This window comes from Solanum tuberosum, unplaced genomic scaffold, assembly GCF_000226075.1.
Source record: "Solanum tuberosum cultivar DM 1-3 516 R44 unplaced genomic scaffold, SolTub_3.0 scf00096, whole genome shotgun sequence".
Lineage (NCBI taxonomy): Eukaryota > Viridiplantae > Streptophyta > Magnoliopsida > Solanales > Solanaceae > Solanum > Solanum tuberosum.
Genome location: NW_006239025.1, coordinates 1,003,558 through 1,059,574, shown reverse-complemented (window position 1 = coordinate 1,059,574; position 56,017 = coordinate 1,003,558). Strand labels below are relative to the sequence as shown.

The following is a 56,017-nucleotide window of genomic DNA, read 5'->3' as shown; positions in this document are numbered from 1 at the left end:
CAACTATTTGTTAAATTTGAAGGATATGTATGTTGATTTGTGCATACCATTATCCCTTGGGGTTGGATTTTTATTTTATAGGTAGTTTCTTTGTTTTAGTCAAAGAGAGATCCGTCTCATCCAGAAAAAATTCAAAAGTACCAAGAAGTTCGGGAATGAAGATTACATATGGAAGCTTAGTTTAGTTTACCATTGTACCCCTGCGTGGGACTGATCTTTATTTCCTTATCCTCTAATATGTATCCCCATTTGTTTTATTCATAAGGTTTGTATAAATATTTTTGGGGCAATGGAACGTTTCACAAACGATATACATATCCTTCAAACGTTAGGCCTACCTTTGGCGTAAAAAGGTCACATATATGTTAGGAGGCGTTATATATTGCTTGTGTATTAAATGTTACAAATTTCATTTCGTTTGTGCTTGTTTGACTTGTTTGTTTATATACATCTGTTTTGCTTTAAACATAATTGGTCCATTATTCTATTCCAAAGTCTCAAAACCTTGTGTAACATATAAGCTCAATTTTCAAGCCTTCCAAAATACTCTTTCTCCTTATCAAAATACGTTTAAAATCACTCAAGTTCTAGGTTCAATAGAGCTTTTTTAAAAAGAAAAAAAAAATTACTAGGTCATCATTCAAATTCACGTTGACCTCGTCGCTCTTGAAAATTATTTTCCACACCTACCTAACCGGCGTTACTAAATATTTCTTCAGTTTCAAGTCAATTTTTAGACGTCTCTGTTTCTCAAAAGGGATTTTCAATTGAACCTTCCCAAAGATGCATTTGAATCTTTACTCAAATTATATAGTTCGCTTTGTTCAAATTCCTTTCTTTCGTTAAAATTTTATTTCACAGAATCATCAAAGTTTTCCCATTTTTGTCACCTTTTTAGAGTCTCTGTCCTTAGAATTTTGGACTAATTTATTTTTAGCAAAACAAATGTTATTTGTTTTATATGTTACTTTGGTTGATTATTATGATTAATGGACTAACTCTTTATTTTTTGAGTTATTTTTAGAAGGAGAGACTGATTTGTGTTGGTAACCAAACTTGCTCACTTCATCAAAGTACTCGCTGACAGAACATTCTTATTTTACACGGTCTAAGGTCAAGGAAATTTCTACAGACTCTTCATTTCTTACTTGGACTACTAAGAGGGCTCGGTCAAAAATGGATCCCACTATCAACACGGTTGCTTCGTCCGAAATGATCCCTACTCCATCTGTCGCGGCCAATCCTAGTGCCTCAGTAGCGACAGAATCGCCCATGGAAGTCATCGCTCGTCTAGAGCAACGAATTGGTGAACTGAATCTCCTGGTAACTCAATACCAAGCTGCTTCTCAGAACTTACCACCTGATGCTCGCCAAAAAGGGCCCATGCCACCTTCGTTCCCGACTTCAAGTGAGCTCAATCAAGGAGATCATTTCACCACATTTCAACAAACTCAAAGCGCCTCACTCTCTCATTTAACTCAGGATACTCCGCTTGTGTACACATTTGCTCCTCCAAAAGCTCCAACGGTAACACATCATGCTCCGCCAGTGTACACTTATGTCACTGCTCCGCCTGTTACCAAGGCTCAGGAGTTTCACCGCCCAGATGTCAATCACTATGTTGAGATTGAAAATGATGCAAAATCAATTGATGCTGAAATGATGAGTAGGAAGATGAAAAGCTTAGAAGATGCTATGAGAGGTCTTCGTGGGTTCGATAGTAGCCAGAGTGTGAGATATGAAGAGTTGTGCACATTTCCCGAAGTTGAGCTTCCACTCGGTTACAAAATTCCAAAGTTTGAAAAGTTCAGTGGATCAGGAAACCCTTTCTTTCACTTAAAAATTTACTGCGAAAAGTTGATTGGCGTTGGAAACAACGAAGGGATAAGAATGTTGGAAACAACGAAGGAATAAGAATCAAGCTATTTAATCAAAGTCTGACTGGAAAAGCCTTGGAGTGGTTATTCAATCAAAGTCTGACTGGAAAAGCCTTGGAGTGGTACTCAAAGCAAGATGTGACTAAATGGCGTACTTGGGATGATCTAGCGAATGCTTTTTGTGGATCACTATAAGTTTCATGTTGAAATTGCTCCTGATAGGATCTCTATTACCAAGCTAAAACCAAAGTCGACTGAATGCTTTCGAGAATATGCCATTCGTTGGAGGGAAGAAGCTGCTAGGGTGCACCCACCCATGGAGGAATCAGAAATGATCACCTACTTCATTCAAGCTCAAGACTCAGAATATTATGAGCGAATGGTGACAATGGGTGGAAAGACATTTGCTGAAGTTATTAAGGCTGGAGAAATGATTGAAGACGGTCTCAAGACTGGCCGAATAACGAGTTACACGTCATCTCAATTTGCTAACAGGGCCTATCAAACTGGTTCCTTTGGAAAGAAAAAGGATAAAGAGGTTATGATGTTAACAACTCGAGGAGCTACCTCATATAACCGTCAACCACCTCCAGGCTATCTTGGTTCACAATACTATGTTTGCAACAATCAAGCAACATTTCGTCCTCCACGACCAATGTAAAATTATCGAAACAATGCACCTCGTCCTAATTTTGAGAAAAAGCCTCCCCGAGTCTTCACTCCATTGTGTAAGACACAGACTCAACTTTTCGAGAGATTGAAAGAGGCAGGAATACTTCATCCAGTGGAAGCCAAGACTGTGAATACTTCAGCCGAGTGGTATGACCCAAATAAGCGTTGTGCTTATCATTCAGGAGTTGTTGGACATGATACAGAGAAATGTATCACCCTCAAAAACAAGATTCAAGATCTGATTGACAACGAGGTGGTAAAACTTGCTCAAGCTCCACCAAATGTGAACATCAATCCACTACTAAGCATAAAGAGTAGTTGTTGGCATAACCAGTTGCAAAGAAGAAGCAGTTTCCTGAAAGTCGCACTTTTGGCATATTTTAGTATTGCATGTGGAGTTTGTTGTTTCATTTGCCTGTAATTGCATTTTTATCGATTTGTTTCTTTTGTAATCGTTTGTTGGGATTTTATTTGTAAGTATGTCTGTAATGAACTACGTCTGACCTGAATTCTCAAGAATGAGATACGTAGGCGGCCTATGTCGGCTTCGGTCACCCCTTTATCCCTTTTTAATTTCTCTTTTATTGGAACTACGTTTGACCTGATTCCTGCTCAACGGGATACGTAGGCGCCACACCGGCTCGGTCATATTCCCCGCAAGTTTTTCATTTCCCTTTATAATGAAAACTGGGGCAGAATTTTGAGAGGATCTCAAAATTCGTTGGAAGAGGAATTTTTCCAACAAGTCAGAATCAAGGATCACTTTAGAGTTACAACTGGGGCAGAATTTTTGAGATTCACTCAAAAATTCAACTAAACACTATAGAAAGTTCAGAGTTTATATTATGTTTTAAACTGGGGCAGAATTTTTGAGGAGGTCCTCAAAAATTCCATCAAGCGACATTTCAAGACCAAACAAGCTTGTAATCCAGAAGGCAAAGGAGCATCAAGATGGCAAGGCAAAGCCAACATGAATCAGTCTCTCAAAACTAAGAATTTTTCTTTGGATGCAGGAACTACAAAGTTACAAGGCATCATTAGACTCACAGTGGCCTCGTCATAACTCAGATGATTTCTACTCTTACTCATCTTCTAAAATTTTCCTTTCGCTTTATTGTGACTTACACATTCTCAATTTTGCAGATGGAATAGCTTGGCACAATGGCGAAGGCCATAAGATGTTATCCAGACCAATATAAGCTGAACAATTTCATCCTTAACTTATCTTTTATTATATCATTTACTTTGATACTTTTATTTTGCTACTAACTCATGACTGAGTTTTGCAGGTATCATTACCAGAATTGAAGGCAAAGTTTCAAAAGATTTTCTGAAGTTTTGAATGATCAAATCAAATATTCACTAGAAGAGGGACATGAACCAATACTTTTCAAGGATGTTATTATGAAGGATTCCTGACACCAAGGATCCAATCTAACAAGCTGACTCTTATCCTATATTTTATGTTGAAGAACTTTGTCCTTCATTTATTTCAAATCCCTTGCCTTTTTATGGCAGATATTACGTCCTCTTTAAATTCTGTCAAGTTTCAAGTTCGAACTATGGCAGACCTGATTTCTTGTTCCAGCAAAATACGTAGGCAATCCTATATAAGAATTCGGTCTTCTAACTGTTTCAAACTACAGACCTCAGAGGAAACGGGGCATGTTTTTGAATCAGTCATCCTTCATTTTTTGCAAATTATTTCAGTTAAGTACTTTTGGACTGGAAACAGGGGCAACTTTTGAAATAATTCAAATTTCTCAAAATCCCTATTCAACCTCATGTTTTAAAGATATTCTATGTCAACCGAGTTTTCTCTTTGCAAGAGATCTTTTTAAAGTAGGGGCACACCTTATGTGACATCTCTAATTGGCCATTAGCGCCTCCTTTCAACGTTTAAAGTTCTCAAATCGTTCTTCCAGATCCTCTCGTCCTCTATGGCTACCAGATCATCTTGACGCGTTTTAAAAGTCTTGACATATGTTAAATTCTTAACTAACAAATTTTCTATGAGCGCAGGGACGACAAAGTTTTGATGACAACCAGAGATGTTATCGGCTTCACAAACTACAAAAAGCTAATCAAATTGCTATGTTATAACCTTACTCCCTATTTTTTAGATTTGTTCTTCATCATTAGGGTATATTATTGGAGCGTCACTTCCTTCAACGTGACACGTTAAATTGTTATTGGAGAGTCACTTCTTTCAATGTGACACGTTAAATTATTATTGGCTGGTCACTTCCTTCAACGTGACACGTTAAATTATTATTGGAGAGTCACTTCCTTCAACGTGACATGTTAAATTATTATTAGAAAGTCACTTCCTTCAACGTGACACGTTAAATTATTATTGGAGAGTCACTTCCTTCAACGTGACATGTTAAATTATTATTAGAAAGTCACTTCCTTCAACGTGACACGTTAAATTATTATTGGAGAGTCACTTCCTTCAACGTGACATGTTAAATTATTATTAGAAAGTCACTTCCTTCAACGTGACACGTTAAATTATTATTGGAGAGTCACTTCCTTCAACGTGACGCATTGAATTATTATTGGAGCGTCACTTCCTTCAACATGACACGTTAAATTGTTATTGGAGAATCACTTCCTTCAATGTGACACGTTAAATTATTATTGGAGAGTCACTTCCTTCAACGTGACATGTTAAATTATTATTGGAGCGTCACTTCCTTCAACGTGACACGTTAAATTATTATTGGAGAGTCACTTCCTTCAACGTGACATGTTAAATTATTATTGGAGAGTCACTTCCTTCAACGTGACATGACGTGACACATTAAATTTTTTGGAGCGTCACTTCCGTCAAAGTGACGCGTTCTTATTATATTTGGACATTACCTCCCTTAAATACAACGTTATATCATATTGGGAAGTCACCTCTATAAAAAGTGACACATTATGTTTTTGATTTATCACCTCGTCCAAATTGACACATCACTTTGGATCACCACTTCCTTCAAGAGCAATACACTTGAAATTGGATCGTCATCTCCTTCAGTATGGCATGTTAAACCAGGTTTGCACAAATTATATTTGTATTTATATTACATTTTCTACTGACAATTTTCTCCAGATCTTTTAACACACGAAGTGGACTTCGTCAAAATAGGACGCAACACAACGTGGAATTTTTCTTAGCAGCGAACTGGGACATAGTCCAATGAGGAATATCAAACTCTTAGGACGCGAGTTGAGGAATGACTTCCACCACAATCAAACCATATCCCTATTCAAGGTATGTGGGTATCTTCTTGGGGTTTAATAGTTTCAGTTTCGCCCTCAGTGAAGTTTTCAATTCTCATCGGAGACAAAATTTTCAAATTCGAGTGACAATACACCTAGAGCTTTGGAAGTTATGTCCATGTAAGTTCTTACATATGGGTGTGAAGGGCCCCACACTCATAAGTGAGATGTTTGCAAGCCTCTTTTCCACACTCAATTAATTCGTCACTCATCATTAAGCTAAAGGTTATTTCCGCATAAGAGATTTCCTTCTCAACCGATTGAGTCGAACTACAAAAAGTCTGATTACCTAAGTTTAGGGATATGTAGGCGGGATCAATGTTGAAAACTCGACTGTACTCCAACAATTATGTCATCACTCCGTTCTCGAGCTTTTCGGTCTCTCCATACTTCGACACTGAATAGTTTTTGCATTCTTTCAAAATTGTGCGTTAAATCAAGCATCTTTCGAACTACTAATGGCCTGAGTTCTCATGTAACCAGAGATAAGTAGGAAACTCAATACCAGAGTTCGGCCAAATTTCTTAAATTCATACCATTCACCGTGTCGAAAAGATGAATTAGTGGTCAGACAAAATTGGATTTGTCAATTTCGTTTGCCTTGGATCTCTTCTATCCATCCCAGTCAAACGAGGGGCAGTTGTTGACACCCAATTTTGGCTCTCCAGTATTTAATTAATTTTCAAGATTCTTAAATTTCAAACAATTTGAAGTAATTATTTTGAAAAAATCATAAATACTTTTTTGAAATCATTATTCAATGCAATTTTCCATTTTTACTATGAAATATATCTCTATATACTTAGAATATATAGATTTATATAATTTCCAAATTTTGAATAAATATTTGGAAAATCACTTTTACCAAAAAATAGAGTTTTAATTAAGTACGCATCTTATTTCCTTTAAAATTGATTAATTCACAATTTAACTAAAACCTTTTATTTTCGAAATAATTATTTTGTGTTGTTAAAGGTTAAGAAGCTTAATAGTTAATTAAAAACGTAATTTATTTCGTTTGCGATTTATTTAGGATATGGTCAAAGGACCAAGTCCTTCAACTTCCAATTCAGTACTCAATTAGCCCAAGTTTTGGCCCAAATCCCTCAAAAGATCCGGCCCACCCCTTTATTACTCTTCCCCTCCTCTTTCTCAACCAAAAAAAAAAAGGCACCAGCAGCCTTATGAATTCCAACTCCCAAATCCAATTTGCCGCCTCAAATTTCCCCTTTTCTACTTCATAATTCGTACAATCCGCGTGCTTAGCACGAGCATAAAGACACGCGGAGGTTCCGGAGGCAACCATGGTGTGGTCCTTCCAATTTCCTTTTTCCTTTTCAATTTCGTTGCAAATTCGTACACTCTCCAGCTCTTACACTTTATTCACTGCGAAAATTGGAGATTTCGGCCTCTCCCACATCGCTTCTCAAATGATTTTCAATTTTGCAACAGTCCCACATCGATATTTCGTCCATTTTTGGGATTCTTGGGTTTCTATATAAACCCACCCCATTCACTGTTGTCTTGGCTGTCGAGTTGAAGGTGTGGTATCTTTCTCGAGCTCGTCGTCTTGGTTCGCTGCTCGGCGAAAGGTAAATCTTTTTTTTTTTCCCTCCTTGAGTTGATTCGAGCATTTGGATAGTATAATTTCTTTGTTGTTTTACATGGGTTTAGTCTCATAATTTTCTTTATTTTTGTGCTGTTAAGTTTCCTGTACCATACTACTTATTCTTGTTTTGTATAGTTTCTCCTCTAGGTGCTAATTTCTAGTGTAGATGCTAAATTCTTGTTTTATGTCTAACAGTTCACTGATTTGAAAACGCGAATATGTAAATTGGTTAATTAGATTTAAAACTAAGGTTTTAGTATCTTATTCCTGTCTCTACAGTATCTTAAATGCCCGTGATTTGCTCTTAATCGTTTTAGTTTCCTTAATTGTATTGGAAATGGATAAGAAGCTTCTTGTTTGTCTTATGTTAGACATCTTTTTTTTAGTTTGGTTGGTTAAGTTTTCTTTTAATCCCTCCGTATAATGCAAAATATTTCAAGGTCTCTTTGCTTCTCAAAATAGATGAATGTGAGCTCGTCTAGCAGTTCCTTTCCATTTTGTGTCTTAAACAGATTATTTGAGATGTATTATTTAGTATTGAATGTTCCCTGCTCATCTCCTCGTAAAGCTTTTTGTGGTAGGCTTTTTCTCTAACTATCTCTTTAAATCCTATGCTTTAAAGACTAGTTTGAGTTTGGTATATATTTGTTTAGCTTTCTTTGCTTTGAAAATCTGTCCGGTTCACCATATTATCAGATTTGAGAGACTATGAATTATTAATGGTTATATGATCTGTTATTTTTTGGTCGATTTGGCAACAAGTTAACTCACCATGTTTCCTTTGAAATCCTTTCGAACTCAAGGATTTGTTGTCAATAAATTTGAGCGACATATTATGCGTATACATTGATTTAAATAATGGGAGTTTCTTTTCTTAGATTTTGGTGTCTGCTTGTAATGCCTAATATGGTCTCTAATGTACTGTTAAATTTTAATATGAATAGATGCTTTAAATTTTGCACATTTACAGTCACCATAGGCATATTAAGTTATTAGCTTTAGCTTAATATGATTTCGTATTGATTCTAATTTTTGTTTCCTCTTTCTCTTTCGCATGAACACTCTCTTATTCGAGTTCATTTGGACTCCCCATCTCTTACATATTCCTCTTATTGAGTCAACCTCCATTGGAATCGTGAAAGGGAAGATAGTATTGTTTGGTTAAAATCCAAACCGAAGGCAGCAGCTCAGTAGCGAAATAATAATGGTCCTAAAGGGCTGAAGTCCGAGTTTTTGGACTTAAAATTTCAATAAAATGACCAGCAGTAGCAGCTGCCTCTAAAAGGCAGAAAAACGAGGAGCAAAATTGGGTAAAAATCCTAAAAAACAGCAGCAACAGTAGCCTCAAAGGGCTGAAAAACGGAGCAGCAGGAGCAGCCTTAAAAAGGCTGAAAATTGAGAATTTTTGGACCTTCGAAAGTCCAATTTAAACAGCGACAGCAACATCAACCAGAAGGATTGGGACTTGGGCTGAAATAAATTTCAGTAGCTTCTTTACTTTCCTTATTCCCTTAATTTGCCTTGTCATTGCTATATTTTCTTTATTATATTTGATTGGGAAAGCTAACAACTTTAAGATCCTTTTTCCTTAACCTAGATGAATCGTTGGAAGGATTTTTATTTCATATTATGTTGTTTGTTTGCTTTAAAATTTTCAAATTCCCAAAATCCATTTTTAGTTAGGTAATTTAAGCTTATAGAATGACTTAAGAACCTCTCATGTTCTTTCATAGTTATTTAAAAGCTTTGAATCCATTTTTATAAGTTTGAACTAAACTATTTAGTTCAAATTTTTGAATAGGATAAAATTGTTAAGTTTTTTTTTAGAATAAACTAGTTGTCTTTTAATTTAAATTAGGACTTTGTATGAATGACTTATGGATCTTCAATATCCTTTCATAGTTGTTAAACAAGTCCTTTAATCTATGTTTGTGAGTTTGAATTAATCGTATGATTCAAAAATATTCCTTTTTTTAAATGGTTTTCTTAATTTTTCCTAAAAAACTAAGTGGCGACTTCCAAATTACTCATTTTTCCAAACATGTACAATATTGCCAAAAGTTGCGAAATTGGTTCCGAAACCTTAGTTTTCGAAATCAGGTCGTAACAAACACAACACTATTTCGATATTGTTTTATCAACTTATCAAATTTGTGTGTCAGGTTTTATTATTCTAACTTTATTTTATAGTTTTTCTTGAAAATTTGTTGTTATTGTTCTATTTTTAGTTCATAAGTATATATATTCTTGTTTTAGTTATTATTAAAATTATTCAATTTAAATATGTCAACGAGAAAATATGACTCTGATTTTACAAAAAGAGAGAAATATAAACTTGATGAATTAAATAAATCCCAAAAAGAGCCCTTGATAGATTTTTAAAAAATAATACAGTAAAAATTTTGAATTAAAAAATATTGCCTATAGAATAATGTTAACAATTCTTGTAACTGTTGCCTTAGCCAAAAGAAGTTTTTTCGAAACTAAAATTGATAAAATCTTATCTAAGATCAACAATGTCTCAAGAGAGATTGAATGGATTAACTATATTATCAATTGAAAAGGAATTACTAAAACAAACCGATTATAAAACAGTAATTAATGACTCCGCATCTAAAAAGGCTAGAAAAGTAAATTTTAAATAAAAATATTAGGTCCCCTCTTTAAGGTTTGGCTTTAGACCCCCAATCTTGTTGAGTCGTATTAAAGACTAGTACACTACAATTTATGTTCAATTTTTTTATTAAATTAAAGTTAGATGAAACAATTACTTAAGTGGAAATCAAATAGTTTTGTAATAATTTATTATGCGATTTTATAAATTTTTGTTTATTTGATAAGATTGAATAAACAATTGAGGCTATTTTAATAGTTTTACAACTTATGGGATTTTTATGTTTATGAGAAAATATACAACACAAAAATTTTATATCGCATGTCCAAACGAAACTTCAATTTCATCTCATGATTTCATATCATGATACCATATCGCATGGCCAAACGGACCCTAAGTCTATCCGTGAGTTTTTGCTATCATTATAGGTTCCTTTTCTACCACTAGACCAACAATATACTCTACTAATTGTTTCCAAAATCTTTTTGATTATATATTTACCACATTTGGATACAAGATCGATCTACATAAAAGTTATTGAATTTTTGAAAACTTGTATCTGCTCCCAGCTTATGGCTTTAAGTTTGATGCCTAAAATAACACATAAAAATCATTGTACATATATAGAGTCATTTCATGTCTTCACATAAATTTCTAGGGCCAGAAGATAGGATTAGTAAATTGAATGACAATGTCCCTTCAGCAACTGGTTGACAGAAAACTTCCAATTCATACAAGGTGGTACCACCAACTGGGAAGGCACTGACTCCAATGTATACAAACAGTTTATTATTATAATAAATAAATTTTTACTTTTACTTACACATTTAATATATAAAAATATATACAATTTCTTTTTTTCATTTTTTTTATGATTTTCCATTCGGTGGGTGGAGCCTACATTGGAGCCCCGATTAAATTCGAATCGCGTACTGCAGAGCCCATTTAGGGGTGACACTCCCATACATGATTTTCTCCCTATTCAGGGCTGATCAAACCAGAGATCTCTAGTTAAGGGTAAAATAGTCCCACCACTGCACTACAATCCATGTTGGTCTTTTTCATATTTTACTTTAATATCAACCATTCATTCCTCAATAATTATTTCCCAAATTTTATCATCATTATACACTAATTAATATAACTATTATGATAAAATATGTATTTAATTTATAATTATTTAAGAGAGTGTGAAGTCTGTTATAAACAAGTAAAACTGAACGAAGGAATTATAAATTCACTAACTTGCATGTCTCTTTAATTTTAAGGCACACTTTCCCATACCTTGATGTAAGCACATGACATATAAGTAAATTGAAATTTGAGAATGCAAATTGAAAAATTTAGGAAATGTATGGTAAATAATCCAAACGCAGAGGAGAAAGAAGTAATATACGCCAAATTCCCAACTAAATCAATAGGTGTTTGACTATAGATTTCAAATATTTTTATTTTATTTGAAATTTATAAAGTTGTGATTGGTTATACTTTTTTACAAATAATATTCAGACCGTTCATGCTTGAATGTACTTAAAATACAACTTTAAAAATGAAAAATGAGGTGCAAAACAAGCTACTTTCTGAATATAAAATTCAACTTCAAGTTGAATTAAGAATTTTCATGTCCCAACAGTATTTTCCAAGGGTGGAGCCACATAGGGTTCAACGGAAATTACATTGTTTACGTATGGTTAAAATTACTAGGATTTTACCTAATCCTATAAAACAAGTTTTTAGGTTTTTGCATGTTTTTTCACAGCTGCCTAATGAGCCATTGGCCATTGTACGTGGTTGCATGGTAGCCCTTTTAATGGACTTCTTTCATGGGCTTCGACCTGGGCCTTCACTTCAATCATCTTCTTTTTGTTTGTTGGGGAACTTTCGCAAATATCCGTTATAATAAATTTAATTATACTCTATAGCTATAGTTTGCATATTTACGGGTTGTAGCTACAGTTTAAGCTGCCTCATTTTTATAAAACACGGATTTGTATAATTCACATGTTTGTATAATTCTCGGGGTACATTTGTATAATTCAGTTGTTTTTGTATAAACTCGAAATAACGAAGTTATACAATTACAAACATCAGAAGTGTAAACAATTATACAAATTATATCATACAAAATTCAAATTATACAAAAGTTATACAAATTATATTATACAAATTCCGAATTATACAAACGTGTGAATTATACAAAACTAAAAAACTGAGCCATAATTATAGCTAAAAGTAGGTCGCGAATTGTAATTAAGGCAAACTATAGCTATATTAACTAATTAACTAATATATATTTTCTTATACGCGTAATTTTCCCTTATTTCTTATTTCGTTCTCGTTCAAATCTTCTATCTCATTTCAAAATATAAAAAAAAAATGAAATAAGATAAAAGTAAAAAAGGGTTAAAATTGTCATTGAACAATACAAAATTTTACAACTTTCTCCTCCATTAGTAGTTGAGATCACTTGTACTTATGCCATTATCAAAAGATGTTAAATAAGTCTTAATTTGCTAATGGTCGAATGATAAATTTTAATCCTAGTAAAATTAGATAAATTGTAGCATAGGAAGCCGCCACGTGTCCCTCGCGTGACAAAATTTACTAATCCACTTTTGGGAAAGTTCTAGCCTCTCAAATAACTTAAAGTATTTACAATAAGATATATTTCTCTGTGTCGCTAGTCTTTTAAGATATATTTCTCTATGTCGTTGGTGTAAATTAGTGTTTGCAGTGTGATACATCATTTATTTTTTTAAAATTCATACAGTATTCGTTAGTCGTTATTTATATTGAATTTCTATTTGTTTAAATTTGTGTAGTGTAGGACACATTTGGAAGAAACCTACTTATCAATTTATTTTTCATATTCTAAATTCGAAATTTTGAGTTTTTGGCTAAAATCATCTCTCAGCTATGACTCAAATTTAATGTACATCCTTATATTATCTAAGTGAGAAAAAAATATTCTTATAATATCCAAAAAATAACAAGAATCACAATCACCCTTCAGTCTATTTTTGTTAAGAAACTGATTGAAACAATAAAAAAAAATATTTTTTAATTTGTTCATGTCTTATTATTATTTTTTAATAAGGATATGGATAGAAAATGAATATTTTATTCTCATAATTTAAATTTTGTGTGTTGTTAGTTTATATGTTTTTGCAGTAAATTGACTTGCAACAATACATAAGTTTTGAAATATTTAGTAGGTTTCACTGGTTAGAAAGATTATGTAAAAAACTTAACTTTAAAAATATTACGTGCAACTATTTAGAGATTTTATTTAATAAAAAAATATATATAGTACATATATATTATATATACAATGCAGTTCACATTTTATATAATATACAAAAATACTGGAAATTTAGTGAAATTATGTAGGTGTTTTGTTGTGAAAATTAAATAATAATTACTTTATTTGAAATTTTTGAAGTTGAAGTTGTATTTGACCATATTTTTTACAAAGAATATTTAGAATTTGAATATATTTTGTCTGAATATGATTTAAACCCTCAATTTCTAAAAATTGAAAAAATCACCCAACTTGACTAGCTTAACCATGTGTACATATATTCATTCGACTTGACACATTTTTTGTTGGTGGCGTGAGTTTCTTCAAATAATAGACACAAGAATGAATCTTGCAACTTTTTGGATAGTGCAAGGATGTTTTTTGTTTACTTATACAACATAAGAATGTACTTTTAAGTTTAGGTAATACTTCAGGAATGATTTTAGCCAAAAACTCTTGAAATTTCTTTAAATTAAGAGAGAAACAACACCCCAGCATTTTGAGTGGTACTATATGATATTTAATATTTTGATGGAAAAAAACTCAACCATTAGCTCTTTATTAGTCACAAAAAGTCAATATTTGATGATGAAGTGAATTTTCAAAAATAATACCACCATTGCAAAACAAATCAGATGGGGAACTACCTTTTGATTTTATTTCTCCTTTTGGTCTGTGGGATTATTACTTCACAAAGTCAACTCTTTGTTTCTAATCAGATTCTTCCGCCGAGCTGTCCGGCGCCGGACCCTACACTTAATTACCGGCCGATCATCGGAATCGTGAGTCATCCCGGCGATGGCGCCACCGGCCGACTCAGCAACGCCACTAATGTCTCTTACATTGCAGCTTCCTACGTGAAATTTGCTGAAATGGCTGGTGCTAGAGTCATTCCCCTCATATACACAGAGCCTCCCGAAGTTCTCAATCAAGTATTTAAAAATCAATCTTCCTTTGCTAAAATATGATTATTGTTTATCTCGGATTTAAGCTCCAGTTTGGCTGTAGATTTAGATAATAGTAGATTTGTGAAATTTGGTCAATTTTTGAAAATTCATCTACAAAAATTTGCCCAAACCTGTTTTTGGGTGAAATTTGACTTCCATTCACAAAGCTTCAATCTTTTTCCTTAGTAGAATGAATGTCTAAACACAACTTCAAAAACTCATTTTTTGCAAGTTTCAACTAAATCTATGGCCAAACGCTAGCTAATTGAATCAGTCAGTCAGTACTCAGAGCTTAAGGGAGGTTTCTCAAATCGTCGCCAAGATATTTAAGCATGGATTGATTGGCATTTGTTAATTGAATTTGTTTTTGCAGAAGCTTAATCTAGTAAATGGCATTATCTTCACGGGAGGGTGGGCCAAAGATGGTCTATATTTTGATGTTATTAAAGGAATTTTCCAGGTGATTATCTACTTTGCTTACACCTATGTATAGCTCTTTTTCAGTTTGAAATGCCTCATCTTTTATAGGGTCTTTTTATTGTTTAGGGATAGCAAAGATGTTGTGAGTCTGGGAGGGTAGAGATGCTTTTTTCGATAGAGGAAAAATAGTTCAAAATAGTCTAGAAAAAGGAGTAATAAAAGTACACTCAAGAAACAATAGATAACAACAAAAATTGAAGGACAAAAGAAACTATAGGAGCAATACTACAACTACTAGTATAGATGGATAACATGACAACACACTGCTACCTTCTAGCCTTCTACCCTAATTCGTATCCTCCGCAACCTCCTATCTAAGGTCATGTCCTTGGTAAGATGAAATTGTGTCATGTCCTTGGTAAGCTGAAACAACATAGCAAAGATGTTTATTGATGAAAATTGTTGTGACAATTTTAAATGCTTACTTGATACTTGCAGAAAGTTTTGGAGAAGAACGATGCTGGTGAACACTTTCCTTTACTTGCAATCTGCTTGGGGTATGAACTTTTAACAATGATCATCACCAATGACAACAATATTCTTGAGGAATTCAGTGCAGCGAGCCAAGCATCTACAGTACAGTTTGTGGAAAATGTAAATATTGACGGAACAGTATTTGGAAGGTATATTCTTATTCTACTCATTTATGTATTCGCCTTCTTTTTGTTCCATCTCTTTCAATTTTCTCCTTTCCTCTTCCTTCTCCATTTTTATTTCTCTTAGGAAAAATGCCAGATTACCTTATATTAAGGTTCTTAAAAGGTAACTATAAATGATTGTTCATAGTGGTAAATTTAAGTGTACATTGATAGAAAAACAGTAAATAGACTAAGCCTGATCTGTTTAGAAAATTGTAAGGCTCCGAGATATTTTTCCTGTATCATAGTTGGTAATTATGGATCTCTCTGTTCAAGAAATCATAATAAGCACATGATTGGAGAGCCTAATATTATTTGGAATACTCAAGAACAAAGCCTGGCCTTTTATGTGATTTGTAAGAAGCGTCACTTTATTCTCTTTCCGTTGCTATGTGTAAAATGAGTTTGATTTTGCTAATGATGATGGCATAGCGGAGAAGGATTGTCCACTATACATTGCCTTCCTGCACTTTAAAAAGCCTATTGAGCATTTGACCTTATAGCATGCTCAACTCTATATTGAATGAGCACTAACAGGTTGTGAATGGGTCAGATTTCAGTGATAATTCTTATTTGCTGATATACAACTTGCTATCAACTTCTATGCAGATTTCCCCCTGTGTTGCTAAAGAAGATGAGTATAGATTGCCTTGTGATGCAAAATCATCATGTAAGTTTCAAAAAATAGATTTTTTCTTGTCCTTGTGTAGCACTTTTGTTTTCTAGCTTAATTGTGATCTTACAAGGTTTACAACACGTTTTTTTTTGTCCGGTGGAGATCGAAGTTGCTCATTGGTAACTCTTGAAGAATGTCCTAAATCTTTTAGGATACTACATCTAGTAAGGCTGTATATCAGTTTTGGGTTTTAAAAATTTCTTCATCCAACATTCGAGTGTGGTCTCTGAGTTACTGCCTACAGTTCTGTTTCAGCTTGTTTCGACAAGGTGTTCATATTTATCCATGAATATTTGCATCGTTCATAAACTGTCAACAAGAGATCAGTCCGTAGTATGTCCCTGTGAACATGTAATACAAGAGAGACAACTCCTTCAGATGAATGATTCATGTTAATCTTATACTCCCTCCGTTCACTATTACTTATCATGTTTGAATTTGGCACACCCATTAAGAAAACAATTATTGATATGACTATTTACCACACTACCCCTATTAATTGATCTTTATTATTAGGTCTTGAAAAATGATTTAGGGAATAAGTATTTAATGTTAAGGGTAAAACATGGAAACAATAATTGTCTTTTCTTGATATATTAAAAGTGATAAGTAAAAGAAAAATCTATCTTTGGAATAGTGGACAAGTAAAGGTGAACAGAGGGAGTACAATAATACATTTTAAGCAGGCTAGATATTGCACTTGTCTTTCAGTCTCATCTTATTTGTGTTTGCTTTCGGCCTTACTAGCACGTTAAATATGCTGTTATGCTGCTGATTAATTGCATGTTTCTTTATTAATGCAACAGTTTGGTATATCACCAGAAAGATTTCAAGCGAATAAAGATTTGAGTAGCTTTTTCAGGGTATTGACAACTAGTACGGATGAAAACAACAAGGTACATGTTGAATTTAACCACCTTTCTTCATTGGGATATTTCTGCTGATGTTTCCAATTGGTATGAAATCTAGTCGAGATTCTAGTTGAACTACACTGTTTTGATTAATTCAGGTCTATGTCTCTACTATTCAAGCAACACGCTATCCTATAGCTGCTTTCCAATGGCACCCAGAGGTATCATCTTTGGCTTACGACTTCGGATTTTCATTTCTATCTTGAACATACAGTGATTTAATAGTCGTTAGATATAACAATGTGAGATTGACTGTTTTCCTTGGATTGAATAGCTCATCTTAGTGCTAACACATGACTTTTTATTCTGAGCTGAAATTCCTAATTTGAATATTTTTATTGCTTATAGAAAAATGCTTTCGAATGGGGTTCATCAAGGATTCCACATTCTGAAGATGCAATTCAAGTCACTACACATGTTGCCAACTATTTTATAAGGTATACTCTTTTTGATTTTCCGTCCAAGGAGGAGCTCAAAGGTGCAAAATGAAATATCAAATAGAACTGACAGATAAAAAATGTTAATAAAACTGATGCTTTTGTAATATGTAATTTCAGGTTGAGTGCATCCGTTGTAGCACTAGATTCATTTGTACTTACAGATTTTCAGGCTACGTTTTGTTTTGGATATAACAATATAATTTCACTAGTAGAAAGTGAAATAATTGAGTTGAATTCTTATTCCTCGAGTATGCTTTTCAAGAATTGTTCTTACTCTTCAATTGAAACTGTTTTACTTCTGCATATTCTGATCACTGTTATGCTTCTAGTTTTGTGTTTTATTTCTTTATTTTGAATTGCAGTGAAGCTAGAAAATCTTCTAACAAGCCAGTGGCGCGAGAAGTGCTCGATAGTCTCATATACAATTACAATCCCACTTATGGTGGGAAGGCAGGGTAATTCACACAACAATTTCAGGTTGGTTAAAAATTAGGCATTGATTTTCGGAAACTTCATTCTTCTTTTTTTGTTTCTTGTTCTGTAGGAAGGGTTATGACGAGGTTTATCTCTTCACTCCGCATTCTTCCTCGAGCTCTATGTAGAGAAAAAAACACCAGTTTAATTGAGCAATAACAACTGCACAATCTTATTGATGCATATGAAGTTCTACTCGAGAGTTGATGTTAGTGTGTGATGTAAACCGCGTTGCAACTGGACCACAAGCCTTATCTTAATGGAGATTATGTATTATTTATGCATATTAAGAAACATTTTAAAACATAAATACAGTGTCTTGCCAAAGTTATTTTAGATATTATGCATGAAATTAAACAGAGAAATGACCAAAATAGTCCTTATACTGTATAAGGTTTGGACTATTTTAGTCCTTGATATGTATGCGTTAACAGAAATGGTCCTTAACGTATGCAAAAAATGGATTGTTTTGACGTAAACATCTAATGCAAGTATAAATTTTTAAGCCTGTAAACACTGAGTGTGACAGGTAACTAGTAGCATGAGCCATCATGAGGTGTGAGTACGAGTGGTGACTGCAGCTTCCTTTGTATGGGCATATTATCACTTTCAATTATTACAAGTACCATGCAATGACTGTAAAGCTCGTTTGATAGGAGAGATAAATAATAACTAATTTTAGAATGAGTTATTATTCTGCTCGTTTGTAATCTGATTATGCACAAATCTAATAAGCAATTCTTAACATCCATATGACTATAAAATGTTTGAGACTTGTGATGTTTTTATGTAGGTTATTAAAATATGTTATTTTATTTCCGACACAGGAATATGTTATTCTCTTTGAAACGGACGAATATCTAATATTATGTAATATGAGTAGTAGTTCTTCTATAAAAACAAGAGCACCACAATCACTACACACTCTCATCATCTTCTAAATTTTTTAAAAAAATGTCTAACTACTTCCTCATTTCCTTTCTCACTATCTCTCTCTTCCTTGTGGTCACCGCCATTGAGCCGGCGGAGCTGTTTGTCCCCGCCGGCTGCCCTTTGCCTGACCATAACCTTAATTACCGGCCAGTCATCGGGATTATCAGTCATCCCGGTCACGGAGACTCAGGTCGAATAAATAATTCGACCGGAGTGTCCTACATTGCTGCTTCGTATGTGAAGTTAGTTGAATCAGGGGGTGCTAGGGTCATTCCACTTCTCTTTGATGATTCTCCTCAACTTCTCAATCAAGTCAGCCACTTTATTTGCCTCCTTTTTTTAAATTTGAATTCTTATTTAAAAGCTTTTACATAAAGTTCATAAAAAGATTTATTTGTACCCAATATTTATAGTACAACATAGTATATCTTTTCATGGAGTGATTTTTTTTAATTATCTAGAAAATATGAAATTAGCTATGAAATTTATCAGTAATTCCTAGCTAATTTGTCGTGAAATAGGTCCTAGCTAATTGGATTGTTCATTTAATCCATCGCTAATCCATATCTAAATAGAATTAGCATGGAATTTTTTGTTGTTTAGCTATGAAATTTTGTTAGTCGCTAATTTCTTGTTTTCTTGTGTTATCACATTTATTACTTACTCATAACAAAATACATATTGATTTGGTGTAATTGTGTAAACACATATGTAACTAATGTAAGTAAGTTTTTTAACAATCTTTATTACTAACATGGATTTTATTTGCAGAAACTTAATCTAGTAAACGGAGTGATCTTCCCAGGAGGCTGGGCTAAGAAAGGACACTATTTTGAGACTATCAAAGCAATTTTTAGGGTAACTATTTACGGACTTAAGTTATATACATTATCAATATAGGACGTTTTACACTATCACTGTAATTTAACATGTTATAAACATATACAAATAAGTTATCATTTACTATGTTATCAACTAAATGCTCATAATATATAATATTTGTCTGGTTTTAATTTTTCTACATATATTTTCATTTGGTGATACTTGCAGAAAGTTTTGGAGAAGAATGATGCCGGAGAACATTTCCCTCTCCTTGCCATCAACCATGGATTTGAGCTTTTGATGATGATTGTATCCAAGGTTTTTCATGAATACACATACCGATATCAGAAATTTTGTTAAGGATATTCCTGATTTAATATATATGTAAAAATACTGATCACTGTTCCTTATCATGGTGTACATTGGTCACAATATAAACTTTTCAAACATAATAAGTAACAAGTTTTGTTACATCTTTTTATTAGGGCTTTTTTCAAGTATTGAGCAGTTTATACAGAACGGGAGCCTTAGTGTAACTGGTAAAGTTATTGACTTGCAATTAGAAGGTCAAATGCAGAGTAAGGTTGTGTATAATAGACCCTTGTCGTCCGAGCCCAGAGGCGGACCCACCTTTACTAGTGGGGTGCACGTGTACTTGTTAATTTCGGAAAAAAATCATGTATATATATATATATATATGTATATTTATCTTGAGAAACTGTCAGAAACTAGGATATAATTAACAATGCATCCATGAAAAGCATAGGAGTGTTCATGTGCCTTGGTACAAGGCAGAGGAACTACTCGCAAGACTAGAGTTCAAATCCAGCTAGGGTGCTAAATTCATTAGCTTAGAGATCATATTTGGTGCACCCTAAGTTTTCAAATCTTGAATTAGCCTTTGTTCGAGCTTTCCCTGGACCTCTCCATAACGGAAGCTTTAGTTCACCGGACTGCTCAGTAGGTCTAATATTTTGCTGTTTCCAATTTATTTTTTTCCTTTGTAACAGGACAACAACATTCTTGAGAAATTCAGTGTATCAAATCAGGCAACCAAACTCCATTTTGTGGAAACTGTAAATATTGAAGATACAGTATTTGGGAGGTATTAAAGATCATCACTAGTTATTAATCACCAAACTAATTACAAGACTAATATTAATGACCAATTTGATTAATAACAATGCATTTTGATTCTTGTTTATTTGGCTAATATGTTTTATGCAGGTTCCCACCTACATTAATAAAGAAGTTGAGTAAAGAATGCCTTGTGCTACAAAGTCATAAGGTGAGCCCTTGAAAATTATGTTTTCACATCTCTAGCAATGAATTTTGTTTTGATAATTCTGGTGTTCGGGTTAGCTTGCACGCATCTCAATTAATTGTACGAAATACCTACTACCTCTCACCAGCACAGATAACAGGAAAATTAAATATTTTGATTTTCTTTTTGTTCCTCTCATGCAACAGTATGGTTTATCACCAGACAAATTTCAAGCAAATGATGATCTATCTAGCTTTTTCATTATGTTGACTACTAGCACAGACACACGCAACAAGGTACATAAGTATATTTTCTTCCCCTAATTTTTTTATACATATTGAATACAATGATATATTCTCTACTGAGGGTTTATCGAAAACAGTCTCTCTACATTTGAGGTAGGGGTAAGTCTGTCTACACTCTACCCTCGTCAGATCCCACTTTGTGAGATTATACTGGATATATTATTGTTACGATGAGTGATCTAATTTTCTTAATCAATGAATCAGGTCTATGTCTCTACTGTTAAAGCAGAGAACTATCCCATAACTGCTTTACAGTGGCACCCAGAGGTACAATGATGATTTGTTCTCTTATTCTATTAGTACAAGTAAAGTTGTTAAGAAGGGTAATATAATATCCTCACTTTAAGACGTTTCTCGTGAGGATTCATATAGCCGACTCAAACATATTTAATTTTCTTCTTGTTGAATTCATTTGGTTTAATTGTTCTCATTGCTGCAGAAAAGTGCTTTTGAATGGGGATTATCAGCAATTCCACATTCTGAAGATGCAGTTCAAGTGACTCAACTTGTTGCCAACTATTTTGTCAGGTACATCACCTTTCGTTCCGATCCCAAAATAAAGAATGATAATGCTAAAAAAGGAAAAGAGTATGATACAGAGGCGGCTCAATAGAATGGGTGACCTAAAGCCAAAATTCAGTAAGGAAACAAGTGATAATTGGAGTGTGAAACTCGCGAAAAACTCTAGTTTAACAATTACAGATTTTGTTAATGTTTTCATTTATTCAACGATTGTATTTATGGTTGAAAGCTTTCACTTATAATGTATTAATGCAGTGAAGCAAGAAAATCTTCTAATAAACCAGAAGCTCAAAAAGTACTCGACAATCTCATCTACAATTACAATCCCACTTATAGTGGAAAGACTGGGTAAGTAATTCTGCATTTTTTACATTTCTAGTAAGCAATCACTTCAATTTTTTTCCAGTAATTTGATGTATTTATGTTTTTTGTCTTGCAGGAAAGGTTACGATGAGGTTTACGTTTTCAACAGTCATGCTGTGAACTAAGTTTAGATGCAGAGGAAATGCATATGATCTTACTAAGAGTATTAGAAAAACCGTGATGGTATGATTAGGTAATTGAAGAGACATTTCAAGTTGTAATTGAAACTATTCATGCTTCAAGTAATCTGCAGTTTCATTTCGAAAAAAAACTAGTTTATATGTACTAATAGAATGAAATGCACATAACAAAAAGTTTGGAATTGACATCCAATTTCTCACAATTATTCCAGTCTCAACTCCTAATATACCTAGCAAATCAACAATAACTTATCGATCAAGTGTAATTCAACAAGTAAGATCTGAAAAGATTGATGTATACGCAGACCTTACCATGTGAATATTTTCTAGCAAATATTGGGACGATAAATGAAAAAAAAAGAAAAAAAGAAGGGGTGAATTGGTTCATTCCAAGTGATAATTATAGCTTCGCCACTTTTTTAAACTTGAAAAAAAAAGGTTATGTGGTAGAGACAACATATTCACCAAAGTGACTTTCTATTTTATTCTTGTAATGTTGTCAACCAAATCTTATCATATTTGTTGGCTCACTCAAAACGTACTTTGGTAGTTCATATTTGGTACCTGCAACAAATCATGTTTAATTTCTATTAGTAAAATAACATTTTTTATGAATATAATCTGCGTGATCAAATAAATACGTTACTCTTGGAGACATGACGATTAGTGGCGGAGACAAAATTCTTATTAAGGTATGTCAAAATATGAAAAAATAGATGCACATAAAAAATAAGAGGAGTCAACATCTAGCATATATATATACAATAATACTAACATATTCAGTGGAATCGCAAAAGTAAGAATGAGTAGGGTTATGACTAATTAATGTGTATGCAGACCTGACCTCTACCCGGGGAGATGAGAGGTTGTTTCCGATAGACTTTCAACTCAAGTAAAAACGGTTTGAAACATATAACATATGTATGCATAAAACTAAAATTTTAACCTTACTAAATAACGTAATTTTAAGGCGAAAGATATGTTTTTTTTAACAAGTACCTGATTCATCGTAGCAGATGGTCATGTCAGTGTTTTGGGCAATAATTCCAGCACTGTCCACAATTGCTTGAGCTAGTTCTAGATCTGCTTCTGCAGCAGCCCGAAGCGCATCCCAGATTTCTGTTACAGAGTTAATAAATAAATGTCTATAAACTCGTGTCTTATCTGCTTTCGTATCATGTTGAATTGTATGATCATCACGTATAGTCAATAAAAAAAAACTTTTATATTGGTGAGGTGTTAGGGGTGGGGGTGGGAGTGGAGGTTTGAGATGATTATTGTATAATTTACCTAAATCACGTAGTGTTAAGAGTTAATTACATTATTTTTATATTTTTTTAACAAATTATTAGTTTTTTAAAATTTATGGATTTCGGATACATAGCCGAGGGATGTATCCGAGAAGGGAGGGATGTATTCAAAAGGAGAGGAATATTGTTTCAGAGAGGGGATACGAACCGGATACAAAGGAGAGGGATATATCTGAGAAGTGAGGGATGTATCGAGAGGGGAGAGATGTATCCGAGAGCGATAGAGATGTATTAGCCAAAGGGAAGTAATATATCTGAGAGAGGATTTTTGAAATTTTTTTAAATTGTAGGGAATTTTAAAGATTATGATAAAATAAGATGTATATTTGGATAATTTTTCCATGATTATATTCGATCCAAAGATTTATTTTGCATCGAACCTATTATACTTAGTATATAATTATGGATTCAAACCTATTATTTTGTTATAATTTTATTGAATTATTACACATAAATTTATCTTTCGTGTTGAAAGTTCTAGATTCAGATCCAAAGATATATATCGTTTATTGAGGATACAATCAATCAAACAACGTACGCGAATAAAAGTGTGCTCTCTCGAACACAACTTAATTAATTTTTTTTAATGAGATGATTAGAGAATTATTTGTACCTTTCTTGCCACCATAGTGTGGAGCAGTGTCCCAAAACTCTTCCCTCAGTTGCATCAATTGACTTCTTGTTATTGGTTGTGGATGCTTCCATGGTTTTGGCTTTCTTATTATCTTTTTCCCTGTCCCTAAATTCAAATTATTTAAAAGAAAACTATAATTTCACAAACTAATTAAGCTAAAATTAACAAGTAAATTAAATCAAGAAATTAAAAAAAAAAAATACTAACTGTTGGGCTTGACATGAGATGATCCACAAGAACCCATAGTGTTTCTTTTTTAGCATACAAATTCCCTATAGTTACACACATAAACCATAGTGGCATATAACTTTTCAAAAATTGTTAAAGAGTTGAAATATTCCTAAAACTGGCAAATGAGATGTAAGAAAATAATGAGGTTGAAATACTATATTACTATAACTATGGATAATAACATTAAAGAGGAAAGTTATATCGGTAGTTGGCTTTGAATTGCTTTCTCGTGATTACACCGTTTTATGCCACTAGATATTAAATTTTCACCATGGAAGATAATTAAAAATGTGATCAACATAAAAAATAAAAAATAAAAGATGGAACTTGTTATCACTTTTATATCTCATATACATTCGCTTTAATTTTTAAAAGTTTTTGGTTTGATGTAAAACGTCCCATTTTTGTGCATTTTAAAAAGAAAATTAGTCTACATGATAGATATACTATAGTTTAGTCGAAGATTCTTTAAAAATCAGTATCTCTATCTTCACAAGGTAGCCAAATAGGGATAAGTCTGTGTATATCCTATCTTTCCAAGGCCTCACCTTGTGGGATTACACTGAACATATTGTTATTGATAGATATTCTATGGTAGAAATATTACTAGAATTATATCAGGTTACCGTGCAGGAGTGATAACTGGTAAGTAATCAATAATTCTTGATTAGATGTCTCAAATTCAAAGCTTTCATTAAGGAGCGGTTTGCCCCAAAATGGAACTGCAAAATGGAACTTCTTGGCACTAACACGAATTAGTCAGATTCCAAAATAGGTACCCATACGAAACAGCAAAACAAATATTACTCCATTATTATTCGATAATTTGTTTTAGTGATTCACAAATAGACAAATAGACCTGTCATCCATCATTGTAGAAGTGATAAAAATATCATACTGGACGTTGACTGGTAAGAGTTCAACTTTTCACTATTTTTAGTAGTGATTATCACGTTAAAACTGTCCTTGCTTTTAATTTTCATTTCAGTCCAACTTTCAACAATCTCACTTTTTGCTAGAAAAAAAAAGCTCTTTTTCCAGCATCATTTATACAACTGCAAAATACATAAAAATGATGAGACAGAATTCTATTCAATTACTGAGAGATAAGTTCATACAACATACACAAAAGTCTTATGTAATAATAATACTAACACACTTTCTTGTGAGTCGATCGTCATTTCGCCTGCTGGCTTCATTAAGGGGATAGGAATGAGGATTCTCCACAAGTTAGGACCAAAACTGTTTTGATCATCAAGAATATCACGGCTGTCATCTTTCAAACCTCAGATATCACATGAATGTCTCATCCTTTTCCTATTACTTTCACTCCCCGGCAAGATCGTACGCCACTACTTTAAGATTTTTTCTTTCCTCCAGAAAAGAGTGAAGGAAAATCTGTGAAATTACTCAATACAGCACATATGACTTGACTGACTTGCTTCCATTAATATTAGAGTTACAACTTACATGACAAAAAGGTTTGACCTTCCCTGCTTATAAAACTAAAGTCATTAGTGAGGCTAGTAGAGTCATGCGTACCGGGGGAAAGAGTCTCCATACTTGTTCCTCATGCTGTAAAGGGCAAACTTTGGATCCTCATAGTTTACTGCTTTCGTTTGATCAGCAGGTTTTGTCTCGACTCCTGCTGCTCCAACACTTGAATCATGTCGCCGATGCTTGGTTCTTTCCTTCTGGCTTTTAGACCTCACGTGCACGAATGAAGGAACCTCACCTGAGGCTCCATAGTATTCTGCATACTCATGTCGTCTGGAAGACCTGTGCTTGGTTGACAAGTTAGGGTCTTTTGAACTACTGGATCTAATCTTGGTAGGCTTGCCCTCGGGTACTACTTTATCACCGACAGCTGGGACATGACTGATCTCGGAAGCAGGTGCTGGAGCCCTCTGCTTTTGAACTAACGGAGGTTGAACTTCATCTTCAGGCATGATCAGTGAATCTTTCAATGGAGTTAGTCCGGGTCTAATGAAGCTCTTGTGTCTAAGCCGCAAAGGAACGGCATAGCCAAAAAGGGAACCCAGACCCTCTATTGCAAGCTTGGCCAAATCCCAGAGTAGCTGTCCAAATGATGGCCAGCCTGCTTCTTGTTCGTCTTTCACAGTTTCAACAACAGGGGTTGGCTTCTCCTTCAATAAAGAAGGTTCCTGTTGCTCCACTTCCACACGTACTTGCTGCAACTATACACGATTAGCGAATAGCATGATACCAAGCACATGCCTGTCTTTTCATATAAAGCATGAAAATTTTAACAATATGACTTTTGAAGCCATATAAATCTTGTATGCAATTCCTCAAGGATAAACAACTCATTCATAAGTGAATGTCCTGACAAATGGGGTACTAGAAGAAATGTGTCGAACGAGGAACTCCTATTTATATGCCAAGATGTAGACTGAACTGACATAGTAATATCTTTAGGCAATCACTGATATTCCTCAAATGTACATCCTCCATTTAATTTAAAAAATAATAGAGATTTAAGTTGATCTTTGAGGGTGTTCCAGCGTTTCATTGGTAGGCAAGAACATGAAAATCAATAAGAACTGGACTGAGAGATGGATGCTAGAAAAATAATCACAACCTGTAATGCAAGAAAGAAGACCATGGATCAGAATCACCTACCGTCTTGGAGCCAAATCCTTGCTGGAGCATGCACGCAGCATATCCTATTATAATAGCACCAATAACCATGAGAACATCTGCCACAAGTATAAGATGAAGTTAGAGAGCACCAAAGCGAACCATGCCAGGCTTAAGCAACCAGTGGTAAACATCTAAAATTACACAAACAGAACAACCTAATATAGTAAATATTCTGTATATCCATTCATTAATTAGCAGTTCCGAATTTGGGCGTGAGACTAGCTATGGTTTCTCTTCTTTCTAAGTCATTTTCACATCTTCATCTGAGAGTGAGTACTAGGTGTTAATACGTTTTTACTTGGATCTAGCAAGATATGCTTATAGAGCAGGGGAAAAGTTGGACACAAACAAGTGCAAGTATAGATCAAATTTTTTTTTGACAGCTGAGAAATCCCGAGGGCCTTCCAATCCTGAATATGGGTCTAAGTTCTCGGATTTCAGTAACAAACTCAACTCAATATGTAACTTTAACAGAATAAAAGAGCCCAAAATTTGTCTTTACTCAAGAAGAAACGCATTGCATCATCATTGATTTTCTCATACCAAGTTGAACTTCAATTCACTCTGCTAAATTCTAAACATTTAGCCTTGAAAGAAATGCTAGCCAAAATGAGATTTCATGTAGATTTACAACTCCAAATGTAAGAGTCGGAACACATTTCGTTGCTGAAAGAGAAAATGGTAAGCACACCACGTACCCAACTGATTTCAAAGTCAGTACATGGATATACCTAGTCAGCGAATGATAGAGCTAAAGCATTTGTTCATATCACATACCTATCAAGAATACTTAACACTTACTAGATAGTAGATACTATTGATGGTAATTGAAGATCAAAGAAGTCAGCTAGTCTTAAGGATTCAAACCTATAGTTGACACTGAGCTGTACTGGTAGTCACAATCCTCCTGACTGAGAGAAATTTGCCTAAGAGCAGCATTACCTCGATCAACAACGAGTAATGAACAAGTTGGACGAACATATATTACATCGAAGTCGCTTGAAAACTGTGCATCTTCACTTGGCCCATCCCTGTATCCTGGAACATTAGACTTTCCTCCAGCAATTGTTGTCACACCTGAAAATAAGAAAGACGAAGACCTTTACTTGATAGACAAGATCTTTCAATCATTTTCCTTTTACTTCCATACAGTAACTTCACACTACTTTTTTTCATGAGACATAAAAGTAACCCAATGAAGATTAATTAGAATGTTATATGTCTCAAAACAAAGGCGAGATGTCAAGAATAACAACCACCTGCTTCTCCAATCTTCCTAATAGCCAGATTTGAGGTATCAGCAACATAAATGTTTCCTTTGTCGTCCATGGTAGCTCCTTTTGGATTTTTGAAACGAGCATCACTTGGCTTCCCGTCCACATGGCCAGTGTGACCTTGAAATGAACCAGCAACTAATCTTGCTCTACTATCTGCACAGTCAGCAATCTTAATCAGCAAAAGACACATAAATCAAAAGTAAACCACGGATCTCCATTCGTCCACAAGACAGACATTCTCAACCATTTTCCAACCCAAAAAGAAGCTTACATTGAGATAATGGGGGAGTAATTCGAACGATTTTACTATTAATAGCATCAACAGCAAAGAGTTCACCATCCTCTGAGACGCGTATCTTATATGGCACAACACCAAGTTCATTTCCTTCTACAACAGTCTCAACTAAGTAGCCTTCTTCGAAATGAAGAAAATTTCCATCTGTAACAACATAACACACAGTCAAATTTCCAATGCTAGTATTCAGTCACTTTTGCTCAAATCCAAATTTTCAATGTCAAATGTAAAATCAAACATAAGGAAACAAAAACAAAAAAGTTAACCTGATTGAGGAGTTTTAGAGGTAGACCTAGACCATTTGAGTATAGAATTCAAGTGCTTAATCAAAGGCCCTGAGTTGCAAAACAAAACAAAAAATCAGTCAAATTCTCAAAATCAATTGAAAAAACCCGGAGAAATCTTAATAGCTCAGTTGATTGACTTACTAAACTTTCACATTTTTCGCGAGGATTCGATTCCCGTAATCCCCTCACCCATTATCCCTTCCCCTTCCCCTACCCTCAATTTTTATGAAAATTAAAAATTAAAGCATACCTATATCATACAGAAATCATCTCAATCATCATCAACCAAAAAAAAAAAAAAACAAATCAAATTAAATCAGAAAATTGGGTCTTACCAGCAGGAGCAGCAGCATGAACCTGAAATTGAAGATGAGCAATAAAAAAAGCTATCAAACTGAAAAATAAAAAGGAATTTCTCATAGCTATTTCTCCCCAGTACAAAAAAAATCCCAAAAAGAGCACAAAGATCAGAAAAAACAGTGAAATTTTTTTAATTTTTTTTTTTTGGGATCTCTACAAATGCAGAAGAAAGTTAAGCTAAATGCTGTATGTTATAGATGAAAAAAAAAATCACATTGATTCTGCTAAGCAAAAAAAAATAATAATAAAAAAAAAGCGTAAGCTAAGTTCAGTACTGTTCAGTTGTAAGATGTACTTTGAAGCTTTTGAATAATTTTTTGGGGGAATTATGACGAATGAGGCTAAATATTTATTTTATTTTATTTATTTATTTACTTTAATTTAGTTTTAGTGGCTTTAAAAAATTCCACTTTTTATTTATTTTATTTTTTAAAGAAAGTGCATTTATCGAGAATAATGTAAAAGAATCGGTGGTAAAGCTTATTTTTTCTCTCAAAAAACAAAAAAAGTACTTTTGTTTATGATAATAATATTGGAAAATATTTATGCTACTTTCACAGCTATACGTTGTAGATACACGCGCCTGACTTTAGTGTTGATGAGGCCCAATACTAATATGGGCCTATAAATTGGCCTTTACATTGGGCCACTTTGCTGTGAAGCTTTAGGCAATTCATTTAGAGGTTAAAGACAAGTAGATTATAATGATCAAATACCAAATGTTGAGAATTTGCTTCTGAAGAAGGTAATAGAACTAGTAAATAAAACTTATTGGGACCGACATGGGTTATGGTGCAGTAGTGAGACTGTTTCACCCTTAACTAAAGGTCATAGGTTCGAGCCCTAGTTATGGAGAAACTCATGTGTTGGGAGCGTCACCCCTGAATGGTCCTGCAGTGCGCGATTCAGATTTAGTCGAGACTCCAATGCGGGCTCCGAACACCGGATGAGAAAGCGAAAAAATTTATCTATTAGATGCTTTATTCTGAAGTAAGGTTATTCAATTTTGTCGTATCGAGAATCGGGTCGAGAAACTCTTTAAGCCCTGAGAATATTTTCATTTTGACTAGAAGTTGGATCTGACTAGACTAATAATGTCACGCGTCTCGGCTTGTTCAATGCTCCACGTGTTATACTCATATTTCGATCAATACATGACTTATGAAACTAATTGAAGTGTGCCTAAACCGACTCAGACAAGTTATTTTAAGAAAATGACGTTTCACCCAAGTATAACTTGTTCGACACATCAACGTGTTGGCAAGATGGATGGATACGTCTGATTACTTCCCGTTTGATTAGGGCATGCAAATGTAGGTTTCTCGTCTTATCTTTGCCCCACAGCCATTACATCTTTGATCAATTCCTTTGACATAAATCACTAATTTCAATTCCTCTTTGACATAAACCACTAATTTAATGACCATAAAAGAATGTGATGCAACAGATGAAGTTGTTTCTTTCTTAACTAATGATTTTGAGTTTGAGCTCTGAGTATGAAAACATACCTTAGTAGGAAATGCTTTCCTTCGAATGGGGTCCTATGCAACAAGAGTCGAAAGAGTCGGACTCCAATATTGATACCGGACATTTATGAAAAACCCAAAAAAAACACTAATTTAATGACGAAAGAATTACTCACCAACTAATCAAATCATGACATTTATATAGAGTGGACCGTATTTGATTAATTTAACCACACGTATTATTTTGAATCTAAATCTTCATTTCAAGATGAGAGAAAACATTGCCCTTGACCTTTGCTCATCAAATTAATTAAGATGGAGCAGATTCAAAATTCAAAATTTATTAGTATGAATTTAGAACTTATAATATGATATGAAGTTTATTAGTATCTATATCTATTTTATACTATCTTAAAAGCATGAACTTCCAAACATGAATATTGAATTACTATAATACCCCCAATTAAAAATACTCAATTTATTTTATTTATTAATTCAATTATTTGTATTATATTAAAAATAGATACTTTTTCACATTAAGGGTTGTGATTTTTTCAAAGAATTGTGACTTTTTTGATGGATTGTGATATTTTCGATGAGTTGTGAGTTTTCGAAGGGTTGTAATTTTTCCAAAGGGTTATGCCTTTTCTCAATGAGTTGTGACTTTCCAAAGGGTTGTGCCTTTTCCGATGATCAGTGACTTTTTCGAAAGGTTCTAACTTTTTTGATAAGGCACAATTAGCACCTATTCCTACTACTATTTGTTAGCTATAAATAGAGAAGTTTCCTCTCACTTTTAAACTACATTTTTTTTAATGTTTTATACTCTTCTTCTTCTTCTTAAACAATCTCAAGGGCTATTTACAATAGATGATTATGTTCAAAATTTAACGAAATTCGAGGTATCACATAAGAAAGAGTTGGTGAACAAATTGCAGCAAATCATTCAACAATTCACATTCGAATTTTTTCTTACGATTTTCATGAGTTTACAGTGACGAAAAGTTGTGGGAAAGACAACAATAATAAACAAATATGAAAAATGTCACATGATTTAGGTAAGATATTTCTTCTTTATTTTTCATTTTTTATTCTCTTACCCTGACGAAGGAGTTTCTTTCTAATTTTGCGAAAACAACGGGCATCAACGTAGTCCATTGAATTATTTGTTTTGATGTTAAATCCACTATTTCAAAAATAGATTTTAACTTTTATTTATAATATGATAATATAGGCATGATAATTATTATTTTTTAATAAATATGTAAGTAAAAATGAACGGATCAAGTAAAGTGTTGGTGTCAAGAAATTTCAATCAAATGGAACACTATAGTGAATATAGCATGAACATAAATTTTCGTCTTCCTTCTTCATTGGCTATTTATTGTTCCATGTAATTTTTCTTTTTTATATTTTTACTAAGTATGAAATTTTTTAAGTATGAATTTCCTGTTATTTTGTGTTCATTTTAATTTGAGAAAATGTTATGTCACAAGATACACTCCTTGCTAGCTATATAATAATAAATAAGAAAATAGTGATTGATCATAAAGTAATCTTAAATCAAATTAAAGATTCTATAAATAATACTGAATTTTATTCATATATTAACTTTTATTATTGTAAAAGTTTAATATTTTGTATCACGATACATCTTCTATAACATAGTAGAGTTTTTATTAGACAACAACTATATGATATGTATGCGGCAGAGAGAAGGGGAAGACTACAATTATACAAAGATAAGGTAGAAACTTAAAGAAATTAAATTTTTTTTCACCAAAAATGATGTTGTTCATATATTATAATTAAATTATGCTATTGAAATATATATATAACAAAGAATTGATCAAGCTAAATATTTGACATACACTCAAACCTCTATTTAACCATCATTCGTTATAACAACAAAGTACTTTTTTTTTTGTTGTTGTAAAATTACCTCTCTATGATAGTCTTACTCAAAAATTAATTGAGTAATATATTTTTTTAAAGATAGATTGTGTATAAAGATAAAATATTGAAATATTTATGGTAATCGTGTCATGCACATACTAAATTTCAAGTATGAATATTTAAGAAAAGAAATGTACTTAAATGGTGTTGGTTAGATTTGCTTAAAAAATTGAGTGAAGTAAAAATACTACTAAAGAAATGTCACTTTCTCTCCACATTTAAACTTTGATTGTATTTTAAAATGTTTCAATGATATCTGGTCGTTTTGATCTCAAAATACAAGTAAGTCTATGAAAAATTGTATTAATTATTTAAAAACACTTGTCCTATGTTCTTTCAATTATAATTATTTACTAAAAAGTTTTAATTTAGTAATATTAATTCAATTTTACAGCATTATATATGTGTGTGTGTTTGTTTCATAAATTTCAAAATATATATAAAATTCACATTAAAATTATTAAGTTCTGCTAAATTCGTACATCTCATACTTCCTCCACTAGGCTTTCGACCACATTGCCAAAATTAGTTGAACATTGTATGCCTCTCGTAGAAAGAATGAAGATTGAATATAAAATTTTGTAAAAGTGCAATTGATATAGTGTCAAATTGGCAATGCTTATAATATAGTTAACTTTATTAATTGGTTAAACAATCCATTCCAAGAGTTGCTTCAAGTAATCATATATCTTTGCTAATAATTAATTTAACTTTTCAGACACTTCAAACAACAAAATACATTATTGTGGTGTTTATTGATCATAACCAATGTCCTCATTGAATGTTACAACACCTGCGAAACCTTATTATAACTAATTAATTATTAATTAACCCTTGCAAGTTGCAATTAGCAAGTGTACAATCCATTTCGTGACAAATTATGAGAAGAGGATATCACTTAATTTAATCAATGAAAGGAATAATTAAGGATTAAGAATTAATTAGATGTCTGACTTATGCCTTTCCCTTTTTATTTAAATAAGAAGAAACAACCCAAAATAACTTACTGGTTGTTTTTATTAATTCAAGAGAATCCAAAATAAAGATGGAACGTGACATAATTAATCTAGTCTCTTTAGATAAAAAAGAGACGAACATTATTGACAAAATTGTCATATTTAAAGTTACTCATCAGTTTATTTTTATTTGTCTATACATTTTTATCGAATTCTCATAAAAAAATCTCACGTTCGGGGAGGTAAAGTGTTTCTTAACAAAAGCAACTTCGTACCTAGAGGTTGAACTCGAGACCTCTGGTTAAGGATGAAGAAGTACTTACCACTCCACTAACCCTTGTTGGTAAGACCTAATGCTAATTAACGTCAATTAATATGAGTATTATGATAAAATTCTCATATTAATCATTATTTTTAAAGAGACGTGCAAAGATCAAAGCGAGCAGATCGTAGGAGTTATATAATAAAAAACCACAACGATTTTTTGTGGAATATTAGAAATTTCTCTACTTTTAACCAAAAATCTTAAATCTATCTTTGAAAAATAGAATTATTTTTAGTGTTTTCCTCTGGCTCTTAAGAAGCCTTACGTAACACGAATTCAACCTATTTGAGTCAAGTGATACTGAATATCAAATAATTTATTAAATATTTATAAGATAGAAGAACAAATAATCAAATAATAATTCATGATTGTTTGGCTATTGACGGGAAATAGTTTCATTTTTGGAAGGTAAAACAATCTATTACCAGTAAGTAATAAAATAATTGTTTAATTCTGATTTATGAATAGGATAGGCTGAAGCAAGAAGCACACGTAAGCAACCTGGCTTTTAGCTATTGGTTATTATTGTATATTTTAAAGTAACTTTAGAATATCTCTTGAAATAGTTTGTGAACAAAAAGTGAAATTCCATATTATTATATATATATATAAAAGTATAAAAAAATGGACAAGAAATAAACGCTTAATTTTAAAAAGAAACCGATCACAGTGAAAGTAAGATTGATTTCATGATTTCATGATTTCATCGATTAAATGAAAACAATTAGGTCGAATAAGTCCTTCTAGGCTGCTTATGAATCTTCGTGTACTGTTTTATTCAATATTTGTTCGATTACTTTTTTATTTGCAAATGCAATATATACATTAGGTTTGGTATATACATTACTTTTTTATTTGCAAATCGACAAGTATCTAATTTTTTTCCATGGGTAAAATAATAGAAAAAGACATTACTCTCTTGATTGGAAAAAAATGACATGTTAAGGAGGCAAATTAAATGGAGAAAAAAATGATAGATAGCAACAGGTAAAAGTAGGACCAATATTTCGAAGTAAATTACAGCATCCATAAATGTTCATAATTGATTGATGACTTTACAAGAAAAATGTCACCATCATCACCAAGTTATGAAAACTACACAAGCTTAAAGATTAGATTTTCTTTGAAAATTTCTTCACAATATTAAATAATCTTAATTTTGTAGGTTTTTCTTGAACAAAATGACAACGAAAATGAGAATTGTATAATAAAGAATATATAATTAAGTGACTACGACAATAAAATTATATTTTGATACGACAAAAGCAACAGATGACCAATCATTTGTTTTCGAAAGAAATTGAAGAATTTCTTAAGAATCCAAAAAAATATTTAGAGAAATGAAAGGTATATATGTACAACAAAAGTATCTCTCATTGATTAAAAAGATTTCCCTTTTTATTTCTTAAAGAATAATCATTTATTATGTTATAAAAGTCAGTAAAAGAAAATTCATTTGAGCATGTGAGAAATAAAATTGAAAGCTAAAGAGAAAAAATTGTCTTCCCTCCATGCATTGTCACTATCATCACAAGATATGAGAACTACACAATGTTAAAGATTATATTTTTCTTTGAAAATTTCTTCACAACATTAAATAATCTTAAACTCTAGGTTTTCTTGAACAATATGACAACGAAAACGAGGATGGTATAATGGAGAATATATTAAAGTGACTACGACAATGAAATTAAATTATAATGTGACAAAAGCAATAAATAAATTAATTATCTGTTCTCGAAAAAATCAAAGCATAATCCAAATATTTTTTTTAAAGAAATGGTAACGAAAGTGTCTCTCATTGATTAAAAAGATCTTCCTTTTTATTTAGTAACGACTCACCCTTTATTGTGCTTGTAAAACCTAGTAGTAATAAATTAATAATATCTTCGCCTATATGATACATGAAATTGGAAGTAAAAATAATGCATGCACATAAAATATACTAGTTTGCGTCTTATTGCCATATATAATGGTCATCAAGTTAGAATCATCATTATTGTTGGAATGTAACGCTCTATTATCTATTCATGCTAGTTTTAAAAAAGAACGTTAAAGCCTAACTTTAAGACAAAATGATTTTGTTAAATCACTAATAAGTTGAATTTTCATAAACTAAAAATAGGTGTTTAGTTAGATGTGAAAAAAAGAAAGGAATAAAATACAAGTGCATATTTTGTTTTAGATTCTCATCTTCTTTGGACAGTGTCATTGCCTCATTGGGATTCGATTTTAGCTTAAGACAACATAATTTTCTCTTACTCACTCCGTTCATTTTTACTTATTCACCGTACTATTTTTAGATATTTACTAGTAATATTTATTCAGTTTATAAAATACTCTCTCTGTCGTCTTTTTGTTATGATTTAATTTTGTAGAGTCAAATAATAAAAATTTTGATTAACATTTTATAATGTATTTTTCCGTCATATTGATATGCAAAAAAATATAATTTATACTACTTTAGTATAGTTTTTAAATATCTAAATTTTTAGTTTAAAATATCGAAATAATGTAATCTAATTTAACTTTGAAAATCAGTCAAATTGACTTTCGAAAAACGCAACATGACAACTAAAAGGGGACGGAGGGAGTAATGATTAATATATCATTTTATATTTATTTTACCCTTACTATTAAATACTATTCAATTTTCAATTTCTTAGATTACTTATAGTATTTAATAAGGGTGATTTGGTAAAATTACTCCTATACCTTACTATTTCTTAATACATGTATTAAGAGCCCGTTTGAATTGACTTAAAAAAATAGTTTTTAAGTCAAAAATAAAAAGTCAAATTGAAATGACTTTTAAGTCAAAAAAATAAAAAGTAGAGGAAAACCTACTTTTGATTTCTAACTTATTTTAAGTCGTTTTTTACCTTGCCAAACACTTCGTAACTTATTTTAAGTTTTTTTTATATTTGTCGAACACTTCCAGAAGTCAAAAACTGACTTAAAAGTAGGTTTGACCAACTTTTAAGCCAATCCAAACCCCCTCTAAATCTTCTCCAATTAAGTTCTTCAGTTTGTAGTTTATAATTTGATCAATTTATTCGTTTTGCTACACTTGTTGAAGAAACTATATATAGACTTTCAAGGGAATTCCAATTAATGCCTTGCTCTTTTTAGCATCAAGTTGTCAATTTATATTACATGCCCCTTCTTGTACTACCATTAAACAGTTTGTTAATAAGAGCTGTGAGCTTGAAGTAATATTAAGTATTTTTTTTAAAAAAAGAAGAAGAAGATAGAAATGATGCATGTATTCTCCAATACCCGCACGTTACAATTGTATATTGTAAAACAATTATGAGATACCAAATAATGACAAAATTGACTAATCTACTATGTATATTATAAAATATATGAAAACAAAATCCATAATATAATAAAATATATGCACGCTTGTTCTTACCTTACATAAAGTTATAATGGAAAACTATTATAACACAAAAAAAGTATTTGATTATTTTTAATTATAATTATAATTAAAAAATTATAATTATAATTAAATGATATTGTATAAGTTATTATTTAGTTTTAACTTTTATGATTGAATTAATTGATTTGATTTAAATACGAGTAAGTATTTTCTTTATTTTTAATTGTCACGTTACAGTTTTTGGGACTCAATTTAATTAATTTTTAAAGATAAAATTGAATTTCATTAATTTACTATTTTAAGCTAAAAATTTAAATACTCAAAATTACATAATTTTCTCCATATTAATATAACAAAAAAAAATACAGTACATTTTAAAATATCAGTCTAATTTCATATCATTTTAAATGTTTCAAAAACCTCCACCTTATTGTCCTCCTCCTGAACAAATACACCTGTGTGAATAACGCGGTGCGTCAGTAGTCAATATCCAATTACCAAATCACCCTTTATCCAGCTAAGCTCCTATCCATACAAACCCACGTAAAATTACCCTCACACTTCGGACAATTCCGTCATTTAATTCGTCCATAAATTGACCCAACCAAAAAAATCTGAGTATTTTATTTAAATTCCCAATGCCTTACTAGTTGTCCAACACCCCCCCATTTTCCATGGTCCTTTTCGTCTTTTTCCTCTTACCCTCTTTCTCTCCACAATTTCTCACTTATTAACTCTCTACTATTTCTTCTCCCTCGAGCTCCGATTTTTTCTCTGTTCCCTAAAACCCCACTAATTTTGCAAATCCATAAACAGTAAAAAGCACAATCATCATCAAATAGACGTTGAAGATTCTCAATCATTACTCTTATCGCTCAATGCCAGCTTTCTACTGATACTGAAATCTTCAGAAGGTAACATTTTTTTGATTTTTTTCTTCATATATGTGATATCAATGAACATTCGTTTTTTTTTTAATTTTGAATTTTTTTCCCGATTTCTTGGTTCATCGATTTCGGTATACAGAGAGAAAAGAGGTTGTTCATGAGTGGTGTTTTTCTGCTTCATTGAGATTCGTACACGAAACCTGAATTTTCTTCATTTTTTTTAATTTTTTGAATTATTGATTTTGGTATATAGAGAGAAGAGTGGATGATTATACTGTTTTTGTGCTTCATTGAGATTCGTGCACGAAATCTGATTTTTCTCAAGTTTTATTGATTTTTGTATCGTTGATTTTGGTTTACAGAGAGAAAGAGGTTGTTTATGAATGGAGGATTATGGTGTTTTTGTTGTGCTTCATTGAGATTCGGGCAGGAGGCGTGAATATTCTCCAGTTTTTTTTCTGAAGGTTTCTCCCAAAAAAGGTGAGTAGCTTTGAATTTATTTTTTTCTGTGAGATTAATGTAATACAAAAAATGAATGGTGATATGATTAATTGATTAGTGCTAGTGTATATATTTTATTCTGCACTCGCGTGTAGAGAATCAGTAGTTATTTGTGTGCCTTGTAATGAGGGAGCACGTTTAGGTCTTATTGTTGTGTTTGTTTCACTGTATGCGACCTCACAGTAGCTTATCCTGTGATTCTCTCCACTATTGTTTGTGATCACGTGACTTGTTGCTGGGATGTTTTAGCACCTGAAAGTGGTGTCACGTGACCTGCTGCTACTGTGGGTAAACATTTTCTGGAATATTAGCTTTTGAAAGTTTTGTATGTTGGATTATATTGGGCACGATTATCGAGATGGCAAAGCAAGTCCAACGGGCATTTATGTGCCTTTGGTTGGTGTGTGTAATCAGAGTTCTGAAAGATCATCAGGGCCCATGTGATTTTTTGCAGAATGCTGAGTGACGTGTGATGAAATTACTATAACAATGTTATAGCATCACAATTTGTTTGTGTTATTTTAACTTGACATATAGAGTTTACGAAAATAAAAAAAACACTTTTTTTTTTATTATCGTGGTGTCCCATCTTTCACCCATCTCGATTAATTCAATGGGGTACCTGCCACATCTCACTTGTAACAGTCACCGGCTAACTTTATCCACTAAAGCTTGGACAGATGAAAAGAATCGCCTAGTGTTTTTTGTCTCTGTTGAGTTTCAAATCTTGAGATTCGGGGTTCTCAACCACATCAACCACTAGACCACACCCTTGGATGCACATATACTTAATAGTTTTGGTCTTAAACATGCCACAAAAATATGCTTTTATTGTTGTGCTCTTAAACGTGCCACACGAAAAATGTTTCTTCTTTATTACTGCTACGTGGGTCCGTAACTGTACCTGTTCATGCGTGGTGACACGTCTAAAGTTGCAAAAGTTTGGAAGGATATTCAGTACTTTTTTTGAGAGTTATTGGACTATTAACTAATGTAGTACAAGCATTATTGGCTCTGAGTTTTTTTACTTGGATTGGTTTTGTGGTTGGTGTTGGTCAAAGAATTTTAAAATTGGAAAATTAGTGTGTTGATTTTACTTGGTGTGAATGCTATGAGCACAAAGTCTTGCGTGAATCATGGTCTAAATGTGCCATGGGGGTGGGGGATGCGTGGGGTGATCATTATCCCATTCTTTTTGGTTCACAACTGTCTAAGATGGCTTATTTGAGTTAGAAAATCCACTTGGTGTAGATCCTTTCCCACTTAAGGCAATCTCATTCTCACGCGAAATCTAAAATCTCTGGTTAAGAATGGATTATGGTTAAGAACATGTCTAGATAGGCTTGTAGTTTTTCTAATGTATGACATTTTGGCTTAAGATAAGTGCTTAAAACCACTTTCTCGTTTCACCTTAACGCTAACGAAAATGTTTAAAAACTATTTTAGCTTAAAAATATTTAAATTAGTCCATTCAAAAGAGCTCCTAAAGCTATTAGGGTTCAGCCAAATTTAGTAGCTTTATTCCAAAACTCGGTATTTTTATCAAAATTTCTACTAAATATTAACATAAAGTAAATTAAGAACCCAAGTACTAATGCTTTTTCCATTTTAATTTGTTTGTCCTAATTTGATTTGACATGCTGTCTAAGAAGTACTTGATATGGCGATCCTAGAATTTAGAACTCATAAATTCAAATTTTGGTTTTGTTGGTTTGCAATTCTTATTTTTATTTTTTCATGTTCTCCATCCCCAAGATTTTAAAGGTCGGCAATCTTTGCTGTCCCATAAAGATCTTTAACATGTAGTATCTGTTAATGAGGTCGTTTTCAAATGATTCTGTCCAAAGATTTACTTTTTAAGAGTATTCAAGAGGGGCAGGGGGGGGGGACTGAAAATTTAGCAATATAAGTATTGGAGTACTATTGCTTGGGGACTTAGGAGTATGGGATTTCATCCCTATGGCAAAACTGCATTAATTCATTAGTTGGTAGCGTTTTTATTCTATGATTTGTTGTCATCTTGCACATTGATGTGGGAAATTGGCGAATAAAGGCTATTGAGTGGGAAATTTATACTATTCTTTAAGTTAGGCAGAGGCTGATGAGTTTATTAATAGTTTTGGGTCAAATCATGCCGTTTCTACATTATTGAATAGTATATTAATATTGCACTGCAGAAGTTCTTTATGTTCTCAGCTAACCATTTTTATATCCATGTCTTCAAGTTGCTATCTTGTATCTTTTTGTTCTAGTATTATATAAAAAAGCATTCTTGAACTTGTAATGTAGACGTGCCTTCAGTTTTTCTTCTATCTTTCTGTTCACATTTCTCTTTTTCTTCCAATTAACTCTACTTTTTGAACTTGCAAAAGGGAGATTGAGAGGCCACAGGGCAATACTCAAGTAGAGAACAAAAAGAAATTCCAATTGCCTTTAACTAACCTCGATTCAAGAGTTAAAGTGTGTTACTTTTTTTCTTTAGCTGTAACATGCTAATCATTTGGTAGATAGTCGTCGTTGCCATCATTTCATTCCTTTTTCTCTCTTTAAATGACACTGTTATTGGCATTAGCTGAAATGATTATGTTGCTCCAACCTAATATGGTATAATATCAACTTCACAACCTCATATTTGCTTCAGATGGATTCAGTTAATCGGTCTGCTGTGACCCCGAGTAAGAGTAAATTGGCTCGTACGTTTGCTAAGGTTTTGCACATCCGATCTCTAACAGGAGGAAACCAGAAGCCAAAATTCAGTGAACATGTTAAGGATGATGTCGTAAAGAAGGATTTAGTGAAGAGTGAGTTACTCAAGAAAACACAGTTTAAGTCCTTCAATGATGAAGATGAAAAGCATCAGAAAGCAGCTGCAGAAGCTTTTCTTGCGAAGCTGTTTGCGAATATCTCAGCTGTTAAAGCGGCATATGCCCAATTGCAGTTTGCTCAGTCTCCATATGACCCTGATGGAATTCAATCTGCTGATGACTTGGTGGTGTCCGAACTGAAGAACTTGTCTGAATTGAAACAGTGCTTTGTAAAGAAGCAGTTCGATGAGTATTCCCCAGAGAAAACTCACCTTTTGGCCGAAATTCAGGAACAGAAAAGTATTTTGAAGACATATGATATCATGGGAAAGAAGCTGGATTCACAGCTCAAATTCAAGGAATCAGAACTTATGTTTCTTCGAGAGAAACTAGTCGAGGCTAATCAAGAAAACAAGCTGCTTGAGAAAAGATTGAATGCCAGCGGGCCTGTGTCTCCTTTGGACAATCTTCACTTTTCAAGCTTGAACCCCAGCCATTTTATCATGTTCCATCGGCAGACAATTAGGTCTATTCGAAGCTTTGTTAGGTTGTTGAGCAAGGAGCTGGTAGATGCTGGGTGCAAGTTAGATGCTGCAGCCAGTTCCATCGAACCCGGTATAGAGTTCTCGAAAGCAAATGACATATATTACGCCTTTGAGTCATTCGTTAGCCGAGAGATGTTTGATGGTTTCAATTATCCAACCTTTTCCATCTCAACCGAGCCTCTGCCCGAACAAAAGAAGAGGCAAAAGTTGTTTTACGACAGATTCACTGAGCTAAGATCCATGAAGCCTGCTGATTACTTAGCCTGGAAACCCAAATCAACATTCTCAATATTCTGTCGTGCCAAGTACCTGAAACTAATCCATCCCAAGATGGAAGACTCCATTTTCGGCAACCTGGATCAAAGAAACATACTCATTTCAGGTGAGTATCCCGAGTCAACTTTCTTCTCCGCATACAGCGATATGGCTAAGCGCATCTGGTTACTACACTGTCTAGCTTTCTCCTTCGATCCCATAGCTTCAATCTTCCAATTGAGTAAAGGTACTCGATTTTCCGACGTTTACATGGAGAGTCTGAATGAAGAAGCGTTCATATCATGGGATGGATCACCAGAAACCGAACCCCGTGTTGGCTTCTCGGTGATTCCCGGTTTCAAGATAGGTAAAACTGTCATTCAGTGTCAAGTTTACCTGTGTTGAACCCCCCATAGATGGTAAATCCAAAAGCAGCATCAGATTCTTTCCTTTACAAATGGACCCACAACACAACGCATCAACGATAACATTGTTTTTTTAATGTTGTGAAATGGGAACAAAGAAACCAGAATGATGGAGGAATTTAGAAGGGGGGCATGGCATGGCTGGCTGGCTTTTCAATAAAGGGGAAAGCGCGTTGATGAATTTTTGTGTCTTGTGGAAACTTGGAATAGTGTTTACCAAAACACTGTCTTTGTTTTTTTCTATGTTTTGTTTGGTTGGAAAATGTTTACTATTACTAGTAGTAGTAGTACTAGTAATGTTATTTTAAAGTAGAAAAAATCATTCCTCCAATTTTGTTAATATTAGGAGAGGAGTGGTGGAAGAATCTTAGCTGTGTACATTATTTTATTAATATGATTCGGCTAATATTTTATTGATAATAATGTTTGTTTGTGTGTGTGCATTTTGGAGTGTTGCTTCTACATTTTGGTGGGTGAAAACCTTTTTAACCAAAGAAGGTTTTTTCATATCTATTCCCAGAGTTTTGGTTTTGAGTCCTAGAGATGGAGTTTTATTGGGGTAAAATAGTGTTTTGCAGGACTAGAATTGAAAATAGCCTTAAGTTGCTTGAAACCCGCACCACCTACCCGAGCAACAATTGTGCTCACCGGGTAAACTTGAAAAAGAGGAATTGAATTCTATGAGATTAGCTCTCTTGTAAGAGCGGTTGGCAGTTAATCGATTGGTCTGACTTAACAAGTATGGTTAAGGTTTGTGTATACTATATTCTACTCAAACTCTATTTTATTATTGTTGTTATTGTAGTTTGAGCAACAATTGTGCTCACCGGGTAAACTTGAAAAAGAGGAATTGAATTCTACGAGATTAGCTCTCTTGTAAGAGCGGTTGGCAGTTAATCGATTGGTCTGACTCAACAAGTATGGTTAAGGTTTGTGTATACTATATTCTACTCAAACTCTATTTTATTATTGTTGTTATTGTAGTTTTAGTGTAATGCAAATATCGAATATCGAGTATGAGAAAAAAAAAACGACTTTTTGTGGGTTGAAGACGAATAAAGGTTGAGGTCATAGTTCACACCGTCCATTTTCTTAGTCAAAAAGAGTGGACGATTCCATTCTAGTATCAAATTCATCCTTTACTAGTTTTTGCTACGCCTTTTTTGGGACTTATATAGATCTGAATTTAATTATTAATATTCACAAAATAGTTTATTAGAAAAGTATATATCTAAGGTTATAATTTGAGTGGTGAACTGATCCTATCAACTAATGATAGCAAATGGGTGAGTTGAATAAAAAGTATTCAATTATTGGATCTGGGTTAAAAAAAAGAAAGAAGGTAATATAGTGAATATTCTAACAATTTTTTTGATGTTTTTTGAGAGTGTTTTGTCGTGCTAGGTCACCGCAGCTCAATAAGCAGGAAATTTTTACCTAAATTACATCCAAATCATCTTAAGTTTAGTGTTCAACCTCTAAATATTATTTTCACGCCTTAAAGTAATTTGTTTTTCTAAATTTTAAGAATGATCACTGAATTTATCAAAGCATTAATCAATTTATTTATTCAATATTTTTTTTAAAATGTGATGCAATATAAGCATACATAATGGATAAACAAAAAATAATAGAGAAATATTTACGACTACAAAATAACAAAAATATGGTCATGTGCTATAAACAATATTGGGCCGAATGACAAGTCTTGAGGTTATGTCACTTTTGTGTATTATTGAGTTAAGAGTCTGACTCTCCTCATCTTCCCTTCAAATCTCATGTGACGTCTTCCCGTAAATTCGAATGATGAAGACACCCTGTGTGTGTTTTGTGTGGAGAGAAATATTTTTCATCCAAAAACAAGCTCTTTAAAAACAAGAAAAATGACATATCGGATAAAAATAAAACTCAAAATATTTTCTTCGTTAGTTGTCAAACTAAAAATAAAATGAAATAATCCACTTATTTTCTATGGAATTTTTTTTTCTTCATAAGAATATCGTTTTTTATTTTATTGGGATAAGGGTCTGAAAAATACTTCAACTTTGGTCGAATTTGCTGTTGTGATACTAAATTTTCATGAGGACCTATTATCTCCCTAGACTATTTAATACCGATTTTTTACCCCATGAACTATTTAATAGTGTATTTTAAAGGTATATATGTGCCCACGTGGACACATTACTATTTATAATTTTACATTATTTTTTATGTCCACGTGGGTAAATATATATGTTTAAAATACGGTATTAAATAGTCTAGGGAGGTAATAGGTCCTCATGAAAGTTTAGTATCGCAACAATAAATTCGACCAAACTTGAAATATTTTTCAGTCCCTTATCCCTATTTTATTGTTGGAAAGTCTTATTTGGTCGTCCCAATTTTTATATCTAACTTTCTTCCATGATAATGACACCATGCAAGAGATCCAAAGATCTGTTCAAAGCCAATATCAATATTACAATCTTCGTATCAATCTATGTGACATCATTTAATTACAAATAGATCTAAGTTATGTGGTGATAAAAAATTCTCATTAAAAGTATATACAACTAAAATTTTGTTGTTAAATTATTTTTAATTATAACCCCTTTTTTGATAAAAAAGGAAAGTATGCCACGTGGCATTTCAGATTATTCTTTTTATTCAACCCTCGAAAGAAATCAATAATCATTCTTCAATTTTTCTCTAACAATCTTGAAGCAATGAGATATAATTTAACTATGCCAAAACGATAATTGCCAGGTTATATGTATACTACTACATACAGCATTCAGTTAAACAATTGGAATATTTAGTCCATGCACTGTAAAATAGATATAATAACATATAGATAAAGAAATCTCATTAATTTTATTAATGAGTATATAAATCCCTTAAAAGACTCAAATAATATATTGTACTTAGTTATATTGCATCCCACTACAAATCAGAATTCACCTAATCCCATTCCAGGACCAGGTGGGCTAGAATGGCCGGCTCCAGGACTAGGGCCAGGATTCAAGTTGCCATAAACATGGCCCATTCCAGGACCAGGTGGGACAGAATGACCGGCTCCAGGACTAAGGCCAGGATTCAAGTTGCCATAAACATGGCCCATTCCAGGACCAGGTGGGACAGAATGACCGGCTCCAGGACTAAGGCCAGGATTCAAGTTGCCATAAACATGGCCCATTCCAGGACCAGGTGGGACAGAATGACCGGCTCCAGGACTAAGGCCAGGATTCAAGTTGCCATAAACATGGCCCATTCCAGGACCAGGTGGGACAGAATGACTAAAAGCGTGGCCCATTCCAGAACCAAGTGGGCCAGAATGGCCTGCTCGAGGACTAGGGCCAGGATTCAACTTGCCAAAAGCGTGGCCCATTCCAGGACCAGGTGGGCCAGAATGGCCGGCTCCAGGAATAGGTCCAGGATTCAACTTGCCATAAGCGTGGCCTATTCCAGGACCAGGTGGGCCAGAATGGCCGGCTCCAGGACTAGGGCCAGGATTCAAGTTGCCATAAACATGACCCATTCCAGGGCCAGGTGGGTTAGCATGGCCGGCTCCAGGACTAGGGCCAGGATTTAAGTTGCCATAAATGTGGCCGATTCCAGGACCAGGTGGGCCAGAATGGCCGGCTCCAGGACTAGGACTAGGATTCAAGTTACCATAAACGTGGCCCATTCCAGGACCAGGTGGGCCAGAATGGCCGGCTCCAGGACTAGGGCCAGGATTCAACTTGCCAAAAGTGTGGCCCATTCCAGGACCAGGTGGGCCAGAATGGCCGGCTCCAGGACTAGGGCCAGGATTCAAGTTGCCATAAACATGACCCATTCCAGGGCCAGGTGGGTTAGCATGGCCGGCTCCAGGACTAGGGCCAGGATTCAAGTTGCCATAAACATGACCTTCTTTGCATGGGGCCGAAGAAGCCAGGTTAGTGACCTTCTTCTTATCCATGTTGTTCAATTGTCTTCTTGCTTCAAAACATGGAGCAACACAAACTAACATAGTAACCAAAGCAATCAAAAGCATAAATATTGCAAAACGAGCCATCACTGATCGGAGAGTGATGTCTAGTTAAATATTGGGAGCAAAAAGGAGAAAATAAGAAGTAATGTAAGTTTATTAAGAAAAGACATGTTATTTATAGACAATAAAAGACAAAACGTTTAAGAAATCTAGACTATAGTTCATTAATTAGTAATAATTGAAATTTTAGGAAAAAGAAGAGTTTAGCTTTGGGTAATCGTGTAGGTACAAATGAACTAAACTAGAGAGTACTAAGTCGCCGGTGTTTGCTGTTCCCATTGCTTATTGGACCTCTTGCTCTACGTACAATATTATGGTTGTATGGATAGTGAATATATGTTTACTTCATTTAATTTTATTTATTAGTGGGGTTCATGTTTACCCGTTGTAAAAAATAATTTATTTTGTCATATTAGATAGTTTTTAATAATAAATTTAGTTGAGTGATTTTTTAATACAAAACATAAATCGAAACACCCTTGAATTATATGAAAATTGAAGTTGTAGCGAAAGTAATTAATCTCCACTCCAAACCAAGCAATTAAAATTATCTTATAAATCACATGCAAAATTACATTAAATATTCAATTAAGAAACACATGGAAAATACAAATTCACTGTATATGATATACATACATGTTCCTTTAATGATCAATGTGCATTTTCTAAACCCTCTTCGTTTTTCTCTAAATTTAATTTTTAGTTTTTCGAGATTCAAAATTTATATTAGAATTAAATTAAATTAATTTGAATTTATGTTGTGTAAATTTGTTCAAGAGAAAATATTATTTAATAGGATTTTTCCGTTGTTGTCACGATTTGAATGTGAAATCTCTAATAAATAATATTTTCTTTAGAGAACTTTTACCTCACTGACATAATTTTGTTGGAATTTTTCAGATTCAAGAACAAAGTGAATGAACATATATTCATCATAATCCACACAACCATAAAAAAACGTAGTTGGCTAGATAAATTTATGTCATATAAACCAAAATGTTTTTAATCCTACGGATTTAAACATGTCATGTGATGAAAGTAAAATATTGTAAAAACTTTAATGTAAAACATAAGATTGAAAAGACATTTATTTTCTTAAATTTCATGGCAAGTCATCCAAGTGAATTGAACATAATCAATTTTTTTACAGACAAACTTAATTAGTTAAACAAATAACCTTATGATATTACAATAAAAAAATATACACTAATACTCTAATCAAATTCCAAAAAAAATAAAATGAGTGTAGAACTTTTATTTTGTTTCGTTTTTAATGCTTTTTCTATGAAAATCTGTGAAATCCTTAAATTTTTGGAATATAATACATACTTAACTTTTTTCGCTGGAAATGATAATTGTAGAGCAGGAAATTCCATATGATACTCTTATGGGATTTATGTTTACGTGGTATAAAAATAATTTATTTTGCCATGTTAGTTTTTTTTTAATAACAAATTTAGTTTGTTGATATAAATATATAAGTTGAGTGATTTTATTGATTTAAAACAAAATTTAGTGACATCGCTAGATAAATTCTCAAAATTGAATAACCTTTTGAAATATTAACTCGAGATTTACTCCACCAATCTTGAAGCACTTGATATAAATAAATAAGTCAAATCAATGATTCATGACATGTTATATGTATACTATTCCTCCATTCACTTTTAATTGTCATATTACGTTTTTTGAAAGTCAATTTAATTAATTTTTAAAGTTAATTTTAATAACATTAATTTGATATTTTAAACCAAAAATTTTGATATTAAAAAACTATTGCCACAACAAATTCAATTATTAACGACAAATGACTTCGTTACTTATAAATCATATTTTGTCACTAAAGATCTTGTGTGACGAAAAAAAATTCGTCATTCACTCGTCACTAAAAGTATACTAAGACGATTTAGTAGTTCGTCGCTAAAAAAACTATATTAACTACAAAAGGAAAAATCACCCTGAAATGTATAAACATTTATGACGAATTTATTTGTCATAAAAAGTAATATTTTTTTGTAGTTAATAGAATGATTTTGTCACTAAAAAAGTTATTAACACCGAATAAAGTATATCATCGCTAATTATTTTGTTCAATCAATGACGACACCAATTGTTTCTAAAGTTATATGTATTTCGTGGTTAAACAAATGTAGTTTCGTCACAAACAAATGCTTTTATTAATTTTTTTTGGATGACAAGGGAAACCCGTAGCTGCTACCCTTTGGGTGCGCACAGGGTAAAACTCTCGCTCCTATGCAATAACTCGCAAATCACATAGGAAAGGTAACCCACACTAGGCATGCCCGATGCAACGAGCTCGACCCAGAAGGCAAACCCCTTGCTTTCGTTGGCAAGGGATTTCGAACTTGAGACCTCCAACATGAAGTATAACAATAAATAGAAGAGTGTAATTGATATATTTATTTATTGTACAATATTAAGAAAGTAGAAAAAATTGAGGAAAAAAGATAAATAAAAATCCTTGGCCAAAGAGAGGTGCAACTTCGTTTTTCTAACATATAGCTTATAATATTTGGATTTTTAAGCACAACAATACTAATAGCTATGAAAAATGTACCATATATAATATATCTTTCAATCATAGAAAAATTTTAGAATATTGAAATCAAAACAATACATTGCAATAATGAAATTTTAAATTATTGAAAACATTCAAAATTTATATTAATAGGACCATCTCTCTTAATTAATCTTTAATTTCGACATAATTAAGTCTCTTTCTTCATTTTGATGAACTTGTACTAAATTGATGTGAACATCTCTTTATAATGACCTCTTCGAGAACTTGGGGTTGACCTCAATGGAGGATTACCACCATGGCCCATTCCAGGACTATGAAACGATTTAAACTTGCGATCAACATTGCTAGTTTCAAGACTAGGAATTGTTATAACATGATGTTTTTTCAATTGTTTTCTTGCTTCAAAACATGGTGCAAGACAAACTAACATGAAAACCAAAGCAACCAAAAACATTGTTGCAAAACGAGCCATTGATAATTGTTAAAATATAGAAGTAATGGAATGAAGAGAAGTGTGAGTTCATTAAGAAAAAAAGAAGTTATTTATAGGCAACAAATTATAGATGAAAATGTTTAAGGGATGTATCTAGAAGTGTAATGCTCAAATTAGGTCAATAGTAATAAATGAAATTGTAAGAAAATAGAAGTGTCTTGGAAAGTGTGTAGGTACACATGAAAACGTCAATTTGTCTTGGAAATTGCTTGTTTTACTACTACCTCCATTTTAAATTAATTGAATTGTTGAGACATTTTTTATTTTTCAAATTAACTTAATTATTTAATTTTCTAGATTACTTTTAGAACGTTCTTCTAATTTTACCCTTCATTAGTTAGTATTGGAATTAGTTATTTATTAATATTTAATTATTTTAATCATAAAATTAACAATAATTAATAAGGATAAAAATAAAAAGCTATGTCTAATTTATCTCTTAATCTTCTTTTCTTAAAAGATGCGAAACACCTCAACAATTCAATTAATTTGAAATGGAGGAAGTATTAAAGTAGAGAATTAGGTCGCGCTGTTATGAAAAATATATATATTAAAAAAATTAAATATTATACGAGAAAGAAAAAATCATTTATAGAAATAAGAAAATGCAAAAATCACAATACAAATATTTTTATAGAATTAGAGCTTATGTGAATTACATTTTTAATATAAAATATTTTTCAAAATTAAAAGGCTAATTTATTAAGAATTTTTTTATATATATTTTAATGTAAATATATAATTCGAATAAACATATTTAAGGACTTGCTTTTTTTTTTTATTAAATTATAAATGTATTGTCTGATGAATCTTCTTTCAATAAACAAAAAGTGCTGAAACTAAAAATAGGAGGAAAAAGATATAAGTATTTATATTTCATTTCTTTTTTGAAATTTAATTCTTCCATTGTCTTTGTTTTTTCTCTTAATTTTCATCATCGTCTAAATAAATATTTTTCCTCTTAGTTTTCATCATCATCTAAATAAATCTTTATTGCTAATTTTCTTGTATATCTTATATTATTCTTTTGGTAACTCTTTAAAAGTAGATGAAATGAACAAATTATAAGAAAATGTGAATGGTTCTTCACCATACGAAACACTTAAGAACTGCGTATTTCAATATTTAATATGCATTTCTTTTAGGAAAAATTGTATAAAATAGCAAACTATTAATTCAAATTAAATGTTATAACCACAATTTGATTTAATTGTAACCTGTAGCAAACAGTTGTCATTCGCCTCTCTCCCAAATTTCTCGCTTGTCACTCTCATTTCTCGCTCGCCAGTCTCTCCCTCGCCTCTCTCACTTTATACAAACACAAATGTATAAAATTCGTTTGTATTTGTATAAAGTGAGAGAAAACTGTATATACAAATACATATATTTTCGTCCTATACACTTATAATTATACAAATACAGATTTTCCCCTGCCCAGTTCTCTTTTGCCTTTCTCTCTTTCTCGTTTTATATAGACACAGATTATACAAATTACAATGCATAATATGTGTTGTATAAAGCGAGAGAGAGAAATTTGATAGACAAATGTTTTATTTCGATTCAATTGTATACAACTTCAAATTTTATGCAGATATACAAACACATAAAATTGAATTGAGGGGCTGTCAACGATTTATACAAATGAGAGGCTACCAACGATTTATACAAATGAGAGGCTGACATCGATTTATACGTCTGATGCTCCATAACAATCATAAAATTTGCTATGAAGCGCAATTATACAAACTATAACTATAACATACAAATATGATTTTTATGTTTGTTAAAATCAAAAAATTACTCTTTCTTTTAAGCCATTAGCAGTAATATTCAAACGTATGCTAGCTTAGTTAGATGTGTTATGTCAAAGTTAAAAATAACTAATTTGAGCCTAAATGAAAATGTAATTTACTACAATAAATTTTTTTTATAAGAACCTGAATTCAAAAAATATATATCTCGAACATATGAAAAAATAAGTAAAAAGAGAAAAATAACAACACATTTTTGTAAAGACCTTAGTCACAAAAAGAAAGATGAAAAAAAATTACATAATCAATGCACATATTTTTGAATTTTTATCTGGCTCCCATTTTATCCACATCCAAGGGTCTTTTCATGGAGTCAGATTAAAGTATAAATCTTATACTACAACAATAATATAGAATATCACTATTTTAAATATGAATAAAAATAATAATCTTGAGTAGAGATATTATGAAACAAAAAATATGAATTTATATAGACAAAATTTAAGAACTATCATAAGGTATCTTAAATTTTGAAATTAAATAGTTGGGGGTTGTGAATATGAAAATTTAAAAAAAATGGTTAATAATATTAATTAAAGTTGAAGTTCAATAGGTATAGTAATGGAGGTAAAAATTCTAAAATAAATAAAAGAAGGAAAAAATAAAATAATGAAGACAAAAAAAAAACTAATGAACTATTCAATGTTTGTTGGGTGTTTAATTTTTATTAGGAAAGCGAGTAAATCAATTTCAACTTTCTTGTATTACTCCATTGTGCTTAACAAAATTGAAAGAGGAAAAAAAATACAAAAAAAAGAAGAAGAGACAAATATCTTGAAAGGTTGAAGTAGTAAATATTGAGACTTTTAATTTTTTATAATACAGAATAATAATGAGTGCAAATGTTTTTTGAGACATTTAAGTATAACAATAAATAGAAGAGTACAATTTATTTATTGTACAATAATAAGTAAGTAGAAAAATATGAAAAATTATCAAAAAAATTGAGGAAAAAGATAAATAGAATCCTTGGTCAAAGAGAGGTGCAACTTAGTTTTTCTAACATATAGTGTAACGACCTGATTTCCGTCGTTATGGAAAAGCCAAATGGAGAAAAAATTGGGGTTAGAAAACTTTTTCGTTGTAATTGGATTTTCCCAACCTAATCCAGATTTGGACGAAATCGGAGTCATTCAGGTGTAGGGAAATCTGGTAACAATCGGGTGAATCATTTATGATTTTGATTACATGAGTTGTTAGATAACTCGTTAAGGAATCCGTACGACTTTACGGAATTGAATTCGGGCGAGTAGAACTCCCGGAATCGATCTTAGTGTAAAGGGTATTTACTGAGTGTCGTGGGTTAGAGGTGTGTTGTGAAATAAGAATTTTTGAATTCTTGAAATAACTCTTTGTCTCGAGAATGTCGCTTTGGCGGGGCCGTTGTGGTGGGGTGGTGGTCGTTGTGGCGGGTCCGACACGAATTAAAGTCGTTAATAAACCCCTAAACGACCTCATTATGCACTTTTCCACTTTTAGAGCTAAAGAACGACCTCCAGACGACTCCTACTCATTTTTCACCATTCTTGAGGCTAAAGGTAAGTTTTTAACTCCCCAAATCCATATTTTGATCCGTAGAACGTAATCTAGTAGGTCATTATCGATGGGGGAGGGTTTTGATCTAGAATTTATGGTGGAAAAAGCCCTAAATTGGGCAGTATAATCTTGGGTTTGGTCTAGGGTTATTGGGTTTGTTATAATCCGGATAATTAGACCTTTGATTCATGATCCTTGCATATAAATTGTTGTTTGTAGACCTAGAACAAGAGGAAAGAATCCGGAAAGGGAAGATTCAAGTGCCTTAGGGGATTCAAGCTTGGTTTCGAGGTAGGTGATGGTTGTTATTCTATTATTGTGTGATGTATGTTCTCGTTTCATTATGATACATGTTTGTATATGTTGTATTATTGATCACACTTGTTGTAAATGAGGATAATTGAATAATTGTATGCCATGAATCACCTCTTGTTGTATGATTGTGAGAATATACATTGTGATTGTGGTTTGTTGAATGGGCGGGTGTCACGATCCGATACACTATTGGATTGCCACGTTTCGACATACATATGGGATCTGCTGCCACGTTTCGGCATAACTAACTTGGATCGGATTGCCACGTTTCGGCACGCTAACTGTTTGGGTTTAGGTTCCATGAGAGGACCATTAAATTGGGTTCCGTGAGAGGACCCTTGAATTGTGTTGTGTATCTACTTTTGATGAGTTCGTTCATATCTAATGATGATTGATATTGGAAGACGGTATGTTGCTCTAAATTGATATAACTGTGATATGTGAGAATCGTGAAATTGTTCATTGTTCGTATATGTTGATGATATTGTATATGTTCGATATGTGCATGTGATTATATTGTTGTATTGACTAATGTATGTTACACTTAGTGGGATAGCCGTGTGATCCTACCAGTACACGGTGGTTGTGTACTGATACTGCACTTGCCATTTCTTTGTTGAGTACTTGACATCCTCAGGTGGCTATTGATAGACCTCAGCTAGGTGACTATGAACGTGACCGGATTAAAGGGTGATCCAGTTCTTTCTGGCTGCCATGGATCTTCCTTGTTTAAGTCAACTCTTTTCGGACTCAGACTTTTGTTTAAGGTGTTGTTTAGTTTCGGGGTAGTACCTCTTGTTCTTCGACTTGTCGTTAGTAGTGTTTTGGTACGTTGACTTTCAGGTTCTAGGGGTTATTCTTCCGCATTTGTTTAGTTATTGTTGAACTTATGTTAGAGTTTATGGAAACTCTATTATCTTTCCTTAGTAATTGACTTATATGCCTTAGTTTTTAGATTATTTTCTTGGTTTGGGTTGTAGTAGTGGTTCTCCCACCGGAGTGTTAGTGTGGATGTCAATCACAACGGTCTGGGTTGTGACATATAACTTATAATATATGGATTTTTAAGCACAACAATATCTAATAGCTATGAGAAATGTACCATAGATAATATATCCTTCAACCAGAGCAAAATTTTAGAATATTGAAATCAAACGATACATTGCATTATTGAATTTTTAAAATATGGGAAACATAAAAACTTTAAACTGATATGACCATCTCTCTTGATGAATCTTTAATTTCGACAAAATTAAGTTTACTTCTTCATTTTAATGAACTTGTACTAAACTGATGTGAACATCTCTTGATTATGACCTCTTTCAGAACTCGGGGATGACCTCAAAGGAGGATTACCACCATGGCCCATTCCAGGACTATGAAACGATTTAAACTTGCGATCAACATTACTAGTTTCAAGACTAGGAATTGTTATAACATGATGTTTTTTCAATTGTTTTTTTGCTTCAAGACATGGTGCAACACAAACTAACATGAAAACCAAAGCAACCAAAAGCATTGTTGCAAAACGAGCCATTGATAATTGTTAAAATATAGAAGTAATGGAATGAAGAGAAATGTGAGTTTATGAAGAAAAAAAATAAGTTATTTATAGGCAACAAATTAGAGATGAAAATGTTTTAAGGAATGTATCTAGAAGTGTAACACTCAAATTAGGTCAATAATAATAAATGCAATTGTAAGAAAATAGAAGTGGCTTGGAAAGTGTGTAGGTACACGTGAAAACGTCAATTTGTCTTGGGAATTTCTTGTTTTACTACTACCTCCATTTCAAATTAATTGAATTGTTGACACATTTTTCATTTTTCAAATTAACTTAATTGTTTAATTTTTTAGACTACTTTTAGAATGTTTTTCTAATTTTACCCTTCATTAGTTAGTATTCGAATTAGTTATTTATTTATATTTAATTATTTTAATAGGTCAGGTTTTTACTTATGGCGTAGGTATTAAGAGTTAGCATGGTTCTCGATCGCCACTGGTTCATAACCAGTTAGCTTCCATATTTAATTATATTATTTTATTATCATATTATAAGGTAAGTGGTGATATATTGCCTTAGGTATATTATATTATTTGAATACAGTTAAATTTATGATAATTGGAGGAACTGAGACTCACCTTAGGCTTGAACTTTAGGAAAAAATATCCATATATTTGGATGAGCTTTTGAGTATAGGCTAGACATAAAGTAATATGGGTGTCTAAAAACGTGCTTACTTACGAATTATGTATACTTGATAGATTGGAAACGTTGTGAGACATTGAGGAAAATATAAACATTGGAGAAGTAGCTTGCTTGACTTCGGCTCTTCGGTGGAGGTAAGTTATGGTTTATTTAATGTGATAGATAGACTCTTAATAGTGATTGATAGTCATTGAGTGATATTGTGAAATTTTCTATGTACTTGGTTGTTGTAATTTGGATAATATATATGTTCTTGTGATTGGTTTGTAATCCCA

The 56,017-nt window shown here is 32.6% G+C and overlaps 6 protein-coding genes across 7 annotated transcripts; 3 read left to right on the top strand and 3 right to left on the bottom strand.

The window, feature by feature from the left end:
• The first annotated feature begins 13,807 nt into the window (after positions 1 to 13,807).
• Positions 13,808 to 18,368, top strand: LOC102585261 (gamma-glutamyl hydrolase 2-like). Its single transcript, XM_006348260.2, has 9 exons — positions 13,808 to 14,278; positions 14,667 to 14,753; positions 15,212 to 15,396; positions 16,021 to 16,081; positions 16,894 to 16,983; positions 17,097 to 17,159; positions 17,347 to 17,435; positions 17,801 to 17,893; positions 17,983 to 18,368. Exons 1-9 carry the CDS (start codon positions 13,982 to 13,984, stop codon positions 18,038 to 18,040), a joined length of 1,023 nt encoding a protein of 340 aa, XP_006348322.1. The 5' UTR covers positions 13,808 to 13,981; the 3' UTR covers positions 18,041 to 18,368.
• A 493-nt stretch (positions 18,369 to 18,861) lies between these two features.
• LOC102584938 (gamma-glutamyl hydrolase 1-like) lies at positions 18,862 to 22,481 on the top strand. The gene is made up of 10 exons (XM_006348259.2): positions 18,862 to 19,157; positions 19,617 to 19,703; positions 19,896 to 19,985; positions 20,678 to 20,772; positions 20,895 to 20,955; positions 21,138 to 21,227; positions 21,441 to 21,503; positions 21,676 to 21,764; positions 22,014 to 22,106; positions 22,198 to 22,481. Exons 1-10 carry the CDS (start codon positions 18,867 to 18,869, stop codon positions 22,244 to 22,246), a joined length of 1,008 nt encoding a protein of 335 aa, XP_006348321.1. The 5' UTR covers positions 18,862 to 18,866; the 3' UTR covers positions 22,247 to 22,481.
• A 147-nt stretch (positions 22,482 to 22,628) lies between these two features.
• On the bottom strand, positions 22,629 to 24,595 carry LOC102584620 (ubiquitin domain-containing protein 2-like). 2 transcript variants are annotated; one of them, XM_015309162.1, is made up of 4 exons: positions 24,413 to 24,595; positions 24,185 to 24,336; positions 23,261 to 23,380; positions 22,629 to 22,825 (listed from the first exon to the last, which is right to left on the bottom strand). In XM_015309162.1, exons 1-4 carry the CDS (start codon positions 24,466 to 24,468, stop codon positions 22,761 to 22,763), a joined length of 393 nt encoding a protein of 130 aa, XP_015164648.1. In that variant the 5' UTR covers positions 24,469 to 24,595; the 3' UTR covers positions 22,629 to 22,760. The 2 variants fall into 2 exon arrangements, with proteins under 2 accessions (XP_015164648.1, XP_006348320.1); XM_006348258.2 differs by having other exon boundaries at positions 22,640 to 22,825; positions 24,185 to 24,310.
• A 904-nt stretch (positions 24,596 to 25,499) lies between these two features.
• LOC102584279 (uncharacterized) lies at positions 25,500 to 29,608 on the bottom strand. Its single transcript, XM_006348257.2, has 7 exons — positions 29,295 to 29,608; positions 28,939 to 29,007; positions 28,649 to 28,816; positions 28,360 to 28,530; positions 27,968 to 28,177; positions 27,080 to 27,156; positions 25,500 to 26,628 (listed from the first exon to the last, which is right to left on the bottom strand). Exons 1-7 carry the CDS (start codon positions 29,377 to 29,379, stop codon positions 25,969 to 25,971), a joined length of 1,440 nt encoding a protein of 479 aa, XP_006348319.1. The 5' UTR covers positions 29,380 to 29,608; the 3' UTR covers positions 25,500 to 25,968.
• An 8,403-nt stretch (positions 29,609 to 38,011) lies between these two features.
• Positions 38,012 to 43,244, top strand: LOC102583964 (IRK-interacting protein-like). The gene is made up of 3 exons (XM_006348256.2): positions 38,012 to 38,321; positions 38,657 to 38,774; positions 41,437 to 43,244. Exon 3 carries the CDS (start codon positions 41,437 to 41,439, stop codon positions 42,802 to 42,804), a length of 1,368 nt encoding a protein of 455 aa, XP_006348318.1. The 5' UTR covers positions 38,012 to 38,321; positions 38,657 to 38,774; the 3' UTR covers positions 42,805 to 43,244.
• Positions 43,245 to 45,753: 2,509 nt separating this feature from the next.
• LOC107060807 (collagen alpha-1(I) chain-like) lies at positions 45,754 to 46,860 on the bottom strand. Its single transcript, XM_015309120.1, has one exon. The coding sequence runs from the start codon at positions 46,858 to 46,860 to the stop codon at positions 45,754 to 45,756; it is 1,107 nt and encodes a 368-aa protein (XP_015164606.1).
• Positions 46,861 to 56,017: the final 9,157 nt, after the last annotated feature.

Excerpts from the sequence above, each read along its gene's own strand:
- LOC102585261 (XM_006348260.2), top strand. The coding sequence starts at position 13,982 with ATGGGGAACTACCTTTTGATTTTATTTCTCCTTTTGGTCTGTGGGATT. Across the intron at positions 16,984-17,096 it reads GTACGGATGAAAACAACAAG|GTCTATGTCTCTACTATTCA; the intron begins GTACATGTTGAA and ends TGATTAATTCAG. Across the intron at positions 17,436-17,800 it reads GTTGCCAACTATTTTATAAG|TGAAGCTAGAAAATCTTCTA; the intron begins GTATACTCTTTT and ends TTTGAATTGCAG.
- LOC102584938 (XM_006348259.2), top strand. The coding sequence starts at position 18,867 with ATGTCTAACTACTTCCTCATTTCCTTTCTCACTATCTCTCTCTTCCTT. Across the intron at positions 20,773-20,894 it reads GAAGATACAGTATTTGGGAG|GTTCCCACCTACATTAATAA; the intron begins GTATTAAAGATC and ends TGTTTTATGCAG. Across the intron at positions 21,765-22,013 it reads GTTGCCAACTATTTTGTCAG|TGAAGCAAGAAAATCTTCTA; the intron begins GTACATCACCTT and ends GTATTAATGCAG.
- LOC102584620 (XM_015309162.1), bottom strand. The coding sequence starts at position 24,468 with ATGCTAAAAAAGAAACACTATGGGTTCTTGTGGATCATCTCATGTCAA. Across the intron at positions 24,337-24,412 it reads ATCTCATGTCAAGCCCAACA|TTTTCTTTTAAATAATTTGA; the intron begins GTTAGTATTTTT and ends GTGAAATTATAG. Across the intron at positions 22,826-23,260 it reads CATCTGCTACGATGAATCAG|GTACCAAATATGAACTACCA; the intron begins GTACTTGTTAAA and ends GATTTGTTGCAG.
- LOC102584279 (XM_006348257.2), bottom strand. The coding sequence starts at position 29,379 with ATGAGAAATTCCTTTTTATTTTTCAGTTTGATAGCTTTTTTTATTGCT. Across the intron at positions 28,178-28,359 it reads TAGGAAGATTGGAGAAGCAG|GTGTGACAACAATTGCTGGA; the intron begins GTGGTTGTTATT and ends TCTTATTTTCAG. Across the intron at positions 26,629-27,079 it reads AAGGATTTGGCTCCAAGACG|CAAGTACGTGTGGAAGTGGA; the intron begins GTAGGTGATTCT and ends GTATAGTTGCAG.
- LOC102583964 (XM_006348256.2), top strand. The coding sequence starts at position 41,437 with ATGGATTCAGTTAATCGGTCTGCTGTGACCCCGAGTAAGAGTAAATTG.
- LOC107060807 (XM_015309120.1), bottom strand. The coding sequence starts at position 46,860 with ATGGCTCGTTTTGCAATATTTATGCTTTTGATTGCTTTGGTTACTATG.